This window comes from Zosterops lateralis, assembly GCF_965231275.1.
Source record: "Zosterops lateralis genome assembly, chromosome: 2".
Taxonomy (NCBI): Eukaryota; Metazoa; Chordata; class Aves; order Passeriformes; family Zosteropidae; genus Zosterops; species Zosterops lateralis.
Window position 1 is genome coordinate 28,244,135 of NC_139763.1, and position 72,089 is coordinate 28,316,223.

Consider the following 72,089-nt stretch of genomic DNA (forward strand, 5'->3'; position numbering starts at 1 on the left):
TTTTTGTAAGTGATGAGCTCATTAGGATTTCTGCTTCTTAAAAGCCCCTCAGGGACATTTGTCTGTTTGCCATTCTGTATTTAAAGTGAGTAACTGCAAAAAAATTTATTGCAATGTCGTCACTCAGCCATCAGAATAATACCAATACCTTGGAATGATAACACAAATATCTTCCTAAAGATGGTTAATCCATGTTAGCCAATCAGCTTTGGAAATCAAATAGATCCAGAACTTTTAACAATATAACCACTTTTGTTTGCATGACAGTTTATTCACTTTAACATAGTTGTACTTTCAGTTGTCTATTCATAAAAATTTCTTGCAGGCTATGGGAATGTCAAGGCCAGTGTTTGCATCGCAGATCACCCATGAGGAGCAGTTGTAAGGGGGGATAGAGAATGGCTTATAAAATTGGACTCATGAGAATAAAAAAACCAAAATCAGAAACCACCTTGGAAAATGTCAGCAACACAAGCATTTGGAAACATGCTTTGTAGGAGAAAATCAAAACTTTTGGCTGCAATAGAAGTTCTGGACACAAGTCTGCCATAATTTTAAACTAGTGCACAAGGCTTATAAATGCCAAGTATATTCTGTCATGATATTGCATTCTAATAGTTCTCCTACATTAACTCCCTAATTAGGGCAGTCTCCTGTATCAGATGATATTTTCATTCAGAGAATGCACATTTTTCTAAGAAACTCAGAAAGCTAACTTAAAAAAAGAAAAAAGACAACTTTATACAAGAAGCATTCCATCTTCCAACTAATAATAGTAGAGAATATGTCCAGGTCTTTTTTATGTTAAGGGATTTAAAAGCACCAACAAAAAAGGATTTGAAAGCACCCTGACACAGATTGGGAGCAAAGCAGCTGTTTAAAGTGAGCAATACATCCAGGCTTGTAGAACTCCAGAAGACACAGATGTGGGGACCTGTATTAAAGAAGCTTGTGAGAGTGCAACTATCCTGAATGTGAATGAAGGATTTAATTAATGTTAAAATAGTCATGTCAAAGTTTTAGGCAGCTTGCCTTTGGTCCCTACAGGACTTCCTAGGAAGCTACCTCTAGAGGCATTCACTGATGGGGAAAACTAAGCTGCAGTAAATGCATGCTTATGCATACAAATAATAACTTTTTCTTTTTTAGTTTTTAATGCAACATGATGCCCCTATCATCATCATCACTGAGTTCCTGATACCACACATTCTTCATGGCTTTTTTGTAGTTCTGCAGTGGTGCTTCAGAGTGTTTTCTTCACTGAGCATTCCAATAGCTCACTTTTGCAGCTCTGTCTCTGGTAAGTTGATGAATCATTCCATTCTCCCTAATAAATAAGTCTTTTGAAACGGAACTTTACTGTTCGTATTGTTCTATGTCTAAATTGAGACTCATTCAGAAGCCATTTTTCAGATCTGAGGTGAAACTCTGTGAAAGCTATCTAAATATCAGAGTATGCAAAGAAGGATGGATCTATACTTCACTTTATTTATTCTGTGTACTGATACCTATGCATTGTCTCAGGGTCTTGTTAGTTCTTTTAAAAAACTGAGACATTAAATATCCTTCCAGCTTCAGCTAACAAGCAATTTGTGGTGTCTGCTGAGATGTCATAGCTGAGTGTACCTTGGATCAGCCAGTCTGACAAATGGCAAAGTTTTAGCAGCATTAAATGATTTTTCTTTTGTTAAAACAAAATAAAAACCCTTTAAAATTTACCGGCAGCTTTAGACTGGGAAAAGCAGAAGTGACTAGGACAACTCCTTTTTTTTCTCTTCTGATTTATTACTACTTAGATATAAGAATGTGATGTGATCTTATATCTGTTTTGCTGTCCTACATAAATACTGACATCACAATACTTTCATAGTCTAAGACCAAAAAAGGTACTGGGCGATATGACACCTGTGCCAAGACAACCCTTAACCTTGAAAGCCTTCATCCTCTTTACCCATTCAGTACAGGGCAGCTCCAGAGCTGTAACATAGCTTCACCTTTCCTCAGTGCTTTATTCAAACATACAATCCCATCTTCATTAAATAGTAGATTGCTGTATTGTTTTAATTTCCTTCTGATCTATGCCATAGAATCATTAAGCATAAGGTTGTAGAATCCAACTGTTAACATGGCACAGTGAAGTCCACTACCAAACCACGCCACCAAGTGGCACAGATACCTTCAGGGATGGTATCCTTCACCACTTCCCTGGGCAGCCTGTTCCAATGCTTAGCCAGCCCTTTCAGAGAAGGAGTTTTTCCCAATGTCCAATCTAAACCCCTCCTGGCACGACTGAAAACCATTTCCTCTCATTTGTGACTTTTGAGAGGACACTGACCCCCACCTGCCTACAGCCTCCTTTAAGGTAGTTGTAGAGACTAGTAATGTCCCTTCCTGAGCCTCCTTTTCTCTAGGCTAAACACCCCCAAGTCCCACTCCCCAACCCCCTGCTCCTCATAAGATTTGTACTCCATATTCTTCATAAGCTTTGCTGTCCTTTTCTGGGCACCCTCTAGCCTTTCAACGTCTTTCTTGCGGTGGGGGCCCAGAAGGGAACACAAGATTTGAGGTGTGGCCTCACCAGTGCTGAGTACAGGGGACAATCCCTTTTCTGGTCCTGCTGGCCACACTATTGCTGATACAGGCCAGGATGACATTGGCCTTCTTGGCCACTTGGGCAGTGCTGGCTCATGTTCAGCTGCTTGACCAGGAGCCCCGGTTCTTTTCCACCAAGCAGATTTCCAGGTACTCTGCCCACAGCCTGAAACTCTGCATCCCTAAGCAGGTGCCTTTATCATAGAAGGAGATCAGGTTGGTCCAGCAGGACCTGCCTTTGACAAACCCATGTTTGTGCTGGCTGGGCCTGAGCCCCTGGCTGTCCTCTACGTGCTGCATGAAAGCACTCAAGATGATCTGTTCCGTGACCTTCCCCAGCACTGAGGTCAGGCTGACAGCCTCTAGTTACCCAGATCCTCCTTCCAGCCCTTCTTGTGGATGGTCAACATATTTGCCAAATTCCAAACCCCTGGGAACTCCCTTGTTAGCCAAGACTGCTGATAAATGAAGGAAAGTGTCTCAGTGAGCATTTCCACCAGCTCCCTAAGTATCCATGTGTGGATCCCATCTGGTCCCACAGACACAGTGTGTAAGTGGTGTATCAGGTCTCTGACCATTTCCTCTTGGATTGTGTACACGCCATTCTACTCCCCATCGCTTTTTTCCAGAGTAGGGTCCTGGGTACCTGGACAACTATTAAAGACTGAGGCAATGAAGACATTACGCACCTCATAGTTTTCTTCATCCTTTATCACTATGGTTCCAATAAAGGATGAAGATTCTCCTTAGCCCTCCTTTTGTTGTTGATGTATTTATAGACATACTTTGTGTCATCTTTTCTGGCAATAGCCGACTAAATTCTAACTAGGCTTTGGCCCTTCTAATTTTCTCCAGCATAATTTCATGGCACCCTTGCCGCCCTCCTGAGTTGCCTGGTGCTTCTTCCAAAGGTTGTAAAATTTCCCAAGTTCCAGCCAAACCTCTCTGTTCAGCCAGGCTGGTCTTCCTTTCTGGCTCATCTTCCAGCACATGAGTATGGACTGCTCTGGTGCCTATAAGATTTTCTCCTTGAAGAATGTCCAGCCTTCCTGGACTCCTTTACTCTTCAGGACTGCCTCCCAAGGTAGGGACTCACTCAACCAGCATCTTAAGCAGGTCAATGTTTTCCTGTGCAAGTCACAGGTAGCCTTTCTGCTGACACCCCTCCTTACTTCAGTGGCCCTTTCAAGGGTCACTGTTTCACTCAGAAGGATTTTGAATTTTTTTTTTTTCTTAACTTTACCTGCTAGAGTTTGGCAGAGCTGGTTAATATTAGTATGGTCAGACAAAACCACTGCAGAATCTAAACTATCCCTCAAAATCTTTCATGGATTGCTGGTAGCAGCCCCTTAATATGCCAGTCATTATATGTTAAAGTGGAAGAGGACCAATATGCATCTGGGAATTTTATTTATTGGAAGCAAGACTTTCAGCATCTAAAGTTTTTCATTTCCCCCAGTAATGACCTTGCATTGGGGGCTTTGACTGCAACAAGATCAGAATTGATGGTGGTGATTTACTTCACTCTACTTCTTGATTCCACTTTGGTGTCTACACAAAATGATTGACTTGCAAAGTATTTCTTCTTCAGCTGGGCTTGGAGAGTGAGGACAAAAAATTGCTCTTTTTGGTCTAAGCTTTTAAGCTTTTGCTTTAAAAAGAATATCCACATACGGTTAATATTTCAGAAGAAGAGAATACTGCAACAAAGAAATAGAATGTTTAAAGTGAGCAATATATATATATCTGTGTATCTTTGAACACAACACATTTACTATGGAATTTCCCGACAGTTGTTGTGGAGGTCCCTTTGAAGTTTCACATACACTTACACGGCTCCTTAGATAATTTTAAAAGTCTACAAGAAATAGAACTATAGCATGAAAGGATTGTGAATGAAATATTTCTCTTTGTTATTGCAAGTCTATGTATTTCAAAGATTCCATGCTTCAGGTCTTTTAAAAATAACATATATTTAAGTTCCAGTTGTTCTAATTAAGTTCCTTCCCTGTATATGTCCTTGCAAAGTTACATGTATGTATGCAGTTAATTTTTACCACTCTCTCCGCACTTCTATTAAAATAACCTCAGTATTTTAGATATTATATTGCCATCCATCTGCAAAACTCAAGCTAAGTCTACCAAGAGGAATCTTAGCTAGTTGGATAACTAATCTGTAAACCATGCAAAAAATGGTATCATGTTAAGGGTTTGAGGTCTTTTAAAAAATATTTGGCCAAGAACAGGAGACAAGCATAAACATAAGTCCTGGGTTAAAGAGCTTACAGTTTAAAGCTCTTCATAAAATTATCTACATAGGCATGAAAAATTCATTTGCCATTAGAATTTTGTGCTATGAATCCTATGGAACGGTTGTTCTCTAACACAGGATTAGTATAAATATATGATATTGGCAGTATATGTTTGACAGGCTGTCTAGGGCATGTGCTATTACTCCAGGATTTCGTTAATAATTGGCTTCAAAGAGGCATTTCAGTATTTGGAAGAACAAAGAGTTGTTTATTCTGAAAGTGCAGCAATGAAACTCAAGTATCTTCTAGATCAGGTGTAAAGCCTTGAGCCTTAGATAATAAAAGCACAAATAAATTAGAAAAGCCATAGCACAGACCTTAAAAACAGGCTGGAGAAATGAACAACTACGGAGTTCATTACCTTCTAATCCTTCAAGATTCACATTTCATTAAAGAGGAGATCATTTCAGGCATTGAGACAGAGCACTGAATTTATAAGCCTCTGAGGTGTTTCTAATTTTCCTATCAACTACAGGAATGCTGGAAACCAGTAGGCAGCTCTTGTGAAATGAAATGACTCTTTAAACAATAATATTATTGTAAACAATTAGCAATTGCTAATTTAGCAGTAAATACTGTGCTAAACACAGTGCTTGGCTAGAAGTGAGTGTCTTTAAACAGCAACATGACAGGATTATAAATCCTCTACTACAGGAGATAGTTCCGCATGTCAAATCGCTAACACCACACTGCATGCACCACAAGGTCATAGAAAACCTGCCAGACATTACTCAGAACAAATGAGAGTCAAAGAACAGCCAGCTTTTGAATTAATTTTGCTAATAATGCTGGGGAAATGGCTGTTGAAGCAGAAGGCTAGGGATGTGCTCATTATTTCTATCATTATTTATATTATATCAGCATACAAGTATTCTAGACAACTTTAAGCCTTCTTGGGCACATTGCAGACACATAGGAAGTGATGTTGCCCTAGACAACTTAAAGCAAAACAAAATAAACAAGTGGAGGACAAGCAAAAGCAAAGAGGTGCAGTGACTTCTGACCAAGCAACATGTGAAAGATAAGAGGACACCCTGCTTCATCTCCTCTGCCCTGCTGCTTGTCCAGTTGGCCTAAACCAGAACAGCAGCATCAAACAATCATTGTGTAAAAGTGCCCAAGATGGTCTGAGACACCCAAGAAGATATTTTGGATGGATCTGCCACCCTTCCGATTTGCTGATCTACAGACAATGATATTCCCTTCCTGATCCCACTACACAGGTTATAAGACAGGACACTTAAGAGGCATGTAGCTTAATTTGGCATTGATTATTTTATTTTTAACAGAAAACCTATATAAATTGAACCTCAGGAGTTGTGTGGCCACCCTGTTTGTATAAACATTTGCCCTTCTCTTCCCATTTAATTCCTGGTAGCTTTACTTTATGTCCTCTTCTTCAGCCATATGGGAATAACTCTCCAGAACATCGATTGTCTCCCTATATATTTATGTTTTTCTTCAGTGCAGTGCAGTGAACTGCAGCCATTTCACCCTTTCAATAATTGTAAAAATCAACATAAATTAATGAGGAGAAATTAGACAAAACCAGAGGAATAGTCTGGTGCAAAACTTTGCTATGACAGAACAAATAAATCCAGCAAACAGATCCAAACCTTTTTATTATCTCATGCCCTTAGTGACAGATTAGGAAGAAAAAGATGGGAAAGAAGCAGTATGAAGACTTTGAAGAGGCCACATGCTTCCAAGGCCTGCTTCAGCTTCCTCTAATACATCATCCAGTGAAACTGAAATTATACCACTTATGTGAGTCCTAATCTTGTCCTCCTTGTCACAGACCCTCAGTTCTGTCTGCATACAGATGATATGGTGGATCTGGATTTAGAAAGGCAATTTCTTGTTGGCTTAATGATTGGCAATTACAAAGACTCTGCTACTTACCTAAAAATTTGGTGTTACAGCAGCCCTCTTGTTAGAGGGTAGAAATGAGCTGAGACTTCTTATTTATCAAAACATGAAAAGGTTTCTCTTGCAGCCTCTGACTGCTGGTTATTTCCTGCTAAAATATGACTGCAGGTATTAGTTTGCAGACTCTGACTGCAGGCTTTTACCTGGCTAGACTGTGACTCCACATTCCAACAACAGGCTCTAACTGCAGACCCAGACTGACCTCATAGCAGGGATTCTCTCTCCCCCCCGCAGGATTGTTTTTCTTCTTCTTCCTCATCATCACATTCATTATTCTCCCCTCACCAGCTAACCCACTCCCTTTTATCACACTTATCTTTATTAGATATTGCTGTGACTCATCAGGGATGAGGCTTTATTGGGTAATTAACACAGCTGTTACTTATCAGAGGCAAGGCCACCTGTATTTCCTTCTCCTACAGTTTAGTACCTCTCCTTGCAAAATATTTGTACACAAGTAATTGCTGGCTATAGCACAGGTCTGATGAGGTGCAGGACAAACACATCTAATCCATCCATTCCCATCCTAATTCGCTGGTGGTGCCTTGATTAAGAAGCAAAAGTTAGCTTGCTATTAGTAGCTATCATTATTCCCAACTTGCTTTCTCTCCATACTTAAGTTATTTAGTAAAGCACCATATTTTTTATTTGGTCATTATCCCATGGTGTTCTGTGTGGTGAGAACCATCTCAGACTGCATGTCAAGTGGGTTTGTAAACAAGAATTTCCTCACTGATAATGCCTGTCGCAGTGGCTCATTGTGTTATTAACAAGGATCTATTACTAATGTGACTTTTACTTTTGAATATTCAGTTATAGTTGGTAACTCTTCAATTGCATCCCCACTGCTTGTTTCCAGGATTACCCTGGCATATAGTGACAGCAGAGACAGGACCGTTAACCTTCATTACTAAACTGAGTAATAGAAATGCTCTGTGTTGTCCTGGTATTGTTATTCAGTTTCATATTGGCAAATGCCTATTTTTTCTAACATTTCTTCTCATGACTGTAGATACTGTAATAGCTGTGAGACCTCTGCTTTTTTATGTCCCTATTTTTAAACTCAAAACATGTTGGTAAATATATCTTTTTGTTGACAGTTTCTCTAGATTAATTAAAAACCTTTGCCATATTCCTTAGGTTGTTGGAAAGAGACATAAATCTACAGGAGATGTTGAGAGGGAAATGGATGAGCAGTGCAACTGTAAATGTTTTGCTAGGTTAAGTAAAAGGGAATGACATGAGAAATCCCTCAGACAAAACCTCTCTTTCTGAACATACGAGCTACAAGACAACTAATTTCTGGTTTTGCCTTGCTGTGGTGCATGTGTTTTTCTCATAGTACACCTGAATAGAAACTGCTTGTGAATGAAAATTAGTTATAAACAGACAGTGTCAAGTTTCCCAAATTTTAATGCAAGCATTCATGCAAGATAAGCTAAACATATATTTTAGTCAGTTCATCATGCATGGGACTAAACTGTTTGTACAATCCAGGTTTTCTTATGTTTGTATTTCTGCTTTGAGCTGATTTAGTGTTCAAGGAGCAAACATCTAACTCTTTTTAAAAATGAGGTCACCTTAAAATATTAGCATTGAAGTCCTGTGAGAGATCCTGTTCAGCAATGAAGGGTTCATCTTTCCTTTTTTTAAGAAGGTAAATAAGCTCTTAATGAAAATATAACTATTTCATTTTCCTTATTCAAATAATATGTTATGCTTAATCAAAACTGCTTATGTTTTAAACTGATGGAAAATACAAATTTTATTTTCAGTCCTAAAACTGGGTAACTGTGCTCGTTCCTCAACATGGACACCTTACAAGCATAGCTGCTATAATAAGCGCATACACAAATATCAGAAAATATGCAAATATTGTATTAACTTACACAGTAGAACATCAATCAGTCTCTGTCAGCAACGACTACATGATTCCTGGATAATTCGAGATTTAACTCCTTGAGTCCAAATTTCCTTTCCTTGTCTCCTGTGATAGGTGTTTCTACACCTGCTGCCTTCACACAGCTGATCCTGCTCAACAGCATGATCCCACATGTAACATCAGGAAGGTTTCTATTCATTACTGTGCAATGGCTACAATTCAGAGGCTGTATAAGATGACTTTCCAGATATTTGCATTTTTGTTGTCAGTTTTCTTGGTGTTATTTTGAGTAAAACAATCTCCCATCTTAACTAGGAACCACAGTTGTTTTTCTTTCCTGTTTTCATAAGTCAGAGCCTGGTGTTCTGTATAGTTTTTTACAGATGAAATAATTAACTTTAATAGCCTACCTTAAAACTTAAGGAATAGAGTTTTCCTTTTCAGGTTGCCTGCCTTACATTTAGTTATTGAAGTTTATCACTAATCTACAATTAGTATATGATTCTGAGTGTATAATGATTAAAATGTACATTTAAAAATATCCAGCAGAACATATAATTGATGCAAAAGAATATCATGTCTTCAAATATTACTTTCCTGTTGCACAGGAAACAAGAATGAAGCAGAAGTTATTAGTACACTGCTCTGTTGGATCATAATATTTTCTAACAGTCTCACAGAATAATAAAGTTTACATAGCTCTCTAATACACAAGCCCTGAGAAATTATATTACTTCTTGTGTTCAGTTAACTTCACTGTCATATTTCTTTCACCTCATCTTTGTGGGTATGAGAAAATCTGTAGAGGATGGAAATCTTTTTTTATTGCTAACTACTTACATTTCTCTTACATGCTGCGCAACTAGGCTTGCACTTGGTGTGTTGGCAAAAGTAGCGGAGTGGGAAGAGGCCATTGTGGAGGGAATCAAATAAAGATGCTCTAGATTCCAAAGATGGTGGTATATAGAGAAGAAAAGAAGGAAACCTTAACATTGTTAAAGGAGCAATTGCATGTTATGCTGGGCAGTTCCACAAGCAAACTGGAACCACTTAGCATAACATGCAATCAAACCCAGCAGAACTTCACTGATGATATTTTTTTGTGTGTGATTCTGTGGAATGATGATGTGGTTTTTACAGACAACTCTCTCCCATTTTTGGCTGACTGTTAGTAGGCTTTATGCAAGTTCATACCCAGACAACTCATGTGATGCTGAGGACAGACTTATTCACTGTGCTTGACCATACATCAGAATAATGCAAGGGCCAAAGGATGGAGAGACAGCAAAAAGACTTAGGGGCTGGTGGGCATCAGGCACCTCTTCATTCCTCTCACCATGGCCATGCTCCTGCCCAGCCTCACAGGAGGATGAGCCTTACAGCCATGGCTCTGCAGTGGTTAGTGGCGTAACGTTAAAACTGGCTGTTGCCAAAATAGCACTGATCAAAGATAATCTGTTTTATCTAAATATGCTGAAACCACTAGAAACCAGATAACTGGAGCTGCCCCATGCCTTGACTGGCACTCCCTCAGTGACACATACGTTTTGGGAGCATCTTTCCTTTTCAGTCTTTTCGAAAATTGTGTCCAATGTTTTGATGGATGTGAACTGCTGAATAACACAAAGTGCATTTCAGCATTCTAATCTCTGTTATTAATACATAGATAATAATTATATTCCATTAGCAAATTGGCAGGATATATTCAATTTCTTTTGTTTGCAATGAAATTAATTAGCTTGGCAAAAAAAAAAAAAAGAGATCTTTTCCATTTAGAAAGAAGTAAGTGAATTTTAGTGCTTCAGTTATAATTGTGGAAAACTCTTACTCAGAAGAATTAACAAATGGCTAAGTGCCAGTATACATTGATGGATGCCATTCAAACTTATTCCAAGTGTGCTTAGACTCTTAGAATGATGCATGTTAGGACTAGGAGCAACATGAGATGTAGGTCTGTGGCATGCAGGACCTGACCATCATTCCTGTTTTATACACACAATCTATTTTAGCACTAATTCTGCTTATTGTCTACAATATCCCAATTATTTCAGAAATTCAATCATATCATAAGGAATTTGTTTCTAATTCCCATTGCAAATCTACTCTATAGTATTGTATACTCATATGCCTTTTACTTAATATATTTCTAATAATTAATATTGTCGCTTAATTAGTGTATTTCCATCTTAAATGTCTCCTCTCATTGATCTTTATATGTAAAGATAATCTTATCACTTAGCTTCCAATGCAAAGTGATTTTCTACTGCCAGATATTTTTCAATGATGTGTTCTTGCACTAAATACAAAGTTGAAACACTAGCACTGGTTTTCTGTGCTTTGACTGAGGCAGAAATCTATTACCCACAGGACTAAACCTGCTATTTTTTGGGCACTGCAAGAACCTTTCTTTCCCAGTTTCTGTCAGATTTCAAATGTTTACAGGGTCATATAGTTTGAAGTAGGATTTCTTTCACTAAAAATACTAATGTGTGTTTTTCCACACTCATGTTAAATTCTTTAGGCCTATATAACCTCAGAAAACGGTCTTTTCAAATCCTTTTCCATCTTGAGAGCCCATTCTATCGTCATTCTTCTACTCTGCATGAGAGGTTTCCACATCTTGCTTGCAGTTCTAGTTATTCCATCTCATTACCCACATTTCCTGCATTAGTCCACAAACAACATCGTTTCCTTTTGACCTCACAGTGTTCCCCAGGTCAATTGAATATAGCCAACCTGATCAATTCTTTCATTCACAGAAGTACTTTACTTCCCGTGCTCTCCACTACTTTATTCTCCAGTGTAGCCTCATATCTGACTACATCCTCATTTACATTGACTTTACCTTTTATTGATTAACACCAGTTGTTCACCTAGAATATGTCTCTCTTAGACACAGCATGTCCCCTGCTGTTTTTCTTTATCTCTTTTTCTAGTTTTGGTGGCTGAAGGTCAGTGCTCCAGACAGTCAGGTGCAAACTCACCCCTGGGAATTATGTTCTTTCTGGGAACACTTCCTGAAGGTTAAAATCCCCAAAGTCCCAAAGTAGAGTTTCCTAGGGAGGGTTTTGCTGTGTTTTTGGCCACAGCTGGCCTGCATATGGCATTTTCTCTATCATGTATTATGGTGAAACCATTCATAAATGTCTTCACTGCAATCATCAGTGCAACATTACTTAAGAGTTTTTTTTCTTTTTTTGAATCTGTAGGATTATGGACTTCCTTTTTTTTCTGAGTTAAAAGTTACAGGATACCAGGGATCTTGTATTAAAGCATGCTTCAGTGTTTCAAAGATGCAGGTGGGAATTGAACTACTAATTGCAAAAGAGACCAGAGCGTTACAGCCTCAGGGAAATCTCTACATTATTTGACACTTTGAAAACCTCAGACTGTGCTTATTCCATAAGGGAACACCTCAGTGCCCTGGAAAACAAACCAGTGTGCCTTATTTTTCCCATCTGTGAGTGGACAGCATTGTTCATGTATTTTTTCAAAGCATTTTGGGGATAAATACTCTGTATATTATTTGGCAATGCCATTAGCATTTGGAATACCATCCATTTATCTTTCCTGTGACAATCAAGCTCTTAATAGGAGTATAAAAGCACAGATTTAGTTTTCAATCCGGTCTTTTTTGTATTCCTAAGTAATTATATTTGTAACATATTCAATATCCAGAATGATTTCTTGTCCCTTGAGAAAGGGAAGAGCTGTCAGACCCTTTCTCCAGTGGGTTCACACAGAAGTGGATCACAGCTGCAGTCCCCAGGTGTGGGAGTTCCTGCTCCCATAGTGCATTTTGTATCCCTTGTCAAACTCACAGCCCCTGTCCCCTGCTGCTTGTGGCACCCCAAAGTAAAAGGTCCTTGGCAAGGGGTCTGCAGGAGGGAATCACACTGGATGTAGATTATCCTGGAGCTCAGGGGCTTTTCTTCTTTTTTGTGACTGTGAGGACAAGGAGGAGATTACTGAAATGAGAACTCTATTTCCAACATTGAAGCAAGATTTTGGGGTAGGGCTGTAGCCATTGTGACCATTGCTGATTGCCTGGGTGAGGGCCAGGGGGCCAGGTTTAGTCAGAACCACCTCATCTCTGTGGGGCTGTGCTTGTGAGACAGAACCTCAGGTGATGCTGAGTGATAATAAAATAAACGTCTTTATTTTTAATAGATGGACAAAACAGACCCAAAACCAGACAGTATTTTCCTGAAATGCATGGACGCTATTAAATACAATACAAATGAAGTTAAAACATATATATTTATATTATGCTTCCTATCTGCTTTAAGTATAATCTTAATATAACATTTCTGACACAGACAAAAATATACTTTTTTTAAAACTACATCCACAAATACTGCCCTGATTAATAGCAGATTTACAATAACTTACTAACTGCACATGGAACTTGACCAATACATTTAGGGGCAGAAGGAAAAATGAATAACAGTTTTTTCCTATGATTTCTTCTATTTGAAATCCTAAATTCTTTTACTATATGAAAATAAAAGACTAAATCTGACTTTATTTGATCTGCTTAATGTTTACATTCAGTTCAGGTTCACAAAAGTATGGTTTGTTTATAATATGTATACCATCCCATTTGGACAAGTAGAGATGAAATAATTTTTTGACATGTCAGCTATGTTATCAACCTCGATTTTATGAACACATCTCATGCAAAGGAGGTAAAAAATCCCTGTTAAATAAATGTTACTCACAAATGTTAAGAATATGAGAGTAAAATGTATTATTGAGTCATGAATATTTTATCTGAAAATTGTAGGCTCAGAAACAATAACCTCAGTGTCTGAAAATGATCTGTTTGCTTCGCTGATTATAAATCCAATTTACTGCACAGTACTACCATCCAAAAATTGTAAAAGGGGAGAAAAACTGATAATTCCTTTAAAAATAAAATCTACTTAAAGAATCACATCCTGTTGGCATTTTGCTTGTGGAAGTAACATAATCTTTGTTTGTTTGTTTGTTTAGTTTTTGTTTTGTTTTGTTTTGTTTTGTTTTGTTTTGTTTTGTTTTCCCCCACAGCTATCATTCACAGATATGGGTTTTGATTATATGAACAGCTCTGAACGAATTTGATGGTAGGAGAGCTGAGCTAAGGCAATAAAACCTGTAAACAGACTTTGCATGGGGTTGTTTGGTTTGGCTTTTGTAGTCCATCTAAACAGGAATACTTCATAAAATCACATAAATTAAAAAAAATTCTATAGGATAGAATGTTTAAAACATTCTGATAATCTTGAAAGCATCTAGTTTGAAATTTTTGGACTAACATTTTTTTTACCTACGTTTTTTGTGCATTTTAAAACTATTTACATTTTTATGGCAATAATGGAATACAAAAGAAATATATTTTCATTTTTCAATCAAAATTTCTTAAATTATTACAGCTCAATCTCTTTCTCCTTTCTTTTCTCCCCACAGCTGGGCATTTTGAAATAAATAATATAGAAATGTTGCTATATTTACAGCATCTGGTCACTATGCAGCATCTCATACTGAAATTCTAGCAATTCTTGGACAAAACTGAGGTAAGAGAAAAGTTTTTAGGAAGGCCTACATGGGATCCTCTAACTTAATTTGGAACAGTAGCATAAGGCATTGGCTTTGTAAGCAGATAAAACTGTGACTTGATATTTTCCCATAAGAAGTGATTCAGACTAGTGGATTTGGGCTGAAAATGGAGAATAACTCGGCAGTGGCTCTGTTCTTCCCCTCTTTCCATTATAAAGTCTATTTCCTCATCTCTCTTCTGTGGTTCATGGGTGAACTAATACTGCTGGGCTCATGTTTGGTTTGTGATACTCAGCACTCTGATTTTCGTTGGTAGCCTATTCCCTCACCTTGCAGGAATTTTTCATTCCTTTGCTATATTGGCTCTTCTGAGTTTTTAGTGCAGATCCTGGTTTTGATTCCTTCCACCCAGAGCACACTCTTCGTACATTGTACATTGGTAAGTACAGTAGTACTGCAGATAACAATGCATATTCAGAACTGAGTTGCAATGTTAATTTTAAATGCAGTGTAAGGAGAAAAAAAATAATCAGTATCTCTGAAATTAATTTTCTCTACTTATTAAATATATTTTTATATGCTGTTAAGACTCCACAAAAGGAGCAAAACATATTTAAGGATTCAACCTTTTGAAAGCTTATGTCAACATTGAATGCACAAGCTGATGGCTTCTTCCTTTAGCAGCAAAATCTATTCTTACATCTCCTATCCTCCAGTATAACTCCTCATGCTGTGAGTGTTAAAAAAAGAAATTTCACTGGTGACCAGCAACAGGAGGATATCTGGATTTCAATTGAACATTTTGCGTCATACACAGATTTTAAAAAGAATTATTGGAGCATAACTCTTAATTGTAGAGAAATGTAGCTACTAGAGCTTGCACTGAGAAAGGCACATACCAATGGGGACAGACACAATCATCTTGGCTGTGGGCAAGTGGAAACGACATTGCGTGTTCTTGCCGTCCCAGGCAAGGTCAGCAGAGGACTCATCTCCTCCCTTTGCTGCTTCTGGCCAGCATTCCATTGGTGAGCCAAGTCTTGTCTGCACCTGGCCACTGCTGCTGCTTTTCAGGCTCCCTGCGACAGCTGGGAGGACAGGGTTCAGAGGAGGAGTCCAGCACTTAGTGGAAGACACCACTGTGCCTCTCACTATGGGTTCAGCATTCCTTTCAGCTCCTCTCTAAGCTGCTCTCAGAGGCAAACACTTAGAGATGTGGAAAACTGTCCAGCAGGCCTGTTTTTTTGAGAAGTTTTTGAGGAAATTTTATTTTCTATGGAAAATCTGGATTTTCCCAGAGTAATTCCAGCATGACCAAGCCAAAAGACTTTTTGGCATCTTTAAGAATAACTTTTTTAAGTAAGTGAAAATTGGGAATTTTCTGCAAGGAAAACCGTCTCATCTCTCTTTTCAAGTGTTCTTGATTCTCTTTACTTTTCAATATTTATTTCATTGGTGAAGTTGCTTGGTGTCAGACTGCTTTGCTAGTACTCATTTTGATGATAAATCAAGATAAGACTTCTTCTCCCAACACTGAAAAGTTCTATTTAGTTTGAGTTTTTCTATAAGAGCCATTTTTCACACACTGAATTTCAACTCCACTTATTGCTCTAAGAATTTTGGTGACAGTCACTAACCACAGAAAAAGAAAGAGAACACCTATATCAACATATTTTGCTCAAGGTTGTTGTACATAAGATATAACAATTTTAACTGGTGATTTAATTTTAACTTTTACAAATCAATATACCATGTTTAGCACTCCTATAAGGAATTTATTACTACTCGTGCATTTTACTGTCTCATACAAAAAATAAAGTACTAGATTGTATTTTTTAAATTTCTTTATGAGGAAAAAAATTACCAGACCAAAACTCCAGGGAAGTTATCTATCTGTCTTTGCTCAAGCAACTAGATCTTTAGTAATAAATCACTTACAGCTGTGGCAATATATTTTCACTTAATGCCAATAAAATGCTAAGTGATAATATTTCAGACTTGCTGTATGATAATCTCTTCATATGATATCCTAGCTAAGAACTGTTTTCTTCTACCTATAAGTTAAATTTTAAATATTTTTTTAATTGTACAGTATGTAGCTCTGGATGGAAAGAATGGGATTGAGTGTATACTTTAGTAAACACTCTGTGATCTAATCCAACATATTAGATAATAGCAGAAAAGAGTTCCTCCCATGGGACGTTCCTGCTCCTAGAAATAACTTAAAGAATGTGCAGTGGTATTTTATTCCAAATTCTTGCTTTTTTCTGATAAAATGCTTCTTACTATTCTTTGTAGAATATCCTGCTTCTTATTGTTTTGCCTGTGGCTACATGATTTTTTAATTATCTTCAGTGTTGGACAGTTCTGGACTTGAATCAACGTAGTTGAAGGCTTCCTTGTTTGTGAAAGTTGAGCTCAAAGTCTGACTGTGTCGTGGATTCACAGGTGCAAGTTCATTTAAAACAATATTGTCACTTTTTACCAGAGTCGCTTTGTCCATGTGTTCTCTACTGTATCTGGCAACAACAGCATCAAGAAAGTCCAGCTTTGGTGGCAAAGTCCCACTTTCAAATAGGTATTTGGCTAAATAGGAGACTAGGACATTAGTAACGAAGGCGGTGAGCATAGAAAGTGTTTTAAATGGGAATCGCTGGATGTAGAGATTGTTGTCGTCTTGATACCAGCCAGGGTAGAAGATCAAGGGCTGAAGGTAGAGGTACGGTTCTCCTCCAGTTATTCTGAGGACAAGGCCAAAGAGGTATCCTGCAATGGCACCGTAGGTGTTGGTTCCTTTGATAAATAACACACACAGGAGCTGGGGGAATATGATGATATAAACGAGGTCAGAGCTGAGGTACCAGAGGCCGTACACTGACGAAGCCAGCAGTGCCATTGCTGTTGCTGATGCTCCAAACAGAAGAACAGTGATTCTCATGACCCACACAATCTCCCTGTCTGAAGCCTGCAAAAAAGGACAGTGTTAGGTGTTTTTTTCGTGTCTGTTCATGTATGTCTACACTTATATACACTCAATATAAAATACTGAATTGTAAAAGAAAGCTTTGCATGATTCATTCAATAATAATTACAAACTAATATCTCTATTTCAATCTCAAGCTCAGAGAAAAAACCCTAAGGGTTATGGTTGCCTTCCCAAAGCCATTACTCTTTAAATACAGCAAAAAGCTTGATGATGAGTCAAAGAGAAAAAAACAGCAGTGTAAGAAATAATTTTAAAATAGAATCACAATATGGCTCAACTAGAAAAAACCTGTCAGCATCAGAATTTCTTCTTCTTTGTTTCCTAAGAAAAACTCCAACTCATTAGACCATTCTGTTGCCAAATGATTTCTCAATAAATGAAAGATTAGGAAAATGTCTCATTTTGTGAAAAATTTAACTAGAACTTATGCTTCTAGCAACAGTAATTAGCTGTTGGGATGAAAAGCAGTTCCATAAGAACTCTTGACAGCTGCCCTCCAAGCCAGCTTTTTCATTTCTGTCATTGGTCACAACTATAATTATTTTTATAATTTTCAGTTTGTTCAACATACTGTTAATAATTAAATTCTTTTTCTAGCTATAGGCAGGAACATGAAAGAGGTATTTCATTATGAAATTATAGTCCACGTTTCACCTAGTTAAGGTCTCACCTAAAATTTTCTCTACAAGTAAAAACAAAAACATTGTCTCACATTTTGCCGAAAGGAAAGCTGGTAAATGTTCCGAGCAAACATAGAACTTGCTGATAGAATTGAGGAGTCAGCTGAGGACATCACAGCAGCAGATACAGCACCGAGGCCAAAGAACGAGACATAAACCGGGCAAAGGTACTGCAGCACAATAGGTAAAATCATATCTGCTTCTTTTTTGCTCTTGGGGTCAGGGACACCGTATTCAGTCTGGTTCCAAGCTGCAATATGGACACCAATATCTTATCAGTAACAGTAGCAGCCATAGCACCTCTTGACTTCATGTGTAGCAAGATATTCATATCACCAGGTTTTCATGCATGTTCAATGAACAAAGTGTTACTAGGGCCAGACCGATGGCATTTCAGAAAGGCAGTGTCAGACTAGTTTCTGTTAGGCAGATTCAATCCTGCTCAGCATTTTTCCTTGTCTCTAAAATAAAATTTAAATTGCTCATAAATGTAGTTTTATTCAATAAAATAAGTGTGTGATACACCTATTTTTGTGATGTGTTCAACCGCTCTTTTGGATTACAGACAGAGCTCAAAGCAATGTAAACATTTCTAACAGAATAGTTTAACAGTTTAGCTACCCAGTCACTGTGATGGGGATCACTCTTACTACGACAAAAAAAAACCCTTGGCAAGGTCAAGGTCAAGGTAAGAAATTTCTGATAAATCAAAGAGTTATTTAGGTTGGAAAACACCTTTAAGATCATTGAGTTGAACCATTAGCCCAGCACTTCCAAGTCCACTAGTAAACCACATTCCCAAGAGCAACATCTACACATATTTTAAATAGCTCCAAGGTGGTGAATCCACCACTTCCATTGAGCAGCCTGTTGCAGTGCTTGACAAACCTTTTGGCGAATACATTTTTCCTAATACCCATTCTAAACCTCCCCTGCTGCAACTTGAGGCCATTTCCTCTCGTCCTGTTGCTTGTTACATGGGAGATGCACCTTGCCACAACCTTCTTTCAGGTAGTTGTAGAGAGCAAAATGTCTTCCCTCAGTCTCTTTTTCTGCAGGCTGAATAACCACAGCTCCCTCAGCCATTCTGCTGTTACAACCAAATAAAAGTACCAGAATCTAATGCAAACATTGAATAGAAGCATTGTGTCTGTATCTAGAATACACAGAATTATTTAATTTCATCCACTGTGGTAAGAACAATTTCCTTTGGGAGAAATGTTCTATAATATTATTTTTCTCTGTAGTCTTCTGTTGAAGGAGTCATGAGTTGAAATATGATGCCACTTGGCTATCTAACCTATATGTCACCTATATCAAACACAAGATTTATTTTCACACACTAATTGCACTATTCATTTTCCATTTATTGTACTACTGATTTTTAATCATTTACCTGTAGATGCTCCAATTGCACCAATCAATACTGCAGGAATAGCCATCACAATACAGCCAAAAGCAGCCAGGAATGACAGAACTTGAGCATATGTGGCAGAAGATGAGGAAAGAACTCTCTGGAAATATGCTTGCCATGGAATTCCTCCTAATGTCTGCAAATACAACAGCATGCTGTGATTTGCAGGTAGCTGAATCATTTTTTCATCACCACACAGAGAACATGTACAGGAATCACTTGAATGCTGAAAGCCATATTGCTACTTTTTAATTTATTTATTGAATATCAGGCATCCAGTAATAACTGCAACTCTAATTCTCACTAGCAATGTCAAACCTATGTAAATCCACTTAAATACCATTCTTTTAGACAAGTTTTTTTAAATATAATTAGCATCAACACTTTGCACTTTCATAGTCTCTGTAACTCCCAAGTCTTTTGACTTGATAAAGCTTTATGAAAAGTACTATTTTCATATTTCATATCTGAATACTCCACCTTCACTAAAATTAGATTAGACTCTGATATCTTCCCTTGTGAACTGTGTGCAGTCAATTACAGAAGGCAAGACATTCTGTATACATTGAAAGCCAAAAGAAAGAAAAGTTTTGTTTTATGGTGAAAACCCTTATCTTTTATTTGGATACGTAACTGAAGATCCTGATTGGACTTAAAATTATTTCTGCAAAATATGACACAAAAGAGTATTACCCAAGGTTGGAAACTCGAGTGCTAACAGTTCTGTCTTGAGAGCACAATTTGAATAGTCTCCACTAAGCAACCAAGTGTCTGTCTCTAAACAGCATGGAAAGAAAACCAAGCAAATTTCATAACCCAGTTCTATACACTAAATGAGGCAGGAGGCATTTGGACCAGAAAGTGTGTATACAGGTGTTTCATATAGCTTCATGCACACATAGGGACTAAATTAATGTTTCACAGACAACTATGTTTTTTGACTTGCTATTTATAACTTTTTTCTTTGCCGTCTTGGTAATAATGTTCCTTTATCAAAGTTTTCCAAGAATGTGTAAATTTCTTGAGCTATAATGAAAGAGACAAGATGAAAAGCAAATGTGTCATAATTTGGCAATATCAGAACTTTCCTTTGGTCAACAGCGGAAATGAAACCGTTGCGCTTACAGGAGAGAATACAGCCACTTGAGCTAATGTCATACTTTAGATCTCTGAGAGAATGCTGAATAAAATAGCGTGTCTTAATAGATCAATTATAAAAAAAAAAGAAAAAGAAAAAAAAAGATTTTTAGTTGAGAGGTTTTTAAAAAAAGCCAGGAGATGTAATCCCAAAGTACAACACAACATGATAATAAAACCAGTGTAAATTTTCATAGGGACACTGTGAATGGAAAATGTTGGCATGTGTTTCTAGATCCTCTAATGGAAAGTACTTAATAACCACTGATCCCATGTGTAATATATAGGTATTAAATAATGAAAGATCTTGGTTCATTCTGGCATGTGTGCATGTATGAATTTATCCATCCTGCCATCAATCTCTGCACAGCTTTTTCTTTACCTATACCTAAGGCATATTTAATCATTTGTATAATGTATTTATTGCCTTCTGCAATATATGAATTTCTCTGCCAACAATGACATCAGTTAAGCATTAGCTGCACACTTTCATTTAATTTTAACATGTCAGCTCTTTCAGCCTGATGATATTTAAATTGCATTCCTGGCAATGCTGGCTGATATGTCACTGAAATCATTCAAATGTGCAGAAATATTAAGCAGGAGTCAAGAGGGTAAAAGTTTTCAGTTTGATAGAAACTCTTAACTAGACTCTATTATTTTCAGCTGTCACAGTAGCATGGCGTAAGCGCTTAAATGCTTCACTCCTTCATACAAATCACCACTTACCAGTAAAAAGAAATTGTCCAACCATGTGTAAATGTCAGCTGAGTTGATAGATCCAAGCCAAGGTGCTTGGTACACCTGGTGCACAGCCGTGAGCCCAATGTCTGTTACTGCAGGATGGGACAGGGCAAAGGGGACACTGATCCACTGTAACCAAAGAGAAAATATCTAAAGAAGATATTCTCAATCTGTGATATTTTATTATTAACACTCATCTAGCTTTCTTATTCTTGCTTGCTACAGATTAAATAGCAAATTATCAAAATGACTCGCAAAAAGTCAGATTATGTGCAGATGGAACATCTCTGAAATCCAGAGGGCTTGGTAGTGGATAGCTCATATGTGTCCTGGAGAATGTGAGCAGAGAATGAATAAATGGAAACTGCAAAGCAGCAGAAAATAAACATTTATACAACTTAATTTTATTTTACCTAACCTCCTCATGTATTGTTTACACTCCTTCCTGGACCACACAGCAGAGAAATATTTACATACAAATTTTCATATAATGGCATCGGGACTTAGCAGCATACAAACATAAGGCATCACATCTGGGGAAGGCTTGGGAATTTGTTTTTAATTCAATACTAAACTAAGTATGGGAAGGCTGTGAAAAGACAGGATTGCTGTTGGTGCAGCCTCATCTCTCTTCCTCTAGAATTAATATTAGCCCAGTGTTAAGCACTTTTGTGCCTCGTAGATGTTTTCTAGGGGTCTCTTGACCATTTTCAGTCTCTTTGGTTCTTATCTAAATCAAAAGGTCTTCCCAGTGATGGTTTCTGCCAGAAGGTCCAATTCTTTCATCAACTGACTTTATGTGCATTTATTTGCCAAGTCATTTTGCAACTGTGTAAGTCACAGACTTTCTGTGGAGGAGAAACTCATCAGCTCCAATCGAGGTGAAAACCAGGCTTTGCACTGTGTGGACTAGATCATCACAAGCACAGCATCCTTAAGGATCCAGTGATATCCAAAACCACACAGATTGCCACAATCACAACTGATCACAGTTAAGTGTATAGGGGAAATAGGGAGGGGAAAAGCCAAATATCTTTCTCTATTTTGTCACACAATTATTGCAATAATGTATGAAGAATATTTTGTAGCACTGCCTGCTGTTCAGGCTGTTTATCCTGTACCATAAGATTCTGTTCTCAGTTAAACTTTGTCAGTTTAAGCAGCTGGACAGAAAGACTCCCTTCTCAATTTCTGTCTGAGCTTTTTTGTGAAAGAGCACCAAAATTTTTCAAATGTCTTCGAGATATTTTAAGAGACAAATAAACATATTGTCAAAATTAATGGATATTAATACTCTTTCCTGAGAAATTCAGGGGGAACAAGGGTGTCAAACAGGTATTTTTATTTTTGTTTCTGAATCTCAAATGTCAAACATCCAAGTGATGAGCTTCTGAACAGATGTAGTTTGGCCATACTCTGCAGAGATTTTCAGTAGGGTAAATTTCTAAAAGTCCATCTGGAGTTTGCATGCCACTGCCCAGGATTTAATTGGTACTTTATCACAAATACTTTATGAGCTTTTGTAAACCATTCCAGTTCCTCACAGTAACCTAGCTCTTTATGGTCTCAAGGACTACCTTTTCATTAGTAAATAAAACAAATAAAGACACTTTGTTTGGTCCTGCAGTTTACTGGGATGTCATCATTTAGATCTATATATTTAAACTCCTTTTCCTGCCAAAAGTGACAGCCCTGAACTATTCCTGGGAATTATTTGGGGAAATATAGAGTTTAGAATGGGGAATTAATAATACAGATGAGTTGAAGAGATAGTTAATAGTGGGGATACAGGCTCAGGGAAAGTCTCACCAGGTGAGATAAATATGAAGACACGAGAATTGCAGGTGTGGGTACAGGAAGGTCAGGAAGGAAGGAGAGGTGCTACATGAGACCATAAAGAGAAAAATAAAGATGCACATGGAGTGGCTGGCGTAAAGCCTAAGGAAAAAGATGCAGCTGAAAGGAGGAACAAGGGTGATTACAACAAGCCTTTTGTCTTCGATAAGAACAGGAGAGAAATCAGATATTAGAGGAAGGACCAGCAAAGTTCTGTGACAGTGGGAGTAAAAACTGCTCCAGAGCCTGGAGGAGAAGCTGGGATAACTGAACCTGTGCCATCCTCTGCTGTGACATCTACTGTGACAGTGCCCCATCTCACCTAAACCTGCCTCCCTAGAACATGGCAATTTAGATACTGAGGTGGTCCGGTGTGTCTTGAGACCCCTGTCCGTGTTCCCTGGCCTGCCCTGGCACTGGAGCCGCAATAAAGGTACAGCTCTGTACGCTGTGATATGTCCCTGATCCTGAGAGTCCTTGCCTTTGGCAGAAGCGTGAGCAATGGCGAAGAAGAAGAGAGGACTCGTGAGAAATTCAACTGGGGTTTATTAAGCCCATGTGGGCTTGTACACACCCAGAGAGAGAACCCGCAAAAACAAGCTTTTCCCTCTGTACAGCACCTTATGTATGGGGACGGGGAAAGAGGAAGGGGACAGCCTGGAACCAATCCAATGGCTGAGGGGAGTGGCTCAGAACATAAATGACAGTCAATAGAACAAATCAATAAATCCAGGGGAGGGGAGAACTAGAACCCTGCCAATCACTTGATGTCCTCACTAGATTTTTTCAGACTTCAGGGTGAGGCTCTAAAGTGATGGACAGGACCTATAATTGTGATTGACACTTGACAATCATTCGGGGGAAACCAAGAGGTGTTTAACATTGGGGTATGGGACAAACCATTGTAAAACAAAGAATAGATGCATGCAGAGAACTGATAAAACCCAAAACCACACCACAACAAGATACTGACTCTTCAGCCACACTGATGACACTCTCAAGCTCATGAATATGGGTTCTTCAGGATTACATTATTGCTGTTTATTTCAAATGGGAAATTATATAAAGAGCCCAACCTGAATGAAACAAAAAACCTATATATACTAGCTAAAGTATAAGCATTAATATAACAATAGAATAATATATAATAATATAATAATTTGGAAGATTTCCATACAACCTTCATTTCCTTCCCATCCCCCCATCTGGTTCATGCTGCTTTTAATGTTACTCCCATAGGATCAGGCTCTCTAGTGGTTCATGAGTTGACCACACTGGAAGACAATTTCTGTACTTTAATTTATCTTCAGTTTTGAGAACTTCTGTAATGCGTGCCATCTGTAGAAACTTAATGTTTCACAAATATTAACATTTATGTTAGGGAAAGAGACGGTATCTTCCCTACTGTTCAGAAGAAAAAAGATACAAGGGAAGAAGGTCTGGAATAACTTCTCATTTCAGCTGGCCAGTTGGAACTCGGATTTGCTTTTTCAGGCTATTTAGCACTGTTTCCATTAAATCACTTAAAGGCCATAGTCACTATAGTAAGATGGCACAGAGTAAGCACATACAGAGAACTGGTTAATGACCACCTGTGTAAACACTGGCTGAAGCAGAGCTGAAGCAATTTCCCTAGAGCTGCACAAGAATTCTGTTGAAAGCAAAGAATGCCAAGCTCCCAAGGTGCCCTTTGGCTCCTTCATCTTGAGTGACTCCATTTATTTTAGCATATTGCAGTTCTCTGCACACCTGTGACTGTCTATTACTGCCACTGGCAAACAAAGTCAGCTGCTTCGTTGATTGCACCCTTGTGATCTGGACCCTGTCACACTGATGCTTTTCAATATGGGGCTTAAAGAGCAGCAGTAAATAAAAGGCTACCCACTAGCATATCATTGATAGCTGATGAGGGGTATTTGCACTACCACACTAAAATAGCCAAGACATCTGGTGAGACTTTTTATATTATGGTCTCCAAGGGTGGTGGAGGGAAATGAGGGAAAAACCAAGAAAGTTAACTAAGTTAACATGAGGTTAACTAAGCTATGTTAACATGTAGGTAACAACCACAGAAAAGAGAAGCAGTAGAGTATCAACTCTGCAGGTCCAGTGAGAGCATTTCTGGACGACTTTACCGACAGCTTCCTATGCCTGATGCCTCCTTCCAGTACCTGAATCACAGTCCTATAGACAGACAGGAAAGGAGTCTGCACCAGTCCTATTCTGAGTTAGATGTGTACTCAAGAGGAAAATTGCAGGAGTGGTTGGACTGCAGACTGGCTGGAAAAGAGCCAAAGAATCAGACCTCTTGGACAGCGCTACTCCCAAAGTACAGGCTGTACATTGATGCAAATGCAGCCTTTTTCAAGTCAGTACTTTGTGAGTCTGACCGGTAAGCAATGCTATGCCTGGTACACCCCAGGACACACTTGGCCCTTCAAGCTGTTCAGGGCAAAATCTTTGACAAAATAAGGCAAAAAAAGCCAAACTTACCAGTCCGAGGAAGATGCAGAAGAGCTGAACTACGTCGGTATAGGCCACAGAATAAAGTCCACCCACAAGTGTGTACATAGTGGCAATCAGGGCAGAAACAATGACTGAAATATTGACATTAATGTCAATGATCACACTTATAGTTGCACCTAAGGGGAAAAGCAAACCACTGTGTGTTAGTGTGTATATCACAGCATGTCTGATGAGAAGGTCCACCGTTGTTAAGTTGCATATGTTGGTCCTGGTCTAACACTTAATAACAGCACTAATAATTACCCTCTCTATATTCTGCACACCCTTTCTGCACCTTTGAAGGTAATGGGAAAAGAGATGCTCCCGTGGTCTAAGTTTGGCATCTGTCATTTTGCAGGTTCTTAGGAAACGGAGGAGAGAAGGGTCCCAACAGCACTTCCTCATGTTGCTCAAGGTCTGTAAGGACTACACTGTCTTGTTCTGTCTGGGAAAACCAGCTATGCACATCCCTGATTGCCACAGCAAAATACTGAGAATGCTCCTTCAGCACTACCAGCCAGCTGCCACAGCACTTGCAGGATGCATCCCCTGAGGTCCCATGAAACTGTCTGTCCAATGTATTTTAAATTTTCCTCATTTGGTTCTCTTCCAGCAAGTCTTCCTTGCATTGGACTTTCCCAGGCTTCTCAGAGTCCTGGGATTCCTAAAAACTGGTTTTACCAGCAAAGAATTAAGCAGAAAAGGCACTGAATACCTCAGCCTTTTCCACAACTTTTGCCACCAGGAGCTCCATCTGATTCAACAGCAGCCCACATTTTCCTTTTTGTTAGGATGAACTGTTCCTGAGCATTGAGGAGGTGATCCTCGAATATAAACCAGTTCTTCTTGACTCCAGGACAGTCTCCTATGGGATTCTTCCAAGCAGAATGTTGGAGAGGCCTAGCTCTACTCTTCTGAAGTCTATGGTGGCAGTAGTGATATGTGTCTTGTTCCCTCCTCTCAGGACCATTAACTCCACTATCTCATGAACTTTGCAGTCAAATCTGCCTGTGACATTTACACCTCTGACTTGTTCTTCCTTGTGTCTAAGTAACAGGTTCAACAGAGCACCTCCCTACATCAGCTCCTTGATAATTTGTGTCAGGAAGTTGCCAGTGCACTCAAGAAACCTCCTGAATAGCTTGTGTCCTCCTGCACTGCTCCTCCAGCATGTGTCAGGATGGTTATACATTTCCCTTTGATGTATTAGCTATTTCAAGTGATTGCAATGTTTTAAGACCATGTTTATAAAATTCCTCTCCCTCTTATTAGGATGATTTAAATGAAACATCTTGCAACAGCTTTTAATGCTTGTAGTCATTGTAGATGCATATTCTGGAGCACAAATTTGGAAGAGTTTTTGGCTTAGAAGACAATATGATGTGTGGTATGTGAAAGCTTCTGGGAGCTGACAGATGTGGCTTTTGCTGCACAATGAGCCCTCAAAATTCATGTGCTTAAGAATTACAAGCTCAGACCCCTTCTGCAGCTTTAAGATCAGTGTTTTCCATCTACAACCCTGCCAAGCAAGGAGTTGTGATGAAGAGCAAGCAGTGAAGAGTACTGGGATTAAACATTCATCAGTGAGGACAGATATGAAAAAGGAACCTTATCCACAGAATAGTTAAAAACAAAATCTTTAATGGTTTTTGTAATCATTGACAATCTTTAACTGTCGGCTATTATATAAATGTAGAAACCTATTCACACCACTTATGTTGAAATAAAAGAGAATGGCTTGTCCTTAATCAAAAATATTCCAAATACTCTGAGTGTTCTTCAAGTTATTCAACTCCAATCACCTCAGCATGCAATTTTTCTTAGTCTTTTAAGGATTTTGTGATGAAATTGTGGTAAACAAGCTCCCCATTGCTTTGCAGTTCATCAGAGCGCAGTTGGAGAGTACCTTCAAAGTTTATTTTTGTTTAAAATAGCTTATGCTAGAAGGCATTACCACATGCATGTGCATTATTAGTATGATTAGTTGGTAAAAGTCAATTACTGGTGCTTCAACTCAAGGGCTTTCTCTGTTCTTAAAGGGGTTGCTAAATTCAGGCCTGAAATATAATTAAAAACCCTGGAAGCTGATTTGTTTTTCAGGACTGGATGAGTATTTGAGTGATTTTATATTGAGTCATAGTTTCACTAATTCTCCAAATCCTTTCTTGGATCCGAAGTATTTCCTTCATTTTGTCAAGAAGAAAGCCATTTAGAATTGAAGAATTCTTCAATTTATTGATCAGCATCTGGTTTACTTCTATTATTTGTGTTATGGAATGTTCTGTATATGTAGATCTCCTATAGGCAAGGGATTATTTTGTTTAAACTCATTGGAAATGCTGTTACATATGAGCATTTTTAAGGGAAATTTTGTCTGGCTTCTGTCATCCCAGAGATGTAGAAGAAAAGCTGGGTCCGATTCGACACAAAATGGGCACTTGCAATGACTTATGTGACCCTCACTATCAACAGAAATTTGTTCCTAAATCCTTTCATGCTCTTTGAAAAAGGGTAACTTAAAGGTGCATGAAAATGAATAGATACTTTGCATGTCTTTCCCTTATCAAAATAATAAAAGGGTAACATTACTGGATTTATTTACTAGTTAGCATGGGTCTTAGAAATGTCACAGTCTGAATCATTTGGCTTAAATAGTTACCATTTGGAGCCAGAATTTTAACGCATTTCTAATATTCTTAATAATTTCCACCTGAAATATATTAATATTTATACTGCTTATTCCTTACCTAAAGCAGAGAAGATCGCAGCAGCCCAAAACATTTCTCCCATTAAAGCTGGAATAAACAGTAGTCCTCCCATCCTTTTTCCATAAATCTGCTGAAAAGGGTCCAGCATTGTCACATAGCCTTTGGATCGCATGGGTTTTGCAAAAAAAAGGCCACCTACAAAGAAAAAGCAGCATAAGACACCAGCTGGACTTTAGAAATGCATTATTATTAAGGGATAATTATCCATTGTCAATTAAAGATACAAAAATTTCACTAATACTGTTTGTTTGTAAGTAAGTAAAAAGTACAATTAAAATATCCTCTGGAACTCTTACATATGTCTACAGAATTACTTAAACACACACTCCATTAATATCTATAGTCTGATAATTTAAAAAAAAAGGCTTTTTCTTATTTTTTCTGGCTCAGTTTATGTAATCTCCCATTATGGATGCTGCCAGAGTTTTGTCTAATTTTGGATTAGTCTAAGGAAATGGCTTTTCCACCTAATCCTGTTGATTCTTTGACCAGAATCCCACATGAAGTTTCATATAGTCCTACCCTAAAAATAAAACAGTCTGAGATTTCTGAATCAGAAATAGAATTTCACATGTGGTTTAGTACACACACAGCAAATCTGATTCATTGCGGAGAATTCAGATTTATCATGTATGTTTGAAACAACTTTACCACATCTGCAGGATAGGTCAGAGGTCTTCTGTGTTCTGCCCATGTCAGATTCCATGAGTATTTGTCATACAGTTATTTCACTTATGTATGTTCAGGAATTTTGATACATCACAATTCCGCTTATCCTGGCTGGTATATGGGCTGGATATGTACATAAATGTCCCCACCTCAAATTCTTTCTGTCTTGGGGAAAAAAATATGGACCTATCTCAGGAAAGCTGAAAGAGCCCTGGAAACCTGTGTAGTTGAGATCTGCACATGACTATATCCAAGTAGACTTCTACCACAGGAAAACTGCTGTATAAGGGATACTAACGAACTGGAAACCCTGTCAGTTCCCAACAAGATATACTGTATGGCATTTGGCAACCCTTAATTAGGTTCCTCATGACAAGATATGTCATTTATTCATCGTATTGTGCAGAAGATTTTTCCAAATTTCTATGTATTGCCTTTTATAACTCATATTTCTCCAAGCTCCCTGAACAGAAGGTACTGGGTCACACACTGTCATCTCAATTTATAGTGCTCATGTGAATGATGTGTTTAGGCAGGTTGGCAGGTTGGTGCAGAAATCCTTCAGCTTTTTTTTTTTTTTTTTTTTTTTTTTTTTTTTTTTTTTTTTGATTCTTGGTTTGGTAATGGAACCTTTTCCTTTTCCACTTGTTATGCCATCATTTCATAAGACAATTAAAGACGAAAAAACATAATCTATTAGGATGTTCAAACATCCGTCAAAGGAAATAGGAGTTATCTTAACCTTTAAAACTAAATTGCTTGAAAAAATAAGGAAAATAAAATTGTATGGAGAACAAACAGGGAGATTACATCAATCTTAAATGCTTCCTGTCTGAAGCATTAATATTTCTCCCAGCCTTGTATTAATAAATTTGATTATTTATTTTTTTAAAGAAGGATAGAGAATTCCTCCCGTCAAACTTTCATGTACAGACCATGCCTACAGAAATTCTTCCCTCTCTGTGCTCCGCAGAGAGATATATGATTACACATAAAGACTTTCTTTCTCTGCAGTGCCCATTATAATTTTCAGGAAAACAAATCTGGGTATCCATAAACAGCTGAAAACAAGCAGAGAGGCTAACTCTTCTAGGTTATTGTTAATCTGTGTCAATTCTGCAGAGGCTGAGAGCCAGGAAGATGGTTTTGACTCCAGTCCCAACAGCTGGTTAATGACATTGATAGCTCGTGACCCTCATGAGCTCATAACAACACCAGCTGATCTCCAGGCAGACTTGACTTGTACAGTCACTGTTTTCCTCACAGGAGATAGAGCTGTTCTCAGGAATGGCAACCACTGCCAGAACTGGAGCTGGCCTGCACATGCCAGAGAGGAACATTTTCAATGGGGAAAGTTTCTGCCTGGGAAGTGAGGATAACTAGGACAGGCCATTGGAAAGCATTTTCAATGGGCAAAAAGAAGAAAGAAAGAAAACAAGTTTTATAGGAAGAAATAAAATGTGAAACAGAATAAGCAACCAAAGGAAACAAAGGGACAGATTAGGTAGGAAGACCCTGAGAACACACAGAATAGACTGAGAGGTTAAGTAGTATCAGCAAGGGGAGTATATCAGTCACATTAAGGAGATATGAAAAACACAGGGTCTTTTTTTCTGTAACAACATGCTTTTTAAACAGTTGCATCATTATTGTAGCATTAAAATTTCTAATGCTGCCTGTATATTACACTCTGACCCCGCATATATTGGGATTCTGCATTTGCATTCTGACATGTGATTTAGAGTTTTGTACTACTTTTAAGAGGTTGCACGTTCCAGTTTTAAGGAAATAGTTTCCAGACGAAGGAAATATTGATACATACTTCTTACACCAAATTTGAGAAGCTACCTAGATTTTGGCAAAGATCTACAAAGCACTTTCCTAATCCAAAAGGTATTTATTTAATTCCAAGATTTATAGGTGCACTGATACCTGGGTGCCTGGATCATATTCCAGATCATATACGCAATTAAAGAAAACCTAAATCTATAAAACTTGGTATTGATAATGTAAACACACCTCCCCACCCTCTATCCCCTACCCCTAAAGAATATGGTTGTAATAATCAAATAGGTCTTGACAAGGAGTTTAGGAGACTTGAGATTTCAAACTATAGAGATTTTCTGTTTTATTTTTCAATAGCCAAACGTACCAGCAGAAGGGATCCAGTTTATCTCAGCAACCTTTTATCAGACCCTAGTTTTTTAATTTCAAAGAATGGACCTGACATCAGAACTCTTTAAAAATGAGGGACTATTAGTTTTAGTCTTTGCTTACCTAAAATCAGGCTAAGGGAATATCCAATAGGGGCCTGAGCCCAAGCCAGACCATAGCCTGGGACATACACAGCTTCTGCTGTCCCATTGATGTAACCTCCTCCAACCCATGTGGCTGAAAAGGAAGAGATGGAAAAGTCTTTAATGTCCACAAAGAAAGAAAAGCTCACACATTGTATAATAAAATTGTCATTATGTATGGTTATTTTTTTATTATAGGAACAATACAAGTGCGAGGCATGGCATCCTTTTATTAAAGGCAGCCCTAATTTGAATTTACAGCCTAAGCATATTAAATAAAAAGTCAAATGGACTGAGACACTCATTAAAGTGTCTAAGTCTCTGTACAGTCAGTGAAGACATGAGAGCTGAGTCCCCCATTACTTATTTACTATTTTGTTTGTGTTAATACAAATGAAAGAGAGGTATAAGGGGAGTCTGAAGAAGAACATTTAAGTCAGGCAAAAGTTTAATGAACACATTATTCACCAGGACCTTCATGGAAAAAAAGCCTCTTAAACCTTGTTGAATTTTAATTGTTGCTACATGAAGCATATTAATAAATTCTGAGTTCTCAAAATATTTCTCTATAGAGTTGTGATGCTTTTTTTTGTTGCTGTGTAAGTTCTAAACTTTGATTCTTTTATTTTTTGCTTCCTTGAGCCATATTCCATAAGAGATATGTGCTATCTCCAATATTTCTGATTATGTCATGCTCTCCAAAAAGCAGTATTTTTAATATATCAACCTCTGACATTTAATGAGTTGATTCTCTGCCTTTAAGGGAAGTTTCTACATTTGAGAATTTGGGATCAACAGTATATATGATAGAAAAACTCCAACATAGAAATTTATTGTGATTATATCTGCAAAAGTACTTAATAACAAATCAAGTAATAAAGTTTACTTCCTATTTGCAGATTCCATGCAATTAAAAAAAAATTATCTCTACTGTATAATGAGTAAGTTTTATAAATCTAAGTTTGTAGTTTGAACGAGGTCCATTACAGACCATTAAAAGTCCTAGAATTTTGTAATGCTGTCTTGGTTTGTGTCAAAAGCCTTTACTTTTTCATATGAGAGGAGTCAGGGTTTCTATGCAAAAAGTCGTAATAGCTCAAAATGTATTTTCCTTAAACTTTCCTCAGAATTTTCCCATCACCTACCATCGTACAAGCAAACTTGATTTTGTGTTTATGACAAACAATTGGAGAGAAAAATGAATTAAGAAAATTTAATAAAATTCCTTAAGAAATTTCATTAAGAGCTAAATAACCTCTCCTTTCCGCTTGACTGTGATATCGCTCAAGTACCATTAGAGATTTTACTACTACTAGAATTTTGCTGAATTGCACTATGGCTTTAGAATCAAAGATCTCCAGCAACTAGAGAATTACATTTGTCCCCTTTTCAGCAATTTGAAGCACAGGAATGGACCATTCTATTGTTGGAAATGGTATAATGGACTTTTATGAGGGGTGTGCATGCAGAGAAAAACTGAAACAAAAGAAGTGACCCAAGGAGACCTGTTATGAGTAGACTTTTGGTTATCAAGAGCTATTGTGTACTACAGAGATGAGGGGTGGGTGACACTCATATGGGACCACCTGCAGGAGAAAGGTTAAGGCTGATTCTTAATGAGAAGAGCAAGGAGACATAATCTACATAAAAAGTTGTCAAACATTTGGAATTTGTGATTCTTGACAGTGTGAATTAAGATAGAGAGGAGTATGATACTTTGTTTGCCAGAGTTCGAAAATTATAGAATTGTTTGTGTTGAAAGGGACCTTAAAAATCTTCTATTTCTAACCTGTCAGTGGTGGGCAGGGATGCCACTCACTAGACTAGACCAATATTTGGTTACAGGTGGGAATAATATCCCATAATCAAGGACAGATGTCCAACATTGCTGCAGCTGTGGTGAAGGGGGCTTTCAGTTCCAGCATTGATTTGCCAACAGTTGCTACAGAGGTTCTCCAAGGGGCACTTGGATGCCATGCCTAGCTCCCTTATTTTCTTCTGGAGGAGATCAAGTCAATTCCCTTCTGTGTGATGTTGTAGGGGTCATTACCCTCCACTGTTTACCCAGCAGACAGATACTGCTGTGTAAGGTCCCATGAAGGATTTAGCGCTTATTTTTAATTTTATTTCTTGATTTCTAGATTGGGGTTTGAAAAATTGCTGCTAATCAATTTTTCTGTGCACATGACTGTTCTGGAACATCTGTCAAGGACCACAGAGCTCTAGGAAGGTGTTATATGTCTTTTTCTGAGGGGATGAATGGGTAGTCAGCACGTACACTGACACAGGTAAATACATTAGAAATGAAATAAAGGGATAAGATAGGACAGGATTGCAACCTTAGATATTAATTTTCTGATCCTCATTTGCTAAGCTACAATTTTTAAAGTTAGTTTAATCCCTTTATTTTTGGTGATTTTTTTTTTTTGTTTTTCTTTTTGTTTTTACCTAAATCAGCAAAAAGGAATACAATATTTAATAATCTATGGAAGCATTAATGTGGTAATCTATTTTAATCTTCTCTTTGCCTGCCATCTGAAGAAGACGAAAATCCAGTAAATACCAACATCCATTTAAAACATGCACCGTAAGAAATGATCAGAGAAATACTGAGGGTAAGGAGTGCAGTTTTTCTTCTAGTTCCTGTGAGACACATAAGCTGATCTCTGAGTTCTTGGTATATATTGATATATATACCAAATTTTTTGGCACGTCCTCAGAAACAATTCCTTGTCTGAGCACATAAACTCCTCAAGTTCTGTAAAATAAAAATTCTCATCCAAGGATTTGAATAAAATAGAACTGTTTAATATTTCTTTTTCATTTGGAAGGTTACGTAGCTCTATCCAACTAAAATGCAAAAATTACATCAATAGATTATTAGACCTCTCAGATCATGTTTGTAAGCATTTAGTTATGTAATATCAACTATTTCCTTTGAGGTTTAAACTCAATCACCAAAATCAAATTAGATTCAATTTTGTTGCAGATATCACTTTTTAAAAAATTCATTCACGAAAATAAGGAAGACTAGTATTTAATGCAAAATTTTATCTGTAATTATGTAAAAGTTATACACAGATTAAATGTGTCTTCTATGGTACGTTATTTCATTTTAATAGAAGCTGCTGTGATCCATCCACAATTCAACCTTTTCACCCTTTCTATATTCTTACTTGCAGACACACTCAACCTTCAACAGGCTTTGTGTTCAGCAGTTCAGTAGCTGGTTGATATAGCTTTTTCTTCTTCAAGATCATAGTGTATATCCAAAAATATGCACAGCTGTTATTCATAGGTAGTGCTTTAAGATTTTTCAATGTTGTTTAGAAAATCAACTATAATTACTCTGGAATCTTGAGTTTGATGCTTATGTTCTGAATTTTATTTTAGATTTATAGGCTAAGTGCTGTCATCCTCTCCACTAAATAACCCTAGAAACTTCTACCACTTTCGTAGCCAATACCCGTGGAACACTCTAGAGTTTGTCTCAGGGAAAAAAGAAAGACTAAGGCCTTATCGCATAACCCAAAGTGCTTCATGTACATCCTTTCTGGAGATCTTTAAAACAATTCTTGTTTTCATTTGTGGTGTAGGCTCTGCTTTCTAATTTGTATTTAGACAAATAAACCTGAAAAATATAAAGACGATGTTGGAATAGTCATGTATTGCAAATAGTCATGGTTGCGAGGTGCAAAATCACATCGACCATTTTCTGAAAAGCAAGTATGGCTTTGAATAAAGTATCCATTTTGTAAAAATTATCAACTTGTAAAAATTATAGTGGATTTTCATCATCTTACTTTCATAATTGTTTTGTTATGACTTTAGAAAATGCCCCAAATGCCCTCCCTGAGACAAAACTTGGACTAACCCTTGGCTCAGCAGATTTGTGCCCACGTCTTGCTTTATGCGCCAGGTGCCGTTCGCTACGACTGAAAGGGTAGATTAGTTGCCACATCAAGCTTTAATTGCCAGATTTAAGGAAGGCATAGGTGAGAAAGAGTGTCAGCCCTGACAGTATAAAGTCCCTGACAGTTTTAGGTACCCGAAGGCTTTGGGATCAGTCTGATATTCTGCTGCAAAGATGAGATACTGTGCCATCTCTAGAGCTTGCACAATACAGGATGAACATGCGTGGGTGTGAATTGTGGTGGCTACAGAACGTGCCTGAGATATAGGAAATTCCAGTTCAGATCTAATCTGTGCTTCAGCTGTTACACAAAATTTTCCTGTAAAATGGGATTAAGGAGACCAGAATTTGTATCTTCTATATGCAAAGCCATTAGCCATAGCCACTTCTGTGGGAAATGCCTTTTTTCATCTTGACTCCTCTGATTTAATATTTTGTGGCAACCAATATTTCTGCCGAATATTCTGGTTTCAGTGCTCTTGAAAACATTTCATTCAGCAGAAAGCAGTCTAACCAGCTCTTGCTATGAGCAGACTCTCATTATATCTTATGCACCTGTAGATGATGGATTTGTGATACAGTAAATTACAGCATAGTGCAAAAAGTAGAACATCTGATGGTATTCAAACTTCATTGACTTTTACAAATTCTTTACTCAATATCTAAATTTTCAGTCTTTGAATGAGCAAAATGCCCCTGCAAAAGAATGTGAATTTATCTCAAATAAAGAATGCAGAGGTTTCGCCCAAGTTTTACCTGGCTCTTCCTTATTAGATAATTGTGAAAGCAGAACAGGGCAAAACAGCAAAACATAAATATAGTCAGATAAATTCAGTTTGACAATTGAAAGGGCTTTGCCTGAATAGGATTAAGATTAAATTAAGAATAATAAAAAAAACAACAAACAAAACCCACCCCAAACCCCGCCCTGCTGCCCCCCCCCAAAAAAACCCCCAAACCCTCAAAAACCAGAAAAACAAAAAACAGAAAACAAAAAACAAACAAACAAAGGATGCTTAAAAAATATTTTTCCTTAATATAATGGTGGGCTAATTCACTCATCCTATACTGCATTTTTGTTTCAATACCATAGTATAAGTTTTGAGATTTTGGACAGCATTGTGAACATCTTATTTACCCAGGTGAGACGGCTGGTTTGACTGGCTCTGAGAGTCAGAGAGCACTGTTTACAAAATCAGTGAAGTGCTCTTCCTTCACCCAGCCTTTTCTTACTGATACTACTATTGAGAGTAATGCATTATTTTGTCCAACTACTGAAAAAGAAGCTTAAAGAATCCACAAAATAAGTTTGCTGAAATCTGTACAATTACAGGTTTGGAGTTAAGCCAATTTTCTTTTAGAAAGTTAATTTATGTTGTACACCCTCTTCACTATTTTTTCCCTATGAACTTTGTTTTATTCAGGTTAAACAAACCCAAGAATAATGCACAAATACAGATGGTTTTAAAAACGATAACAGTTATTTTAAAACTTTCTAATTAATCTATATTATTTCCATACTTTTGTTCCAAACATATCTGATATACAGATGAATATGGAATGAAAATATACGAAAAATAATGAAAATATATTCTTCCTCAAAGATTTACAATTATTTGTTGTTTTTATGACGATGCTACATTTGGCTGTTCATTAAACAATTGGATAAAAAGTATATTTATTTTCCCCACTTTATATTACTCAACATGCAGATTGCAATTCATTCACATGGAAAACTGACAAGTTATATGCTGGCTAGGAAAAAAAAAGGCGTCTTTTTACATACCTGTCATTGTAAATCCACCAACTAGCAAACCAATGTCTCTTCCACCGACTATAATAGCTTCACTGCGATCTCCATCACTGCCGGTGTTCTTGGTTTTCCAAGAAGCCCATATCCCTACTGCCAGGATTGCCAGGTAGAAGACAATTATGGCCACCAGTCCCTCCACATGGAAAGCCATGTTGAAGTCCCAGCTGTTTCTTTTACCACTATTTCATTAAGACCTCTGGAGAGAATGCAATAATAGGTCTGCTTTTAACATGCCTGCCTTTCAGAATCAGCGCGCAAAACCCCTCAGATGGTTATTAAAGAGACTATTCTGGTGAATTTATGAAATGAGAATTTCAGATGTAATTGAGATTAATGTCACATGCCAATTAAAACGCCTATGGAGCAACAACCAGTGGTTATAGTCTCTGAACACAAAGGGGAATGAATGACGTGGCTGAAAGCTACACTATCCTTGAAGTCAGTTACTGAGCACTGAAACATTTGGCATCACCGACTGCTCAATGCCTGGGAACTTTTCAGTCACAGACTAGTTTGCTACAAGAGATGGAAGATCTCGACCATGTGGGCTATTACAAAAATCTCTGTTTTGAAGACAAAACTGCCTTAAGTAATATTAGAACTATGTAAAAGTAATAGCTGTAACAGCAAACCACATCTTTTAAGTGTTTGTATTGGAATGCTGAGTCCTGTTCCCCCTGTAACGTCTCCCGTATTTTAAAATCTGCGATTTCTTTCTTGCAACATTTAATTGTCCATCATGAAACGCGTGAATCTGTTCTCTCACAACATGGGAAGCAAACGGAAAGCTTAAAAGCTGTCGGAAGGCAGAAATGTTGAAGTACACGAACTGCAGCGGGGGAGAACTCCCGAGCGAGGCGGACAGCAGCAGCCCCGTACCCGGCCTCTCCCGGAGCCCCCTCCCCATCCCGGCCCCGCCGCCCCGCGCTCGCTCTCGCACTGCCGAGCCGGCAAGACCCGTCCGCGCTCCCGACGGCTCCAGCGGCGGGGCCGGCCGGCCGAGCCAGCCCTACCTCCCGGGGCTCCGCCGAGGCGGCAGCGCCCGCCCGCCCCGCGCCGTCGGGCAGGAGAGGAGCCCGCGCCCGCCGCCCACCTGCGCTCCGCCGCCGCGCCGCCCCGCAGCCCGCGGGGCACGGCCGCCCATCCCGCGGGGCCGCGCCGGGGCCGGGCCGCCGGGAGCTTTGTCCCCGCCCGGGGCTTGCCCGCTGGCGGGGGGAGGGAAAGGAGCGAAGGAAGGAGCGTCTCTTGCCCGGAGGTGCCGACGGTGCGCTGATGGCTGAGGCTGCGGCGGGGGTCTCGTGGATTAGAAAGAGGAAAATCCCTTTATAAAGGAGGAGGGTTCAGTGGGGTGAGAGGACCGCGTCCGTCAGAGCTGGGGGGAGGAAGGGGGAAAGACGTCAGAGTGATAGGGGGACGTTGGGGGGAAGTAAGGATGACTCAAGGGAGACTGATTGTCGTGTCATGGCAGGGAAGCAGGGTTAGGAAGTGAAATCGAGGTGAGAAGACAAAAGGGAATGAGGTGAGACAGGAAGGAACAGGATCATATTGAACCAACGGGAAAGAACAAGAAAAGAAAGGGCTGTTCTAAAAAGACATATTGAAAAGAGTGATGGAGAAAGGGAAGAGAGCAGATGTAGGGAGAGGGAAGATGAGCACTGTGCTCCCCTTATCCTCCCTGGGAGCCTTTCCTTGCCACTCCTCGGCCTAGCACTGGCAAGCACCAAGCAAAGGTATGTCTGTGAGAGGCTGGTCAGGACCATGTTTTGCCACACCTCCCTTCCAAACCTGGTTGAACATGCATTGGCCTTTCCCAGATCTGGGACAGCCAGTTCTTTGGGAGACTCCTTTTTCTTTTGCTGTGCCTCTTATAAACCTCACCTGCAGAGCTATGGTCATACCAACTTTCCTGTGCTTGCTCTTCTGCTCTCTTGTCTCCAAATGATGCTGGACAGTGAGCTTCTAAGTGCTGGGAATAAGGGTACATGTGCAAAGAGGAGCCACATATGCCCTTACCCCGGTTTTGACAAAGGGGAAATCATGCTGATCTGTGGCATTCTCTGTCAGCTCTTGAGAGGCAGTTAACATGGACCATTGGCCCATGCAAGTTGAAAAGTAGAAATAAAAAGCCCACAGGAGTACAGAACTGCTACTGGCAAAAGAACTAACTTGAAGCAGAAAATCTGAAATCATCCTAGATTCAAGAGGAAAACAGCAATAAGAGAAGATGCAAAATCAGAGAGGAGAAAGGTAGCAATTCATAAAAGCTCAGTCCACTGCAAAGAATGACCCAAAGGCTGGCACTTTCCTGCCAACTGCCTGGCCAGCTTGGCTAGCAGAGCAGCTTTGTCTGCCTGCTCACGAACTGCTGAGCACATCACACCACATTAGTCCCAGCCATTTATTATGGGCCTCAGGGGCAATAAATTATTATTGTGCATTCATAAATTGATTGTGTGCATAAGACTGCTTTCATGTCTGGCCTCAGTTGAGAAACCCAGTTAAAGGTGGCCAAAGAATTAAAGGTTTGAAATGTTACTATTTTTGTCAGCCAGACTCATGGGTTGGTCAGTGATTCTACTGGTGCAATGCTTGTTGGGAGTGTGCAGTAAAAACCTCCTCTCAGTACTAGGCAGCTGAGACATATCTTAGACACTGGTGAGCATCAAGGCATCACCTAAACAGAAATACTGCCATGGAGGAAACACAAATAGGTATTTAAAGGTATTTTTTATATATTTTTATATATGGTTAATATATAAATAGTAGGTAGAAATCATACATCTCCTTGGAAACAATGAGGTTGTCTCAGGAAATAAAAACCAAGTTCTAGCAATTAAGATAGGATAGAAAATGCTTGGATGCTAAAATGGATGTTAAACTAAATTCACACAAAGTTTTAATTACATTTTAGTCTGATTTGGTTCAGCTTTAATACAAAAAAAAATGTCATGACAATGCATAGCATGGCTCAAGCCTGTCTTAGGCAAATTAAAATAGTATTAACCAAAGGGAAAAAAAATCCTTTCTGAAATTAAATCCCAACTCTGATCTTCAACGATGACTATAACAGATTTCTTTTGTACTTGGTGGGTTATATTAACACTTTTTTATAAAATTGGAATGGGAAATTATTTTTTATTATAATTATTGCTAGAAAATTATTAATTTTAAATAAATTATGTTTTAATGAAATTCATTAAACCAAATCCTGAACACCTATTGTTTTTAATTTATGTAGACTCTTGTTACAAGTTTTTTCTCTTTGATGCTCTAGCATGATTTACAACTGTCCACCTAATGAATCAACTCTGTCCAAGTTTTGCCTTACATGTCTACTTTACTCCTGTAGTTACTTAAGTACAAATAAGTTAAATTACGCATCCTCTCATGCGATTTTCACTTAAGCTCTAGGTTCCTTTAGTAGATATGGCTTTGGGCTTTGAAATTGCCTTCACCTGGATTTAACTGAGAAGGACTGAGACAATTATTTTAGTGAATATTAGTTGATTTAATAATTTACTATCCCTTCTTTTCTCTGCTACTACTGTATCAAGTAGATTTCAGGTGCTTTCTTTTGGGAAAGGACTGTGCTGTGCAGGATCCCTGTGTGCATTCTGCCAGCTGCACCCCAACAGCCTCCATCAGCCACAGCCCACAGAGCTCAGTTCTCATGGTATTTGAGGATGTGCACAAATGAGTACAGCAAATTTTATGTCCCTTGGGAAAAGACATGCTTTGTTGCTAGAGATACTTCATGCAACTGCAAGACTGATTCCATATGAGACCTGACCACATTTCCAAAGAGAGTTACTTCTGCTGCTGAAACACTTAGAGCTGAGGTCATCTCTTCCAGGAAAAGAGGCAGTACACTGATAGTTTTTGTCTTCTAAAGCAATTGCATTGCATCTAAGCTTAATTTTCTTTTTTTAAAAGACCATTGCTTGAAAATACACTGTTTGAAAAGAAATCTTGAAACTTAGTTTTATCTATATTTAAGAAAGGACACGCTTTTTAGTGGAAGGTGTCTCTGCTCATGGCAGGGGGATTGGAACTAAATGATCTTTAAGTTCCATTCCAACCCAAACTATTCTATGATTTTATGAAATTTGACATAGACTCCTGCTTTTAATCACATTTTTTGATACAGCTAATAAGAAGTGTGTCATGGAAACAATGTAAGTTAGCTTTCATGTAAAATACCTGTCTTTTATGCAGAGATATTATGATATTTACAAAGATTTATTGAGTCCACATATGATTATTTGGACTCCCTCTGGGTAATAGCACAGATTTTTGAATTTTTAAATCCTTGTCCATCACCAAGACTTTGCTTGGGAAAAGGTCATCCTGGATACAACTGAGCTGATAAAAAAAATAAAACCATTTTTTAAGGGAAAATTAGGCTAAACAGTCACCCGGTTTTGTTTTTTAATGCTTCCGGCTAGCTGGTCTCTCAGAGGAATTTGAGTAATAGGAAATGTGAGGGACAGAAACTGAAGTCTACTGCCAGTAAACATTTATGTGGAGGGCTGTAACTCACAACATTAAAGAAGTCACAAGTTTAAGTCATGATGTAGAACATCTAAACAATAATTATCTATATGACTATATAAATTTTTGAGGCAAAATTCTAATTTCTCATAGATTCTAAGGTTAAAATTTTCATGTAGTAATTATGCATTTTATGATTTCGGATTACAGAGGTACTTAAATCCACTATTATTCTCAAGAAAAAACAAACAACAACAACAACAACAAATAGCCAACTGCAGAGTTTTGAGGTGTGCTCCTTTTATATAAAAAAGCTTTTATTACAGCTTAGTTTAAGGGCTGTATTTAGAGTTTTCCTGACACTTAAAGAAAGGTTTATGTAGAATTATTCTAAAAAATGAACCTCTCCATCTTGTGGTTTTTGGAGTAGTATCTATCTTAGATTCCTTCTGCAGTTTCTCAATTACCATGGAGTTCCCAAAGAGATTATCTATTCATTTGCTCAACAGCTCACAAAAACCCCACCTGGATGAGAACTCTTTTGGAAGATATATTTGATGGTTCTTGCAGTCCCTGGTTACCGTGCTGGGAAGATACAGCTGCAGTTCTGAGCTTTTAGGATTCCAGACAATGTAGATCACTGATGTGACTCTTTTGATAGTAAACTGGATACATTATCAAAGAAACAGACTTTTTTTGTACTGTGACAAATGCTATGAGATACATTTTTTAATGGTGTGCTGTGGTTGCAGACAATTTTTAGTATAAAACAAACAAGTAGAACAAAACAAAGAATTATAAGAATCTAAAGTTTAGTACTTAAAAACATAAGAGAAGCAGAATTAAGACTGTGTGCAAAATTTTAATGTCCTCTTGTCCATGTATTTTTCTAGTCTTTAACTGCATAATCCCATACCAATTTTTCTTTGAGATGCCTGTCTCTTCCAGTAAATCTTCACTATTTCTTTCTATTTCTCATTAACCATATGGCTTTACAAGTACACTTCAATTCAAACTTTGCAATGAAAATAAAACTGGTGATTTTCTCCAGGTTTCTGTGGTGCAAAGAATTAGTGCTTCAAAAATACAGATAATTTTATCTACAGAGCACACTAAGGAAATACGGGACACCTTTGTATAGATTTATATATTTAAAAGATAGGTCCAGTCAATTTCTGTTGCTGCTTTATGCAAATCTCAGAAACAACTAATATTTTGTATTGCTTCGTTTTCTTCTGAAGTTCTGAAGAAAAAAAATCAATATTCAATCTAAGTCAGACATCTGGCATGAAAAATTTTAACTTGTAGCCTGGTGCCTGGCAAAGTTGTATGGAATTAAAAATAAGCCTTTTATTGTGAGAAAATTTGGGCAACCTGAACTGAATTAGATTTTGAATACCTGTTGTAAGAAAGCTGTCATTAAAAAATTGAAATTAAGGGATTGAAAGACAAAACAGAGTGTGTTCTATTGTTTCTTTGGCACTATCTGTATTGCATTTTTCCTGTTTTACCTTGTATAAGAGCAAAGCAGATCAAAGATGTACTGCTTTATGGTGAACTCTTATATTTGAATTATACTAATTAAAATCAAGAAAGTAAGGAAGTTGTGCATTATTATAATTATTGAATACTGATATTCCCAGTTGTTTCCAGAAGCCAGTGACATCAAAACTCCATCAAAACTGCAGTAAATGCTAAGCAAATGTATTGTAGAGTGAAGCAACTGATGGAGAAGCTGCATATTTTTTTTATTCTTTTCTGCAGTGCTGGTCAGCATCACTGAACAAGATGAGAAATAGGAAAAAGAACTGTAACAAAATAAAACTTGAATGCAAATGATGGGTTCTTAATATAAGACATAATAATAAATATCTGTTTGGCAAGCTATTCAAAAGTAATTCATGTCATTATTTTGACTTTAAAAAAAATACTGGGAGTTAGACTCAGTAAAGGGGAATAGATAAACCACCTTTCTCTGAATACCATGAACTAAATGAGATCAAGTTGATTGAAATGCTGATTGGATTTCTGGGAAAATCTGTCCCTGAGTAATAAATCTATCTGAATGGACACCCACCATTTATCAAGCTCACAGCAAAAGGCCTTTGAACTTGTGGACAGTTAGCATAGGAACATCCTCAGCTACAGGCTAGCACTTCTACCATTTATAATTCACCTTGTATGACAACTTACAGTGTGTCAGTGACCAATCACATAGCCAAGAAGGAAGGAACATTCCTACATGAGCATTATGATCTTCAAACAACATTAGTATTTTTCATCCACACAGGAAACAGAAAACCAAGTAAACCCCAGAGCAGGAAAAGAATTGTGGTAAGTGGAGGCTGCCAGTGCTTCACCCCAGCAAATAAAGTAACACAGCCATGAGCACACTGATGCAGAAGTGGGCCATAGGTCTGTTTGTACATCTTGGAGACAATCAAGTCTCACATCACAAGAGATCCCAGAAGAAAAGGAGAAAGCAAAGGAAAGAGAAGTTTCTGAAGCACTTCACTTTTGAAGGCATTACTGACTATATGAACATTCTGAAACCATGGTGAAGATGGCTTGTAGTGAGTTTGGGTTTGAACAGAAAAAATGCAAGAAAAAACAAAGATGAGTTTAATCCATGCTCAGCTGTTTTTCACATTTTGTTATTTGGCCCTGCTGTGCCAGTCATGAGGGCTTTATGTTAACCTTTCTGGATTTAAATGGTGCATTATTTACTAGAAAATTTTCTGTTGTGGTATTGGGAAAAAAATAGAAATTGAGAAAGCATTTCAGGAACTTTAAGTTTTCAGAGTTAGTTTAGGAAAGATTTTTTTTTCTGGTGACAGCATGGAAGAGATCTTTACAAGATTAGTTTCAGAAGAGTTTAGAAAAACATGCTTTTGTACCTTCACTAGAAAACCTGCACCATCCAGCATTATGCTGCTTTGAACTTTGTTCTGATAGGACTTCTGTCTTTAGAGAAAACTTCTAAAAAATTTTGGTAAAGCTTCTGATGACTGGTTCTGTCTCATGATGAACTTCAGATGAGTAATATAATATTTATAAATCCATGGATACCACTATTTACTAAAAAATTAGACAGCAAAATGAATTAAGACCAAATAAAAATAAAAACTAATAGTAAAAATCCTAAACAGTAAACTAAATCATACAGAAACTAAATTTTGTTAACTATGATCCAAAGATAACATATGATCTTTACTTTTGATGTTACTATTATTATTACTTATGGTGCTCATGTTCTTATGACAAACATGATCTTCAGTGCATAGTTTTGACCAAGTAGGAACTCACAAAAATAATTGAAGAAAACCCCATTGTGATTAAACTGTGGCAATTTCCTTGGAAATATCTAGTGAGAACAACATGAAAAACTGGTCTTCCAGGTATCGCTATCAGTAACTGATCCCAAGCATTAAAAATTCATTTTCTCTGTGGCACTGGGTAAATTGTTTTGTCAAAAACTGGTACTTTTTGGACTCAGCTTCTCTTCACTTGTGTCCATATATTTTGTCTAAAGAATAAATGATTTCTTGAGGAAAAAATCTTGAAAAGCTGATTGGATTTTGTGAGGATTTTAAAATTAGAGAAACCAGATCTTTTAAAAATGGTTTTTTTAAGCACTATTTTTTGAGTAGTAGAGCTGAAATATCCACACAAGACAAATGACCCTGTTGGGGCAATGAATTATACTGTTGCTATGTACGTGGTCTGTAATAACAGGAAAGTTGAAACTAGTGTCAGTCAATTGCAAATCTCACGAAAAAAGAGAAATGTATCAGCTTTAAACTAGTTTTTAATAGAACTCTTGTCAGAACAATTCCTAAATCTCCTGTATAATATTTACAGAAACCTAATTTAAGTCTACGTCTGCTTAGCTTATTGTGAAAGCCATGTAAAATGTAATTTAAACTAACATGGCTTTTTTTCCCAATGAAAATTAAGCATATATAGATTGTTAGCTGTTGACGGGGAGAAACCCACTAAACCATGATATTACCATGCTTGTTCAAGCTTCTAAAGTTTTCAGAGTAAACATGACACCTGTCTTCTACAGAGCTTTTAATATCTGTCTTTAAAATTGGCCAGTGTTTCTTCAAACATTCATCTCAGTTCTCTTACCCCACTACTCCATTCCTTCAAGAAAATTAAAGTCTGTACCTACATACAAATGTCTTAAATAACATGAACAAGATATAGTGCATGGATGAACAGAGGGAAAAACAAAAATGGAAATCCTTCCTGTAAAAGCCAGTTATATTTTAAAAAGTGTCAACCTTTTAGCAGCCAGTAAGCTGCATACAGTCATCAGGGCACATTTCAGAGCTGCTTCTTAATTCTGTGATCTAATTTATAAGTGATCTACAAGAAATGCAATTTAGCATTTTCAAATTAAATAATCTGTCTAAATAAAAATAGAAAATGTATTATTTCTCTACTGTTAAGTCAGAGAGCTTGAAATAGCATTTGCAGCTAAATTGAAAGCAAATAGTAAAATTATTCTGATTTTATCACCTTTGAAGTAATTCCTCTCATCCATGTCACCTGATAGGAGGTGATTTTAAAAGCACATATACTGCTACCAGGAATGTGAAAAGAGTGCCTGTAATTACTGTGGGAAAATGGTATCTTAGTAGATATATCCTTGAAGGAATGTGAAGGAAATGTGGATGGGTTTTCTGGTTTAGTCATAATCATAGACAGGGTATTCAGGAGTTTATAAACATAGTGTTTAAGTGCAAGCTGTATGGTAGTTAAATCTCATTAAACTTCTCCTGAATTTATGTGAAATTGTCAAATTAGAAAATGTACACATTTAATGATGAGGTTCACAAAGTCAATATTTCTGGTCTGAAATAAAGTCCAGTTTCACCAAGACACCAGCAACATCAGTCCTTTCTAGTCACAAGTTATTATTTTATGAGTGGTTTCAAACTTCTTGAGAGAGGTAGATTTTTTTTTTATTTATTTTTATTATTTTTTTTTTTTTTTTTTACTAATGCACATTCAGAAATGTTATTGAACACAGAACTGTAATACTTAGTTGAAGGTGTCTGGAATATATTTTCTTGTTTTAAAACAAATTTGAATCAATGGGATTAAAAAAGTTCCTCCAATTTCAAGAAAATTTCTTCCTTTTGAAGCAGTTTCAAATTATTTGGAACAGAAAGGGAAGACAACTGGATTAACAGGATAATCTGGACCTTTTAAATGATATAATACAAACGTATTTATTTCAGTTCAAGGAATTGAAGTGTTTGGGCATTTTGTAGCCCTTGTACACAGATGTATTTGATACAAGGCATTGTTCTTTCTTCTGTGTTTATCACTTTGTCATTTGCTTTAGTCAGTGCTCCTTAGATACAAATATCCTGTTTACAACATCAGTAATGACATCTATTTAAAACAGAGTTATCTGTTTATATGACCATTGCTATCACTATCTAGTGGTTGCATCACTATGTAGGAGTATGGCTCTACTTTCAGTAATTCAGGTTCTCCTATGGATAACTAATTGCTCATCATGATAATCCTGTGGATTTCAGTGGTTCCACTAATGGATTTACAAACTTCTTTAACCCTGAATCTCAGTACCTACAGATATAATGAAACAGATAAATCAAAGCTGAAAAATGCTTTCACTGAAAAGTTCTTGATGGCGGACAAAAATGTCTTCTCTTGTCTTTCATTTAAGAATGCTTTCATCCAAACCCATCTTTTTGTTTCTGTGTTTCTCTGATCTGAGTATGTATTAAAAATGCCATAGGAACACTTTTGGCACATAAATCTATTTTGATAAAATTACAAAAAATATCTTGTGTCTTCTGTATATCAGTAAGTGTATAATCCCAATTCAAAGAGGCTGCTTCAGGGCCTGACAGAATTACTGTAACTGACTTCAGTGAAACCCGTATCAGTGTGTAAAAAAAAGGTAAATTATAGAAATGAAATGGAGCCCCCAAACACCATAGATTTGTTACAGGTCATTTGTTACGAAGCAGAGTGTAAATGACCAAAATATTCCATTTGTGACACAGAGAATACTTGACAAAAGAGCATCTGAACACAGAAAGGAAGATTTTGAAAGTTGAGTTTGAGTTTAGAATGGCCAATATTGACCAGAAAACCTTATACCTACCACTAATTCTTGGGCTCTTGGTGCTGTTGGCAAGGCATTCAAGGTTCTCTGTGTGTCAAAACTGCACACTTCATCATCATAATTTTGGCCAGTTACTAATCTAGATGTGCTCGAGATGGAGAATGTGACCTTTCAAGATCTGTGTTTCCTGCAGACCTGGGTCAGAGCAGGTCAAGAAAAAAGGAAGCTTGCATAGCTGTGAAAACAGTTTGTGAATCTATAAAAGGCTTAAGTATCTGGTTTAAAGTACATGAATGTAACTAACACTCTGCTGAAATTGACATTTTCAGTACAACATTCTTTAGCAATTTTGATAAGTTCCATTTTTAATAATTACTTCTAATTTTTTATTTATGAAGAAAAAAAAAAAAAGAACTGAGCTCACTAACTGATCCTTATAGTATTAGTGCTTTGACACATGTGGGAAGCAAATGCAAATATCATGAAAGCTGGTATTTTTCTATTATTTGTTGCTCATTGACTTGAAACTGGAAAAAACTGATATCAAAAATTGTAGGAAGTTATGAAAATTCTATAGATGCATTTCACTGGGGAAATTTGCTAAAAAATGTGCCTTAGAGTAGAATTTTGGAAAGGGGTCATAAATTAGCTGAGGTGAAAAATTAAAGAATAAGAAAAGGAAAGAAGCTAGGCTCCATTATCCAGTACTTTAGCAGATTTATTGGGAAGTCACCCTTTCTGCTAGTGTTTTTATAACTTAAACAAATTACAAGTAAACATCATATTTGTATGTGACTTTTCATTGAAAGCAATGTTTCAAAGTGATTCATTATTTATTGCACACTGTGGTATACAGGCTATTTATCCAGCTGTTAGAAGTAATGAGAGCAAGAAAAAGACCTTGTGGACTTTAGCAGAAGATTGCAACCCTGAAGTAACTTTCAAAAAATATAAAAGGAAGGGATTTACTGCAAAACTGATGAAACTTACATCAATGAATGAGAGGCTCTTCTGAAACTCAGCAGCCCTTTCTGTTTGCCTCCTGACTCTGGCTCAGTGTTTCAATGGAATGCCTTGTGCTTATGTACTGGCTCAACCAGTAAATATGGTTGTATACTGATTTAAATGGTCCCTTCCTCTCTTTGTAGAGTAATCAAAATTATCAGCACATGGGAAAAAAGAGAAAAAGCCAAAAGGCATGTACTTCTCTTTTAGAATTAAGTTTTCTTCTTTTTTTTTTTTTTTTTTTTTTTTTTTTTTTTTTTTTTGACTTTTTTTGTAATTTACAGACTGACTTTGTGCTTTTATTCCAAGAAATATAACTGCACAAAGAATTATGTCAGTATTTATAATAACAGAATCATTACTAAATAGTTATTTTATATTTTTATAATAGTTATTTTAAATCTTTATGTCTATAAGAATTATTATAGATTAGTTAAATTAATTTACAATAAAATTATCTCCCTAAAATGTACACCAAAATTTCAGTGGCTTTCCAGTAAAACTGTAATTTTTACTTTCGTTTTGTTCCCTAGCACTCCCTTTCGCAGTTTAGGGACGTCGGAGCCCGTCCGGCTCCCGGGGCCATCAGCACCATGGACAGCAGCCCGGTGACGGGAACGCTCCGCCGGCAGCCGAGACCCGCCCACGGGAGTGTCGAAAGCCTCCCAAAGGTCTGATCGCCTGAAACACCTCTCAGCCTGCAGCAGAGACTGTCAGTGGTGTCATAGATCAGTCTCAATCACCCAAACAACCCCTGTGTTGGGAGCAAGGAGGGAAGGATTATGCTGTGTGAAGGTCTCATAAGTTCCAAGACCTTAGAAAACACTACAATGAAAAATGGAGTAAATCATGCTTTGCCAGCTAAGTAAACTACTTCGACACTGTTAACTCTTTGATGCAAGGATTGTATTTTTCTTTCTTTTCGTTTGTTTGTTTTGGGTGGTTTGTGGTTTTGTTTGTTTTGTTTGTTTTTAATAATGTCAGGCATATTGCAGATACTCTTAAAACATAATAAGGGACCCATCTTTGAAAATAATGGTCTAAGCAATATTAATTATGATGCCCCTATTTGTTCAGTAGCAATCATTAAATTATTATGTACTAAATAGCTTCTCATCAGATATACAGACTATTTTGTTCTCTTCCTCCCTTCCAGTGGAGAAAATGGACAGTCTCACTGGGCAGTGGAACTTCCACACAACAGATATGTGAAAGCATATGGGGTATATGACACTGCATTTATTAAAAAAAGCCTCCCCAAACCCACCAAAATCCTGTCAACGATTTTAATTTCTCTCTATTCTGATCTAAGTCAAGAATGACTTAGATAACAATTAAATTATCCATTAAGTGAGTTGAAAGCCTGTATCAAACTCAGGTACTGTGGTGGCAGTATCTGTGGTTCAACTGTACCAATCTTAATGAAAAACATGAAACCTTCTTACATAACTTCAGAGACATCTTTATGTGATTTAGTCATTCCAGACTCCCTCCATGGTCAGTGAAGGGTGTGCTCACTTGGAGCAAGTCACCTGAAACTTTGAGGACATTTGCTAAGGACGAGGCAAACTATGGTCCTATTTTTTTCTAGTGGCTAAAGGGGATCACTGGGGGAACTGCTTCAGAAGTAGACTTATCCACTGCAGATACCTGTTTTTATCCAGACAAAGCCTTCAAACGCTGACACTAAGCAGTACACAAACCACTGGGCAAGCCTCAAGAATGTCTTTTTGAGGACAATATCTAGGGGTGGGGAGGCTTCTGGGAAGCTCCACAAAACTCGTCGTGTGCCTGGAGGATATGCCATCAGATGATAGATAGTACCTGACTTGTTCAAATACTTCCACTCTTACTGAAATACAACCAAATGACAAAAGTCTGCAGATTAAACTTCCTCTGCATGCATTTTATATCTCAAATATAAGCCTCTGCCAGGAGTATTACGTATGAGACCATAACTGATTTAGCTTCTCATTCGCCTCACTGTCTTGGATGCTGGTTGTACTTCTTTAGTTTATTTCATTTTTCAACATCCCTTCCATTAAACATTTCAACAAAAAAAAGTGAAATTATTCGAAGAGATGCTGAAATCTGAAAATATGCTTTAGTTCAACTGCCTTTTGAAAATTATTTTATTTTTTAGGTATATAATATTGACACAGAGTGACTATAATATTGAAATAGAGTGAAAGGTGCAGATAAAATTTACATTACAGGGTCAGGTGATTAAAAGAAAAGTATATAAAACTTCCTCTTTTGTATTTGGGGTCTGCTTTGAATGGAACCTCTTTTTCCTATCAGTCCAGTGAAAATCAAATGCAGAAGAAATTAATGCAGTATTGTTCTCCTGAGTCTGCAGATAGCTAAAGCAACAGTTCTGCTTCAGGAAATAGGAAGGATTCTCTAAACTTGTTCAATAAGGTGGGTGATTGACAAAGACTGGAGGTAAAGTCTTGAAATTGTGCTACCCAGTTTTGGGCATCTGATAGATCTACTTGAGCCAAAAGCTGAGTTTTCCCTGGACTACACAGCCAAGGAAGAGGAATGTTTTCTTCTAGACACAGACTGGGATAACTGAGATCTCTCTGCCTCCCTCATGTTGATGGGAAATTTTGTATTATTAAGCTCTTTCTATAGGCACTTTCACTTACTGCCAGAGTTATATGGTATGGTCTCCTTTTCAGCCTCTCTCAGCGCCTCTCCATGACATTAGTGAATGAAAAATTATCCTAATAGATTAGAATAGATGTTTATCCAAGAGTTCAAAGCCATTTTCTGCACTCCTTGAATGCTAGAAAGGAAGCCATGCATTTCCTGGAGCTTTTATCTTTTCTTCTCATTTATAGTGTCAGAGTAGTAGACAATTTAGTTATATCTATGCTTGAAACTGGAAAACTGTGGATAAAAACACAAAGTACAGGAAACATGGATTTTTAAAATTTATTTCCTTTTTTTTTTTCCAAATGAAAAAGCTAATTGTTCCACCTGTCTATTCTCAAATCTCACATTTAATACTAAAACGTATTTCTTCTTCATCATAAAAAAGCTGTTGCATTTCCAGTCTCTGAGGGCACCTCCACAATCCTTGCAAGAGAATTTAGACCCACCTGGGGAAATAATGGATCAGGTCCTCTCTCCTCTCCTCTCCTCTCCTCTCCTCTCCTCTCCTCTCCTCTCCTCTCCTCTCCTCTCCTCTCCTCTCCTCTCCTCTCCTCTCCTCTCCTCTCCTCTCCTCTCCTCTCCTCTCCTCTCCTCTCCTCTCCTCTCCTCTCCTCTCCTCTCCTCTCCTCTCCTCTCCTCTCCTCTCCTCTCCTCTCCTCTCCTCTCCTCTCCCAACATTATTTCCCCTCCTTTCACAGTATGGCATAGCTAAAATAACAGCAAAGAAAAAACAATGGACACATTTTGGTTGTCTGCTTCTATATTGCTTCAGGGGAAATAGTTTGTGACAATCTCGTTGTTTTATGTCTAGACTGCATCATGCTCTTCAATAGCCAGCCTATGCTGAGGGGCCATTCTTCCTCCTGCCTTGTTTCTCACTCTATTTATTGCTAGTTCACTTGCACAGGGGGAAGAGTCACAGATCACAGAAATATTATTTTATATGTCACACTTTGTACCAGTAGAAGCTGATTAGATGAAGTAAAATGGTATGTACTGTCCTATACCAGTGTGCTAGATAAGTGACAGATATATTAAGAAAAATAAAATTCAACTGTTTATGGTTTTCCTAACTACTACCCACAGCAGACTGTACTGTTATGATTTACCATTTTGTGCCAGAGATAATTTGCAGACTAACATGTTACCACTCAGGGAACTCAATATTTATATTTGCTTAAGCCTGTGGGACTCACATGTCATGAACCTGCCAGATGCAAGTTGCCGTTTTGGGGCACAGAGATGGGAAGGAATTCCTCCCACAGAGGCGTACTTCCACTTTGGCTCTGGCTTTGCTCCCATGTGCTCTTAGCCTAGAGAAAAAGCAGACATAACGTGCCTGGGTAGTTAGTGTGAGATATGTGCCAATCCCTTACCTATTTTCTCAGTCGGTAGTGAACAGCAACCACTGCCCCCAGCATCCCAACCTGTGGTGTGTCACCAGAGGTGACACCAGACCGTGAATATTGCCTGAGCAGGCACATGGTCTGGGCTGCAGTCCAGCACACCCCTCACAGCTCAAGAGGATCCTCACTAAACTCTGTTTTCAGGAATAAACTGGCAATAGAATTGTAAATAATATTTTAAAGGGTCAAAGAAGAGAGAGTTGAGTGACTTTTTAATACTTTTATATGTTTCTGTGTGTTTAATGGTAACTACAATAAAAATATGGTTTTGCTTTATCTTTATTTATTATACCAAAGACAAACACAATCTTAGCATTTTCAGATTCAAATAAAACTAGACTGTGGTGCTAAATCAATGAAGGATGACCCCATGGGAAAAGAAATGGATCTAACCATGAACACAAAAATTTTTGAAAAAGAAAGAGACTTTTGGAAAGCAAAATCACTGTCAGTAAGTAAATCACTTTATATGAATCAGACACTGACTTCAGTTCTCTGTCCCTCCCCCCACAGTTTCCCCCCTTTTTCATCACAAAAGACCACATAGAAGGTGTACCTCACTGTTAAATGATCTGAGAAAAGCAAAAAAGGGGAAAGGACAAGATCATTTCACTTGTGTAGATGAGCAGACAGAAAAACAATAACAAGGCAATCAGTTGAGCAAACGGAGGTTGTGGCAGTAACACAAATGATCGTCGTTCTCAAATAAACACAAGGCACAAATAAATTTGTAAGGGAGATATTAATCATGATATAATTCTTAACAAATAGGTTTGCTTATAGAAGGACTTTTATTCATCCCCATAAAATACTAAAATACAAAACAAAATCAATAATCTTTCCCCCTGTTTCAGATTTGTAAATCTGATCAGACCCCTTTTTTCTCATTCGACTAAAATTTAAGATTAGATCTCCCATTGCTCTAAATTACCATGCTTCCAAGACATTTGTGGCACTTCGTTGATGTGCATTACTTGACGTTTGGAATCTTTGTAGTGATAGTGAAGATAAGAAAATAAAGTATGGAATTGAAAACCTATTTCTGTTCAAGCTATGAACACAGTCTGGGAAATGCAAACTTTCCTGCAGCATGTGAAGATATCAGGAGCAAGTACCCAACACATAAGGAAGCATAAAAAAATTATAGTCTATTCTTGTTTGTAAAGGGACATTTACAAGAAGGCATTCCGAAATGTCATTTTGACTGCATTCCATTCTGGTTTACCCTTTAGCTTCTGAACTGGAAGGAATTTCTCTTAACAACAACAAGAACAACAACAAAACCTTCACATATACCTCTTAGATTTGTTTTTTTCAGTGGATAGTTAATAGGTAGATCTGGTGAAATTAAAATCAGGTGATCACCTAATTTCTTTAGTGCAATCTGGAAACTGTACTGAATAGGAAATCTTCAAAAAATGTCTTTTGAGATTGAGTTTCTGGCATCCAGATATTAAAAAAATCATAGAATCATAGAATGGCTTAGGTTGGAAGGGACCATATAGATCCTTTAGTTCCAACCCTCCTGCTATGGGCAGGGACACCTTCCATTAGACCAGGTTGCTCAATGCCCCATATAACTTCACTTTGAACACTTCCATTGGGCATCCACAGCTTTTCCGGGCAACCTGTGCCAGTGCCTCACCACCCTCTGAGTAAAGAATTTCCTCCTAACATCCAATCTAAACCTCTCTTCTACTGTGATCCCTCTCCTCTGGGTAATGCCATGTTTAAGAAGAAGGAGCTAATGAGAAATATTGTAGTGTAGATTTTAGCAGTTTTGACAAGAAAGGATAGCAAGTGAAGCTGAAAGCTTGTTTTACATTTAAAAAATCACATTGGACTCTTGAGCTTTTTAGCATCTTCTCCTTTCTAAAGGCATTTTATTCTGAAAAGCTGAACACACTCCCATTAGCAATATGTTCAGTCAAGAGCATCTGGGGAAATATATTTGTTGTATTAAAAAACCCACATAAATATTCCCACATTTGCTGTGTGGGATAACACATAGCAGCTGTATTGTAAAACCTCATGCTTTGCAGAACACAGTCCATCAGAAGAGATGTGTTTTGGTTCATCTGAGAGAGAGATGACTATAAATCACAAGGTGGTAATAGGAATTGTCAGGAAAAGCTCTGCTCAGCAGCACAGGAATGAAGGCACAGAGGAGAGTTCGGTGGGAGGGAATCTTCCCTGCCCACCCGTCATTTTACTTCCCTCTGTCCCTACAGCCATATGCTCCCAATTTTAATTTCCTGTCCCAGGCAAGAAAGCCTTCCTCTGTCTTCATTTAATCTGCCATAAATGCCTTTGCCTCATTTAACCCACCTTTGCCTCAAACAGAAGAGGTCCCCATCTCTTTCCTACCACCCCTCTCCCTAAGTAGGCTGCTGAGATGCTTTATTTACTGGCACTCCATTTGAGGGCTGCCCATCTATTAATAGGTGTGATCTCATCCCCAAAAATCCTTGCTGCTTTTCTATCAGGGACATACAGTGTTCATCATGGGTGAGAATTAATGTCTTAGTGTTATGAAATGAATCCCTAATGAAGGTTCAGACCTTGGAGATTGTGAGAAGCACAAGTGGATAGTGTGTGACACTGGGTCTGATTGTATATCTGTTTTATATTAATGGAGGTGGGAAGCTGCTAAGAGAGTTGCAATTATTTCCCAGCTCAGCAAATGTAGGTACCTTCCAAACTCTACTGGGATAATACATCTACTTTGACAATTCCTTTGGGAAATTAAGTTTTCTTGTAGATATCTGGTTATTTCTTCAGCTTCTATTTAGCATAGAAAGGCAAAGTTGTTTTAAAGGATTTTTTTCCTCCAGGTAGAAGCCTAGAATCACAGAATTATTTGAGTTGGAAGGGACTGTAAAGATTATCTAGTTGCAACCCCTCTTCCATGAGCAGTGACACCTTTCACAAAAACAGATTGCTCTAAGCCCCCTCTAACCCGGCCTTTTCTATCTAATCAGTTCAATGGCATTTGGCTTTGCAGAATTTTTCATTTTAGAAAAGTTCATTTCCGAAAAAAGAATACTATGATGTCCAGTCTGTCTGGTGTTCTATCCATGACAAAGCCGAATTTTGGCCCAAGAATCCTGATGTTGTAGTGTTTTTAAGATAGAGCATTGAGATTTCGGTGTTGTAAAAGTACCAGTCTCCTGCAGTAACAGTACTAATATTCATTTGATATCTGCTTTGAGGTACTGAAATTTAATTAAAACAGAGTAGGGGTGAAAGGATTGTACTGACATAATTACTTTGATTTCTGTCCATTTTATTTAAGAATATTTTTGTGTTTCAGGAGTACTGAAGTTACACTGTGGTTGTGAAATCCTGTGTTTCCATGCAATCTCTGAGATTATTCCTTTGTATTTGCAAACACTTGCAGGTAAGGCCCTGCATGGTGCAGCAATGGGGTACTAGAGATACTGTAAGTAAGTAAATGCGGTAGGATATGGTATCACAGATCCTTTCATCCTGCTTTTTACTTGCATTCTAGACCCAAAGAAGATTTCTGTGAGTCTGATGAGCTGCAGAGGGCTTTGTATGCTCTATTATTTGGAAGTGGCATTGCAGGATGATGTCTGCAGAGATCATCTGTACATCAACAGTGTTGAGCCTGGGGTCAAGGTGGATCTCTTGCTGAGGAACACAAAGCAAAGCTGAATCCGCTGGCATCTCAAACTCCTCTAGGAGCACAAAAAAAAAAGAAGCAGTTTAAAGGTACTGTGATTCCAGAGCTTTCATGTGAGAAGAGCCTCTTGAGACTGATAAAGGTTACAGCCAAGAGTATGTTATCTGCTGGAGTGTGAAAAGCCTGGAATTAGAGAAGATAATTACTCAGCAAGCAGCACCCACAGCTAAGGGAAGGTTCCTGCAGGGCCATGCAGTGATGACCCCCAACAGAGCCAGTGGGGAAACAAAACCCTTGTCTGCTCTCCTCAACATCTGGTGGAAACAAGGCTTCCTTTCCCCAGGTGGGTGAAAGGAACAAGGATGGGAAATTCACTCTTTAGTTCTCTTACCAGATATCAGAGATACACTGGCATGGCTTCTATCCCTTAGATGATTCAAGAAAAGCAAAAAGAAGAGAAATATTATTTTCACTTCTTCCTCAGGCCTTTTATTTAGAAGTAGACTGTGAAAAATAAAACCATATATTTAAGGTCTTATCCCATCTAGTTTTGGGATAACAAGATTATACAGACATGCTGTATTGTATCTTTCTTGAGGGAAAAACAGAGAAAACTCTTGGAAAGATCAAGATTGTGATATATAAAGATTGTAGGGTTTTTGTCATAGGCCACTCTTGTTTGAGTTTTACTTTGGTAATTTTTAAATAGAAAGTGTGCAAAAATTTGGTGACCTCTTTTGTATAGTGTTAAAAAGCTTAGAACATGGTTAGCATTCTGGGTAGAGCACACAACCAAGTTAGTGAAGGGAAGCTAATCTACCCTAGATTACAATCATCCTTCTATTAATCTGCCCGGAAGATAACAAAAATGTCTGGTGAGTCTGATGATTTGAAAAGGTCAACCCCCCAAAGTCATCACCACAATTCTTTTGCTTACTCAGTGTTAGGCACCAGGCAGTGGGCAGGGCAGCAAGATCCAGTAAAACCACAACCAGACTAACCACACCTCAAAGTTTATGATCTGAAGAGGTTAACATCTCCCTCAGATCTGTATTTCCTTCTCTAGTCCTCATTGTTTTAAATGTGCTTCCCAGCTTGAAAGCACCAATATCTTAAGGAGCTGCAGCTATTCTCAAGAGTCCTGCAAGCTGCTGCAGGTCTGGGCCTGCTCAGGTGTCCACTTTTGGGAATGGGTGTTCTCTGGAATTGCCACAACAGGAATGAAGTCTTTTTCTGAGGAATATTTTTCTCTAGCACATGGAGCATAATCTTAATTTGGTAATTTATATGTGTGCAAACACAGCACAGAAAATTGATCAGCTTCCTCCCAGGTCTGGCCAGAAGCCATCAGCACTGTTAGTGTTTCTGCAGTTGTTGTGAAGATGCCCAGACCTCTTGGTTGCTGTGCACAAGTGTCTCTAAATTACTCATTGCAAACCTAGCTTTTCACTGTCTTCATAAACAGTGTTTTTGGATGTCACCAAATATACTCTATATTCACAGGTGGAAATTGAAAAATGATAGAATAAAACTATTTTGTCCCCTGCCTCTAAACCTTATCTGAGGAAACAACTATTTACAGCAAAATAAACTAGTAGAAAAGCAAGGGACCATATGGAAAAAATTATTTTTCTTCCAATTTACAATTCAGTCCTAATGTAGGCAGAAAGTACGAACATGTTGTAAGCATTGTGTAGCTGCTATGGATAAGCTGAGGCTCTTAGTTTAAATCTTCACTGACCTCAGAGCAAAACTATATCCAGACATAGCTATTAAAGATGGGCATTTGCTTCCAGTTCAGGTTAGACATTCATGCATTCTAATCATCAAGGACTTCGTACATACCTCAGGAGGTATTTACAGGCATGGACACTACTTTCAGGAGGAGTGGATTTGCTATCAGCTATTCTACTGCTATTACTCATTGACATATGCTACTTCATTTGTAAATGTGCAACAGCTTAATCTCAGTTTCACTTAGGAATAAGCTGCCTCTCAATTATCTTGTGGTAAACACAAAGAGTTACCACAACAGAGCTGACATGTAACAAATCAATGCATTAATTTATGCAGTGCTATCTTATTCTTGTGCTCCTAAAGAAAATTATGTTCCAGCCAATTGTCATGTGTGGCTTCCCCTTTCCCTGACAAGGGACTTCACCTTCAGCAGAGACACTATTATTTAATGACATATTCTAAGGATATATTTTTTCTTTTGTAATAATGAGCTTTTCTTTTTGTTTGTTTATGTGGTGGATCTCCCTCTGGTACTGAGATGATTTATAGATTGCCATAAAAAGGAGGTGTCTGGATCTGTTCTTTCTGTAACAGAGCCAGCATCAGAGCAGCACTGATGCTGCTGCTTGTGCTAGTCTTGTTAAGTGAACAAATACAGATGCTCCATTTCTGATGCTGCCAGTTAGAGACATTCTACAAGTTGAAAACTCACAGAAATGCCAAAATAAAAAAATAGTGGGAATTTAAGTGCAGGCATTGGTCAGTCAGAAAACATTAGACATTGAAGAAAAAAATCTTAGCTGAACCCCTTCATCACCAAACGATGAATGAAATTCTTTCAGATTTCAAAGTTAAAAAAAAATAAATTGGGAAATAATAAAAGGGAAGATTTTCAGAGCAGTATGAAGTTAGCTGTGCTGCCTATACTGTTTGTTTTAGGAGAAAATATAAATACCTTACAGCAAGTTATAAACAGTAGCCTATTCCAATAAAACACAAACTAATCTGCAGTGACAAAGCAGAAGAAAAAAAAAGTAGTGAACTAATAATTTAAGGAGAAAATGAGATTTTTGATATAAGACCATGTAAAGTATATTTCTATATAATATGTGTTTAATATAGTTGTAGAGGCCTTTTAATATCTGAGAATAAACTTAGCTCATGAAGAACAGTGAATAATGAAGCAAAAAATTCCAAAAGAACTTAAAAATTGCATCTCTCATTCTTTGCATTATGGATTCTTTTGAGGCAGGCCAGGAAATAAAAGATCTGTCTCAGAGAAGAAATTTAAGCATAAAAAGAGGAATAAGAGCACTAAACAGTGAAATTTCCTGTCCCACTATCACTTTGGAATGATAGTGCTTCACAGAAAGGAGACGGGGGAGTAGTTGCAAGTATTTTTGAGGAAGGAGTGATGTTGGACTTGGAAATATGAAGCTAATCCATCTGGAGATAAAACAATACACATTTATGAAATGGGAAGGAAAAATCTCTGGACCAGTAGTACTAAAAGCAAAGAGGATGTGGATGCATTTGCAATGCAATATCACTTAGAAAGAAAAGGCTGGTGGAGCACGCAGCTGGGCAGGGGGGAGAGGGGGGATGTGAGGACACAGATCAGCTGCTAAGAAGCAGCAGAATTCTTTCCGCATGACCCTGCTGTCCCGGCCTTGCTGGCTACACATGGTTAGGATGACTCCATAGGTAAGTGGGACTGATTCGTGGCAAATGTTTTAAAATATGAAAATAATTCATTTTGATTAAAGACAGAATTCAACAAAAGCATCACCTAGAAATTAATTGACAGGTGAAATCAGCAAAGGCCAATTATTATTTTATATTAACCAATATATATATATATATATATATATATATAAAATATATATATATATATAACTTTGTATTAACCAATCAAATATTTTCCTAGTGATGAGAAGAATAAATATTCTGATAATGTGATGATTTTGAAGGGAGAAAAGTAAGTAAATCACTGTGTAGGACACACAAAAAGAGAAAACAAAGCAATAATAAAGAAACTGTATTGTAAATGCAGTTGTTTAAAGCTCTGCTTAAATAAGAACCTCTGTGTGAAAGGTGTTGAATGCTCAGGCTTTAAAAGCTAAAGCAGTAGTTGGTGTCCTAGAACTCTTTGACCAGATACTGCTTTGAATCTCTTCCTTATAGCTAATTTAAACCTACCCAGTTTAAGTCTAAAGCCGTTACCCCTTTCCCTGTAAAAAGTATCTCTCTTGTAAACCCACAGTTTGTTGTAAACCCATTTAGGGAAAACTAACACACATTTGTCAGAAAAGCTTAACGGCATGTTGTATTTTCATAGTGTTTCAGAGTTGCCTTTGTGATCGGACAATGAAATGTAGCCCCAGGAGACAGCTTTATCTCCCTCGTTTTTTGTAAAGATGCTATGCACCTCCTGGGGTCAGTGACAGTGGGATCAGAGATGAGGAGAGCGAGCAGGGCTGCCCCACCGGCAAAGGGGTAGGGGGCTGCCTTTCTCTTAATTTCGAGTGAGCCTTTGAGAGAAAAAGAAGTAGGAGGGTTCCACCTGCCGGCCAGACGATTCAGCCTATTGCTTCTGACAACGGATGGGAAGGTTTCCATCTGCGATTCTGTGTATTTGTGTGTGTGAGGCAGAGGGACACCAGCAGCACAAGGCTGATTGTTTTGCTGTCCATACCCATCAGCAATCAGAGTTGCATGCAAAGGGAATTTCATTACTGTAATGTTTTCTCCTGCAATGATTTTCTCTGGAGGTTAAATAGATAAGTATCAGTGATTCCCAAGTTTTCTAATTAGCTACAAACCTAAAAGCAATCAGTTCATGTCTATTTACATGCAAACCCTACTGTCCTGTCTATTCTACTGGTGTTGCTGGAATAAATAATACAGCTCTTAAGGAGTCATCTTCCTTGTGACTAATAGGGGCTGAGAGTTATAGGTCATGATGCTCATTACCTAATAGGAGGAGTTTTTCTTGTGAGTCAGAGCTAACCCGATGCCTTAGAACAGAGAAATGAGACAATGTTTATTAGTCAAATGTCATAAACCCTGGAAACTTGTCACTTTTAGAAGCTGAAATTTGAAACACAGGTAGTAAATTACTGATTTTCTGTCACCTTTCAAGCACTACCCAAAGTACCAATACAGCAGGTTGAATTTTCTGCAGATCCCACCTGACTTGACTCATAACCTTGTCAATTGACACATTTTGGAAATCCAAGGAGAAACATTTTGCTTTATGATTTTTATTTCAAGTTGTCTTTAGACAGCCTGGGGCAGGTGCTGTTTTTAGTTCCTCCAAGCCTTACTGCAAAACCATCTGCAGGAATTTGCCACCATGCTGGGCTTCTGGAAAAAAGAGGAGATGAGGACTTACCTATTAAAAATTTTATATATACATTATGTGAACATAATACATGTAACATGTAGTATTGCAGTTAATAACATAATTTTCACTGATTTTTCACCCATTTTTTTATTTTCTGTGGAATATTGAATAGGATGTAAGGCAGAATACATCTGAAAACTTCGTACAGAGAAAGCAATTGATTTCCTTTTTCTCTCTAAAATGTACATTCTTACAGTACACTCTGCAGCAGAGCAAACCAGTAACACCCATCAGGGAACATGTTTTGAAAAAAAATCTGGTGCATGTCAGGAATATATAAAGCAGACACAGACAGCAAAAGAAAGACCTCACTAATGTAGCCAGTTGAGTTTTCTTGCTTCTATAATTCCATAACAGTACCAAAAGAAAAAAACCAACAGAGCTGTGTGGAATGCAAATCTCCAGAAAGTCAAGGATGTTTGCAGTTAGAGTGTGTAAACAGTATCTAATTTTGTGGGGGAACTGATTAGAAGCGCCACTCGTCCTTGAAAGAGCCAGATAACATATTTAAAAATCAATCTGTAGCTGAATAAATGCACAATTGAAAAGGCTCAACAAATCCCAAGGATTAAATGGATTCTTGTTACAGGTTAACCATGATGAAAAGGTAGCATTAGTCTTCTCTCATTACTCTCTTGGGACTCACTTTCTCTGTCCTATATGTTAATCACATATTTGATGGGAGAGATACCACCTTGTGGAACTGGTTAATCATTCCCTCTTGATTTCAAATTATTGTCTTAGAAAAATACTGCTCATACTGTAGGATGTAAAGATAGAAACAGATTTCCTCTGCGTAGGCCTCTTGAAATGTGGCTGATGAATTTGAGTGCACATGACTCCTGAGAGCACACAAATGGCAACTCAGTGTGTGAAGGAAGGACCAGTCCAAAATGGGGACCTGGACCTCATAGCAGCTGGGGAGTTTGCAAGTTGGTTTCTTACTTTCCTACTTCCACAGGAAGAATTAACCAAATGCAAGAAGTCTGATTCTGCTTTTGTCTTTGCAGTCAGAAAAAAAAATGAACCTCGAGATTATAATGAGTGCAGAATAGAAAATGTCTTGTGTGCTGTCCTTACTGGTCAGATATGAAGCTTTAAATTGATTTTAAGGTTATCTTGGCTTTAAACCAGTAGGACCACACTAATCTGTTTTAGGGTGCTGCATGGCCATATACATTTCCTGTCTGCATTTCAAAGAGAAGGCATATGACACATAATGTGAATCACTATTTTTGACATGCTGTTGCACTGTAAGATCATGTCAGGAGGATGTAAATTATTACATTGCCTGCTGGTCTCCATACTGCTACTTTCTATATCACAAAATTAATTGTGGTGCAGCTGACAGATAGACCAGATCCAAACATCCTTCAACATGTTCTTTAAAGTGGAATAATGATATTCCATTTACTAGTCAGATTTAATATAGGAATAACAATGGCTGCCTAGATGCTGTCATCAAAATTTATTAATTCATTCATCTTGCTTATATTTTGTTGGTAGAAATGAATATGGAGTAATTTTTCTTTTTCAAACACCTGGAGTTTTGCAGTCATCAGGAAAGGCTTAGTCACCACTCCTGTGAGCTGAAAGAAAAGGACATGAGAAGAACAGAGCAAAATCTATATACAAATTTTGTGTGCTGTGCAGATCTTGTGCTCGGTTTTAGTTTGGATTTTTTTTTGGTAGTTTGTTTTTGGAGGAAGAGTATGCCAGTATGTGCAATAAGGCTAAAGAAGAAAAGAAAACCAGCTGTGGTTGGTGGATGAGTACCTGAAAACGCAGCAAAATGAGACATGAGGCAGCAGCAGCTGCCCCTCCCAGGTGCTGCTGCTCCGCTAGAGGGAGATAGAGCAGCAGCTAAGAGTTTTGTTTCATCTGTTTTTAGCCCCTGGAAAGTTTTTTTCTGTGAGAAAGCTTCTTGTTGATTTGCTTTCTCAATCCTTCCCTTTCGTAAGCGCCTGTGGCTGATAAAAGAGACTCAGCAGAGGCTCTCGCAAAGACATTTGAGATTCAAAACATACAAGTGCACTGCCGCTACATATAGTATATGGATCTTTGTAATATGCTGGCATTGGGCCATATTCTAGGATAATTTCTCCCTTATTCCTGCTAGGGAATAGATGACTGGGCATTTGTACTGTGCTTGTGAAAGGAGAAAGTTTCTCTTCAGGCCAGGCAGGGAGCTGGCATCTGCAGTTTGCCTTTCTTTGTGTTGTTTTGCCAATGCCATCAATCCACACCTCCTCTGAAAAGAGTGAAAGGCAATCTGAGAATAGTGGAATAGCTACCTTAAATCAAAATAAACCCACAATGACAGATCAAGCTTGCAGCACAGACCCCACTTGTTCCAGCCCCAGGGTAGCAATAACCTCTTTAGACTGCCCTGTCCAAAGTGGCCCGGGCAATGAAGGGCACATGGATTTGTGGAAGGGGGTATTGGTTTCTGAATAAAACCCCCGTTCAGGACAGGAACTCATGAAAGTGTCCAGCGTAGATGGCCAAGAGAAGTCATAGAATATGCTGAGCAAAGAATACACAGGGATCACCAAATCCAACTCCTGGCCCTGTGCTGGACACTCCAAGAGTCTCAGCATGTGTCTGAGAGTGTTGTCCAAATGCTTCTTGAACTGTCAGTCTTGGTGCTGGGACCACTTCCCTAGGAAGCCTGTTCCAGTGCCCAATCATACTCTGCATGAAGAACCTTTACCTGATATCCAACCTAAACCTCTCTTGACAGAGCTTCATGTCATTACCTTGGGTCCTATTACCACAGAGGAGAGATCAGTGCCTGCCCTTCCTCTTCCCCTTGTTGAGGAAGCTGTAACTGCAATGAGGTCTCTGCTCAGTCTCCTCATCTCCAGGCTGAACAAGCCAAGTGACCTCAGGTGCTACACATATGGCTTCCCCTCAATGTCCTTCATTGTATTTGTATGCTTCCTTTGGGTGCTCTCTAATAGCTTTATATCTTTCCTGAATTGTGGCACCCAAAACTGCACACAGGGCTCAAGGTGAGGCTGCCCCAGTGTAAAGCAGAGAGGGACAGTCACTTCCCTCAGCCTGCTGGTGAAGCTGTGCCCGATGCGCCTGAGGACCCAGCTGGCCCCTTTGGGTGTTGAGATGGAAAATCTGATCCACCACACATGGACATGGAGGCAACATCCATCTCCACCTGGAGAGTACTGTGGGCAAGTCTGGGCTTTTCAAGGGAAGGGGCAATAATCCTAGGGGTCAGGAGAGGGGGAAATAAGGGAGGAGAAGGGAAAAATGAAGGGGTGCAGAGTTGTCTTGAGAGAGCAGGGAAATGAGGTGTTAGAACTGACTAACAAGGAAAATAAGCAATCAGGTGGATTACTGCAACTGGGAGCAGCAAAGGATTTTTTTTTTTTTTTTTTTTTTTATTACAGAACAATCAGTATTTCATTCCATTTCAAAATGGAAAACTGTTCCTTTTTCATTAAAAATGTACTTTCCATAAAATATAGATCAGCAGCAGGCTCCTATGGTGAACAGTGAGTTACAGTCCTTCCAATTTGAACTAAATTATTTGTGTTGGTTTTACGATCTGAAATGCAAAGTCCTGTACTCCAGTGCTTTTTTTCCTATGCTTTTAAGCAATTTTTAAATAATATTTGCAGTTTTTAATGTTTGAACAAAGCAATACATTCAGGAATTATGAGAGGAAAAAGGGAAAGGAAACCAGAAGAGCACTACTTACAATGGAAAATAATAATAAAAATGTTGCAAAGCACTCCTTTGTAGGGGAATGTGGAAAGGGAAGCAGGACTGAGTAATGGAACCTCAGAGTATAATCTCTTTACAACTTAAGTACTTTATATTGAATCATTTGACTTGAATCTGAAACTACAATTATAATTACAAATCAGGTCTAGAACATGCCTTGCTCCTTGCAAAATGCAGAAAATTTTGCCCAAGGATTGCCTTTTCAAACTCAGTTTCAGTTCAGCAGAGTGTTGTATTGAAACCCAACTAATCATATGTGACATCCATCATTAGTTGCAGCTATGAAGGAACATCAGAAGCATATGAAGAAATAAATGTATATTTTATCACTAAACAACAGAATCAAGTCCAGCCTTGGCTTCACTGCAGATTTGAAATTAAAACACTTTTCCATATATTTGCTCAAAACCAAAACTAATAAAGCTCTTGGGCTGTCCTGAGTAGAAAAAATAAGGCTGGAGAGGAATTTTTCACAAGAGTGTGTAATGATAGGATAACGGGGAATGGTTTAAACTGAAAGAGGGTAGGTTTAAATCAGATATTAAGAGGAAATTCTTTACTGTGAGGGTAGTGCAGCACTGGAAGAGTTTGCCCAGAGAGGCTGTGGATGCTCCATCCTTGGAAGTGCTCAAGGCCAGTTAGGATGGTGCTCTGAGCAATGTGGTGTAGTGAAAGCTGTCCCTGCCCATGGCAGGGGAGTTTGAATTAAATGATATTCAAGGTCCTTTCCAACCCAAACCATTCTATGATTCTGTGACTCCTTAGAAGTTATGCATCATACTTGTTATATTGAAAAAGTAATTTGTACAGATTTTTCAGAGTATTGCCCCCGAACCTCCCTGAACATCTATGAACTTATTTTATTAGAGATATCTGGAAAATTACCTCATTCTTCTAGGTACTGCATTGCTATGTGCTCTGTAAGTTCCTTCCACAGATATTAATAAATGTTGTAGAGAAAAACCATATATATTATACAGAATTATTCAGATGTAAATGTATTTATTCCTAAGGCCAGAGCAATGTCCTGCTGAACAACCCTCCTTTCACTAAAAGTTGTCGAAATGACTTTGACCTTTAGAGCTGGTCACCAGTGCCTGATGCAGCTCCCTCTGAAACCAGTGTGGGTGACTCTTTTGATTTCAAGGAAAGATAGTTTTGCTCTACAAAATAAATTTTGCTTACAGATCCTTGAAGATATTAAGGACAGCAAAATTTCTTTGAAGCTCCTGACACTGAATGTCACAGGTATCTAAGAACAAACTGGCTTAATATTTTTGTTGTAAATTGTAAGTCAAATAATTATTATGTGGCCTCTAACACGGTTAAACCCTTTTTTTTCCAAAATTTGAACCATCGACTCTGTGATAATTAGTTTTATAAACATAATACTCTTATACCAGTTTTTAGAAACAAAAAAAATTTCAATAGACAAAATTGCTAGTCTGTCAACAAGACTAATTATGGTTTAAATTTTGGCCCATTCACAGAGGCATATTCTCTCTTTCAATATAACACCTTTTACATAACATTCCTAATTGTTGCTGTGCAGACTTCTGTTGCTGTCTCTTTGAAATGCCTCTCATCTATACATTTAATTTGTTTTTCAAGGTTTTAACACTTGGCTGTATATATATTCACAGTCACGAAAAATTTCACCTCTAAGTCTCAGCACCTTTTTTCCCAGCCATATTTCACAGAGGTCTATATGGTTGTCCTTAATTTGAAGGAGTGTACAAGAAGGAATGTGGACCTGATATTTTCTGAGCCTGAGAATTGCTAGTTCTTTCCAAGGGAAACTTTTCAACAGTTTTCTTTTTCCCAAAACAACTTTGTGTAAACAATGTTCCTTTCCCATAACAGTAGGTGTTGTTTGTTATTTCTGTTACTCAGCCAATGGGAGAGGCGTCAGTCCTATGGACCAATAACGTGTCTTCTCAGCACAGCATGTTATAAAAGGGCTGAATGAATTGCAAATAAAGCTTCTGATTTCTACTGCCTTCTGACTGGAGTCAAGCATATTTATTTTGTGTCCTATTGTGACAAAAGAACATATGGAATCCAGATATTTACCCATATTCCTGTAATCCACAGCAGGCACCTCGGTGATTTCAATTGGGAGATATTCCAGGAGAAGACACAGAGACAGAAATTCGAAGTGGTTGCTCCCTCCCAGCACATTGCAATTTACTAGGATAGAAAAAGTTTGGTGCTTCTGAAGATAGGGAAGGGAAAGTTTACCATTTTTGCTACCTTTCCAACTGAGAAAAAAGAGCTGCTGCACACCAGCAGCATGTGCAGTAACGAGACACAGGACAAAGAGTTTGTAATGGGCAGTCTATGAATCCTCTTCCTGTGATGCCTGGAAAGGTATGTAGTCGGTACATCACTGTGACAGACAATTCTCTTTACTCTCCTTAAGCTTTTATAAGTAGTAGCAACCCCAGTAAGAGCAGCCACAGGCCTTTTGCTAACTCTGTCTTGCCCTGTCAGGCCCCTGCCCTGTCCTACCAGGCTTGTCAGCGTCTGGCTGTGAGTCTGCTATGTGAAACAGGGCCTGGCACCAGGACTCCTTGAGTCTGACATGGAGTTTAAGTGTGGAATAACAGCTAAGGACTTAAAAGTTGGGGCACAGGCTGTGTGTGCAGATTGCACGGCTATGAACAGCTCCATGACAGACAGTTTCTGGCTGTTGGAGAAGAGCAGCCTGGAGGGCTGAGAAGAAATCCTGTGTACAAAAATATAACAAAGAAGAGAAGCAATGGCGAAGCATGGAAACACCCAGGCTGATCAGCCAGGTGCCATCTCTGCCACAGCCTGGAAAAATAGCACCCTATGGTGTCACTCTGTGTTTTGCCTGGAGTGGAGAACTAACCATCCAAAAATATAAGTGTCTTGCAAGAGCCCCAGATCCTGACTTTGGGGAGAAAGGTGGGATCACCATCTGCTCTTCCGCTATGTCACCGAACTCGGCAGGAACCACAAGCTACAGAGCAAGTGGGTGGGGAGATTTGAAGATCTACCCAAATTATATATATAAAGGATTAACATAAAATAATTACAGATCTAGAGGTAGACTCAGGACTTTGTTACTTGCCACCACTGCTTAAGCACTTATGGAGACTAAGTGGTAGGTGCATAACAATCTATTAAAACAAAATTCCCTATTTATAATACTATACAAATTGTCCTGTCAAGATTTTAGAAATCTGGGAGAAGGTATAAGCAAATTTATGGAGAAAATTTAGAAGATTGTAGAAAATTGAGACTGAAGTACGAGTAAATTTGAAATATAGTAAAATTTATGACTGAAAAGCAATTGGGTAAAGAAAAAAATGAAGGAGAGAACAGCTGTGATCAAAAAATCTAAACACATTTCTAGACAGAAATCTGAGTCCAGTATATGCAAATATTCTATGTATGTTAACTTGTATGCTTAAGTGTATGCATGTGTATTTCAAATCCCTTCACATTATGAACATTTGCTAGAATGGATATGGGTATTCTGTGGAAAAATTAAATGTAGGTCGGGAATCTGGGGCATGCAAAAAAGATCCATGCTAAATAGCCTGAAATCCAGATGTTGAAGGGTCAGATCTCAGCACATGCCTCACACACTGTTGGCCCAAGGCTTCACACCTTGTTTGCTTCTTGGGAGGGAAATCCAGCTGGAATGTTATGGGGAGAAGAATCTAGTGATCTACTTAATAGCAGACCAGAATAGCTGTACCCTTTTGTTCAGGGCCTGTCTAGCCTAAATCCTTAGGCTAGATATCCTCAGGTATATTTATACATTTATACCTTCCTGTGGTGGCCTATAGCTGGCCTGAAGACCCCACAGTTATAATTAATTCCGATCCTATCCCTGCAGTGTGATTGATTCTATGATTACCTTGGTTATGTCACAAGCAGGGAGGCGTTGGCGAGCGCGCCCAGCCCCTGGGGGCTCAGGCCGCTATTGGCTGGTTGGGGCCGGGGGCAGCTGGCCCAGCCAATGGCCTTTATCACGCGGGCCTTCTCACCTGGTAAGGAAGAGCGCAGTAAATAACTCCGAATAAATTGGGCTGTTGCTGTATGATCCTTGTGTGTGTATTGCCTTCCTGCCTCCTACACACCATTGCCATACCCTCAGTTTATTGGGGCTCGGCTTTAGGATGCTTGTCTGAAGAGATGGAGCCATACTATGGTTCAGGATTAAGCCACACTCTACACCCATCTCCTGCAGATCCTGTAACTGCCTCCTGGTTTTTGTGAGTAATCTTACTGAACAAATGCCAGCACTTACACAGCACTGACATCCTCCAGTAATTGAACCATACCCCTCTTGGTGAAGTAAAGCATCAGGTCTGTTGGCATAAGAAAAATAAAAATAAATTGCTCCTGCTGTGAAACCTGGAAGAGGCATCTGCAATAGCAGATACCCTGACAGTGAAGATGTTTGGAAAATCAAAGGTGCACGAGCCAAAACTCACAGCAGCATCTTTAGCAAATAAGTGTGTGCTGAAGTCAATGGGAGCAGCAGGAGAGCAGCACCTCTAGGAAAAAGAAAAGAAATTCCATATGTTTTGAATTGGAGGCAAGTACATAAAAGAGTGGAATGTGAATCTTCCTAACGCTTAAAGAATACAGAAAGAGGAGTGCTTACTAATTATCTTTTAAATTGGCTAATATGTCACCTGATGAGTATATGCCTCTGCTAGGCCATCTGGGATTTTAGTAGCTGCATGAGGCATTAGGTTACATTACAAAACACCCAGGAATTCATTATCTGGGGCAATTCTCTTTCAGCCATCAAACTATTCTCCCTACTTGAAGCCAATGAGTTTACTTTCCCATGAAACCTACTCTGTATTCAGTCCTTAAAATAAGTACTAATTAGCTAAAGATAACAGTCAAATAAACCACTTTAATTGGGAAACAGAAATTGGCACTTAAACATAAAAGTGTGTATGTAAATATGCTGATTATCTTCAGAGTTTGATAAAACATCTGTTTTCTCTGTAGAGTGCAGGTATTTCTTCCCAAACAATGAGAATGCTGCTATTATCTCAATGTCTTAATTATATAAATTAAAAAGAAGTCCAAAACAATAAACTTGACACAATTTTTTTTTCTAGCTAAGAGATGCTGGACTGCATTTTGCCTTAACACATTCCTTTAAGTACCTGTAGTTAAAAAATGAAAAAAAAATTGTATCCTTTCACTCCTTCCTCATGTTGTGAATGAAAAGTAAAGATTTTCAAAGAGCAAATTAAAAAGGGTGAAAAACATTGACACAAATCTATTGAAAGTCTTTCTACTTAGTTTCTTGATTTGAACTTTATTTTGTACCTTATGCATTTCAAATACTGATGCAGTAGTTCCAAATACTGGTGCACTAGTTCAAACAGGGATTTGTGGTGACATTATGTTGCAAATTTCAGAATTATTCAAGCAAACAAGGTAAATAATTTTGTGTCAAATTGTTCAAGACAATATATATATATTGTGATCTGTGATATTGACATCTGTGATGTCCCAGTTGTGGGATCATTCTCTAATAGAAAAACCTTTTATAAGAACATTTTCAACAACCTTCACTATCCAATCTTACAAGGTCATTCACTGGAAAGCAGCAAGATCATAGAGCAATTATCCTCTCTCGACATCCTGGTTTGATTAGCTTTAGTGTGGTTATTACTGAAATGCTCATCTGCATTCTGTGACAGAATTAACATATTACTGTAGATGACATGTACTTGGACTGATCTTAATCTTGTGGAGACTGATTTTTGAGGTTCTTGAGCATTCATTCAGTTTTAATTTGCCGAGAATTGTCACAGCTAAATAGGTTTGCAAAACTGAAGTCATTCATAAAGCTATGTCGTGAATTTTTGCAAAAACTACATGGGATCAGCACAGACCCTCTAGTTTTCCTGATGGGAAGCAAAAAGTTTATTGTATTGTTAAAAATATGAATTTTGTTTAATTAGTTGTTTTGAAAGGGGCAATCTGAAGCAAATAGTGAGGCAAATGATGAAAAAGTCATCACTGGAGTGTGATCTTAAAATGATGCGAAAAAATTTGTTTGGAAAAGTAGCATGGGATATAGCCCTGGAGAGAAGAGATATCCAGGAGAGCTGATTGATTTTCAAGAATCACTTCCTCAATTTCCAAGTATGTTCCATCCCGACAAAAAAGAAGTCAAGTAATGGTGGCAAGAGGTCTGCTAGATGAACAAGGAGATCCTGATGGAACTTGGGCATAAACCCAAAATGAACAGAAAATAGAAGCAGGGATGAAACAACTCAGGAGAGATGTAGAACCACTGTCTACATAGGATGGGGGCTTTTTCTGGTTATATCTGCTCTGAGTTGGCTGTGAGACTGAATGTTGAGGAGCTGGAGTGTTCCAAGTGTCCTTGAGTTGAGGTTTGGAAAGCCAAAGACTATCTGAGGGTGAACATGTCTGTGAAAGGCAACAAAAAGGGCTCCTACAAGTATATTGTGTATCAGGTTAGAGTCAGTGATTTTTATTTTTGCATATTACTAATAGAAGGAAATGGTCAGTTATCATTAATGAAAGAAGAAACACTTACTTGACCTTCTTTTTCTCTCCCTTTATTTCCTCCCTTTAGCTTCTTTCTTTTTTATGCTTAACAGCCATGGCACACACCTAATTTGGGGAAACACACATTTATACCAGCTTTCTCCTGGACAATGAAGGCAGAAGATTTCAAGCCAGTCTTCCTCCATTCTGTGGTGTCACTTGCCAGCAGAGGGCATTGTATGGTAGAGGAGGGGGAAAAGGGCCTGCCCATCAATTTTGTGTGCAAATGTGAGCAGGTGGCAAGGCATATTGAGCACTTAAAACTGATTGCATGG

General features: G+C 38.1%; 1 protein-coding gene across 1 annotated transcript; it reads right to left on the reverse strand.

Annotated features, from left to right (window-relative positions):
• Positions 1-16,480: 16,480 nt before the first annotated feature.
• Positions 16,481-37,166, reverse strand: SLC5A7 (solute carrier family 5 member 7; the record flags this gene model as incomplete). The annotated part of the gene is made up of 8 exons (XM_083855592.1): positions 16,481-17,218; positions 17,952-18,169; positions 19,316-19,469; positions 21,200-21,343; positions 25,544-25,692; positions 28,303-28,458; positions 31,270-31,383; positions 36,989-37,166. The coding sequence occupies 8 exons, from the start codon at positions 37,164-37,166 to the stop codon at positions 16,595-16,597; spliced, it is 1,737 nt and encodes a 578-aa protein (XP_083711718.1). The 3' UTR covers positions 16,481-16,594.
• Between the last annotated feature and the right edge of the window lie 34,923 nt (positions 37,167-72,089).